The sequence below is a fragment of the Megalobrama amblycephala genome, linkage group LG19, assembly GCF_018812025.1.
Source record: "Megalobrama amblycephala isolate DHTTF-2021 linkage group LG19, ASM1881202v1, whole genome shotgun sequence".
Lineage (NCBI taxonomy): Eukaryota > Metazoa > Chordata > Actinopteri > Cypriniformes > Xenocyprididae > Megalobrama > Megalobrama amblycephala.
Window position 1 is genome coordinate 7,025,631 of NC_063062.1, and position 72,089 is coordinate 7,097,719.

The 72,089-nt window shown below is 36.3% G+C and overlaps 1 protein-coding gene and 1 long non-coding RNA gene across 3 annotated transcripts; one reads left to right on the plus strand and one right to left on the minus strand.

The window, feature by feature from the left end:
• Window positions 1-211: 211 nt before the first annotated feature.
• cracr2aa (calcium release activated channel regulator 2Aa) lies at window positions 212-34,144 on the minus strand. Its single transcript, XM_048168910.1, has 18 exons — window positions 33,818-34,144; window positions 24,838-25,096; window positions 22,965-23,076; window positions 22,634-22,823; window positions 18,693-18,839; window positions 17,233-17,323; window positions 16,700-16,795; window positions 14,566-14,753; window positions 14,216-14,287; window positions 14,093-14,138; window positions 13,918-14,009; window positions 13,361-13,712; window positions 8,062-8,194; window positions 6,410-6,491; window positions 6,143-6,257; window positions 4,402-4,503; window positions 4,086-4,162; window positions 212-1,502 (listed from the first exon to the last, which is right to left on the minus strand). The coding sequence occupies exons 2-18, from the start codon at window positions 25,030-25,032 to the stop codon at window positions 1,418-1,420; spliced, it is 2,175 nt and encodes a 724-aa protein (XP_048024867.1). The 5' UTR covers window positions 25,033-25,096; window positions 33,818-34,144; the 3' UTR covers window positions 212-1,417.
• Window positions 34,145-47,936: 13,792 nt separating this feature from the next.
• Window positions 47,937-63,679, plus strand: LOC125254854. Of its 2 annotated transcripts, none has more exons than XR_007181766.1 (5): window positions 47,937-48,074; window positions 49,999-50,130; window positions 51,579-51,618; window positions 62,900-63,001; window positions 63,115-63,679. It is a non-coding gene; the product is annotated as an uncharacterized LOC125254854 (long non-coding RNA). The 2 variants fall into 2 exon arrangements; XR_007181767.1 differs by having other exon boundaries at window positions 50,065-50,130.
• Window positions 63,680-72,089: the final 8,410 nt, after the last annotated feature.

A 72,089-nucleotide genomic window follows, 5' to 3' on the forward strand; every position in this document is an offset into this window, starting at 1 on the left:
CTTACTCATGCGCTCATTTCAAAAACTCAGTGGACAAAAAGAACCTCTTTAGCACCTTTAAATAGTTTATTTAAACTGGTAAAACCTGTTTAGCCCCAGGCTGAGCTTTCAGAACAATGCCTTAAATATTTGAATTCTTATTTTCTAGTGTTCATTGTTAGCTGGCATGTAATGCCTCCTCTTGCCATTTCCTTGAAAGCACGAACTGGAATTAATGCAAACATAGTATTCTTTATTACAACATTTCACTCAAAATACATTTCTATTTAATATTTACACATTACACATGTGCATATTATAGCAGGCACCTTTACAAGACTACATGAGTGTGAAATCATCTAAAACGTTCACAGATTTAGTGTCATTCTGACCAGCTGTGATAGAGAATCAATGTGTGAATCCACATGAAAGCTCAATTTACAGATCATGACACATATTGTGATTACTGAAGAACTTGATAAAACATAGTAATAAGCCTTATTGTTCATCTCAAATGTGCATAAGCCCACTGTCTGGTGGACAATTAATGCATCCCCAAAAATGGAAGGAAATTATGTTATTTATGGTAAGTGTGCACAGTAACAAATGCTGCGTGACTTTTTGCACTGATTTAACACTGACTGCATTAAATTACAAATACAGACTACATATATATATAACTACATATGTATATATACACATTACTGTTGGCACAATACATAAAATACAATCAAAAAGTGTTCTGAAATCAACATTTGACAAAATCTATTTCAATAGATCAATCGTTTCAATGTAGCAAAGCAAACAACACTGAACCCTGTTAAAACCGAATCCTCACGCAAACCATCCGTTTGCTTCGTGGCAGTGTATTAAAAAAATATTCACGCTGCTGTTAGCAAATAGAGACATTTTTCAGAATGTGTCTGCTTGCTATGAATAATAAAGGAATAATTCATGACCTTCAATCCATCACATAAGTAATAAATAATACATTTGTGCAAATGACTGTAAACAAACTAGGATGTGTAGGAGCTTTGTTTGCTCATTTAAAATATACTTTCCTAGACCTTCATATTAAAAAGATAAAGTACAACAACTGTCAATACGAAAATACAGCTTTGTTTACTTCAATAGTGTGACGGGTGATTTAAATGACCTTAATAGGGACACGTTTGATGAATTCTAGTAAGTGTACAAAACTATAGTGCACTACTTAAAGCCCTACATCTAAATGTTATCATAAAACTCATCAGTTTCACACTGTAAAGAGGTACTGGTTTATAAAAAGAAAAAAAGAAAAAAAAAAGACCAAACATTTTTAACTCTACAGTGGTCATACAAAAACGCAAACATAAGAGAAAACAGTAACACGAGAGCAAGAAACACCAGATCAGCATTAACACCAAGGTTTCTGTGAGTGTTTATGGATGGCTCTCTACTAGCAGCAGGACTTCTTCTTAGCTGTGCTGTCTACTAGTGACACGGTTTTCTCTTTTTCTCTGTCCTCTTGTTCTTTCAGAACTCTGGCAGAGAGAAAAAAAGTGTCTCAACTTATAAGGTGCAGTACAGTGCAACACAATAATAATGTGGGAATAATAGCCTGGCTGAATCGTTAGTGCTGAAAATGTATCTTTTTTGCTGTTGGATATGCAATTGACCCTTCGCCAGGAGTTTGATTGACAGGCAATCTAACCAATCATAACGGCGAATCCGCCATCTTGTCCGACAATGCAGTCAGGGGAGTAACGAATAACGTCGGTGGACTTGAAAAATGGTGTGTACTGACGTCTTTTCGTGATTGAAACAGCATTTCTTATGATGTTCATTAATGTTTATTTGATACTATAAATTAACTAGTAGGAAGAGATGATCGGTTCACGAACCGCTTGAACTAAGGCGCTACAGCGATCTGTAATGACACATTAAAGAGCCACAAAACTGTATTTATTGTTTAAATTTCTTTAAAAATGACAAAATTTGAAATTTGAGACTTTGTTTCATATCAAAAGTAACCTGCTTTGTCTTGTCTGTCAATGTATTTTTCACTACGTGACAACATGATGTGTGGCGGACATAGCAAAAATAACTAAAGGGGGTGGGTCTTTACGAATGGTGAATTGACTTTTCCAGGTATTAAGAATTGTTATGCCAACAGTCTATTCACTTACTGAAGCATACTGCACTCAAAACTGGAAATTGTTTTTATTTTTTATTTTTTTTACTAAAAAATAACTAATCACTGGATTTTAAGCTTGTAAACTAAGGTAAGTGGCATAAAAATATTGAAAGTAGAATTATATATTTACTTATGTTACAGTGTGTGTTTATGTAAGTGAAATAATCTGTATTTATTTGTTTTGCATGAACAGAAATTCTTCTTCAACATTTTTCCTTATTTTTCATTCTTATTTGATCTTTTCTATAAAACTGTTCAACAACCAGGACCTCTGCGCCATTTTTTAAATACCAATCTATTATTGTGGTATCATGGTTCGCAGACAAACCCGGCACCAAACACGTAAAAATGAAACAAATCGTGGTTGGTTGTTTGTTTTGTGGTTGTCAGGCAGTCATTTCCGGTCTATGGGCCCGTTCATTTTTGTGTTTAAGGGTAGTAGAATGAAAAAAAAAAAAACCCAGTAAGGTCTAGAGACGCAACTTCTTTTAGCCTTAAGCGCCGCATTTGCAGAACAGTGTGTCATGCACAAAACATGGGCACAAATGTCAAATACATCCATCTAGCGGGTGTTTACATAGAAAATCCAAAGAAATTCTGCGCAGAATTTGATTGCAAAAACACATTCTGTGTGAATATGGCGTTTCTTGGCCAGATTAAACTGCAAAATGTTTTAACACCAATCAGACATAACATTATGACCACCTTCCTAATAGTATGTTGGTCCCCCTTTTGCTGCCAAAACAGCCCTGACCCGTCGAGGCATGGACTGCACTAGACCCCTGAAGGTGGGTTTTGCTTTGTGGCAGGGTGCATTATCCTGCTGAAAGAGGCCACAGCCACCAGGAAATACTGTTTCCGTGAAAGGGTGTCCATGGTCTGCAACAATGGGGTAGGTGGTACATGTCAAAGTAACATCCACATGGATGGCAGGACCCAAGGTTTCCCAGCAGAACATTGCCCAAAGCATCACACTGCCTCTGCCAGCTTGCCTTCTTCTCATAATGCATTCTGGTGCCATGTGTTCCCCAGGTAAGCGACGCACACGGACCCACCATCCACGTGATGTAAAAGAAAATGTGATTCATCAGACCAGGCCATCTTCTTCCATTGCTGCGTGGTCCAGTTCTGATGCTCACTTGTCCACTGTTGGCGCTTTCGGTGGTGGACAGGGGTCAGCATGGATACCCTGACTGGTCTGCGGCTATGCAGCCCCATATGCAACAAACTGCGATGCATTGTGTATTCTGACACCTTTCCATCAGAATCAGCATTAACTTCTTGAGCAATTTGAGCTACAGTAGCTTGTCTGTTGGATCAGACCACACGGGCCAGTCTTCGCTCCCAATGTGCATCGTGCAATAAGCCTTGGCCACCCATGACCCTGTCGCCAGTTCACCACTGTTCCTTCTTTGGACCACTTTTGATAGATACTGACCACTGCAGGCCGGGAACATCCCAAGAGAGCTGCAGTTTTGGAGATGCTCTGACCCAGTCGTCTAGCCATCACAATTTGGCCCTTGTCAAACTTTTTCCTGCTTCCAACACATCAACTTTGAGGACAAAATGTTCACTTGCTGCCTAATATATCCCACCCACTAACAGGTGCCGTGATGAAGAGATAATCAGTGTTATTCACGTCACCTGTCAGTGGTCATAATGTTATGCCTGATTGGTGTATATTGTGATTTTAAAAGAACTTAGTCATATAAAAATGTGTTAATAATCTCGGTTACAAAGGTGTCCTTGTTACAGTGTAATTATATATTTAAGTACTGAGAAATATCAATTAACAACATGTACTTAGTATAAGATTAGGAATTGTGTTTGGTTTAGTGTTAGTTGCTTGTAATTTGCATAAATTACTGTTATTACTACAGTAAGTACATAATGTGTAACACTAAAATAAATTGTGACAATAAACTCTTACCTTGCCATGTGAATCATGGACTCTGTCACATTGTGGTTTGAAAAAGCACTGCACTCATAGAAAATCAATTGAAAGTCCTGAAAAAGTGAATAAAATGACAAAATAAGATATGTTAGAATAAAGGGTCATTCAGTATGGTACTTAATGTTTGCTGAGTATGTAAAACAGTAACTGACAGGAAACCACTTCATATATCTCAACAAACTACAAACTGATTCTCCATGTCTGAGTCAGTTCTTTTACATTTCAAGAGCGCAATGCTTAAAATGTTTAATGGTGATCCATGAGTGCCACTCCAGGGCATAGATTCACTCACCTTGGCTAATTTCTCTCCTGTTCCCAGCGGAATTTCTCTCTGGCCATCTAGATCTGTCTTATTCCCCAAGAGCATGATGGGAATGTCCTCACCTGCTCCCTCCTGTAGTATGAAAAATGACAACCACTTCCCATTAGAACCAATAAAAACTGCAGTGTTGATACTGTTTAACTTGAAATAAGCATTTTAACCCTTAAATGCATACCTCGGGTCTTTAGTGACCCGGGACGTCATTTACTACCCTCCTCCTCGTTCATTTTTTAAAGTTAGACATCAACCTTCTTGGTATTCCTCAATCAATTCATTATAAAGAATATAACAAGAAAAAAATCATAAAATTATAAAAGAGTGCCTATTTTTGTATTCATTTTTTGTAAAAATTGTATAGGGTCACAAACGACCCGAGGTGTGTATGAGTGTACATATTTTTTTTTGCACAACAATAATTGAATCTTAGATGACAGAATAAGTGCAATTTACCTTTATTCCACAAGGTGGCAATGTCTGATACACAATGCTGAAGTGACGACTCATTCAGACAGAAAACGAAATAATAAGAGAAACATGAAATGGCTCAGCGATTTACTGCAGAGCAAGTACTGAACGCAATCAAATATGACTGTAACTGTTACTGGATTGATCTGGTGAAGCTGTTAGCGATCGAAATATTGATTTTGAACATGTTAAAAAATTATATAGTTTTGAGAATATGTTTGAGATCGCGAATGGGCTCATATTCGTGACCTCAAACATAAAACTAGCCCATTATTTGCTGAATTTACTGGGAAATGAGCTCTGACGAAGACAGTGAGGATGGCATAAAACATCTGCTCAAACTGAACCCTTTCAAGCTCCAAAAGGTAACAAAATATGCTTTATTTTATTCTTCTGTAATTGTTGCTCTATTACCAGAAGAGTTTTATATTATCGCGACTGGTAGAGATCCTTCCGTGTTAGATATAACGTTAGATCCGGGTCGATAAAGACCCGAATATGTAAGAATGATTGGCGAAACAGTCATGCATTTAAGGGTTAATCGCTTTTTTGATTAAGATATACTACCGTTCAAAAGTTTGGGATTATTAATATATAATGTTTTTGAAAGAAGTCTCTTATGCTCTCCAAAGCTGAATTTATTTAATCAAAAACACAGTGAAAAAAGTAATATTGTGAAATGTTATTACAATTTAAAATAAATGTTTTCTATTTGAATATATTTTAAAATGTAATTTATTCATGTGATGGCAAGGATGAATTTTCAGCATAATTATTCCAGTCTTCAGTGTCACATGATCCTTCAGAAATCATTCTAATATGCTGATTTGCTGCTCAAGAAAGTATTATCAATGTTAAAATCAGTTGCGCTGCTTCATATTTTTATGGAAAATATATATACCTTTAGTAATCTTTGATTAATAGAAAAAGCATTTATATGAAGTTTAAATCTTTTGTAACATTATAAATACATTTATTGTAACTTTTAATAGCTAATTTACATAAAAAAAGAGAAGAAAAAAAGTGTGAAACCACCAACTGCTACTTGCTACTACTAGTCAGAAGTAAGTAGTATTTATAATTTAAACGGAAGAGGCATGTTTTATTGGACAAAATATTTCTTTACCCTATTATTTCATTAATATTTCAATCAATTTCTCAAACAAACTTCATTTTAGAGGTATATGTGTACATAAGCATACATTTGGTCTTTTACTCATAAAGAAAGAGGAAATGAATGACTCACCTGCACACTGGCCAGCCACTGCCTCACTGCTGTGAAAGTCTGCTCATTAGTGATGTCATACACCACTACCACACCATCGGCCTTGCGAAAAAACTGCTTGGTGATGCTGCGATACCTGACGACGGAAACCCACAATGAAACTTCTGCATTAATCTTTTGCATTCATCTGTTATCTTAGTAGACACAATAGCAACAAAACAACTAGGTCTCTGATAACATATGCACTATAATTCATTAAACTTGTTTCTATTAGAATATATCACCCACCTCTCCTGTCCTGCTGTGTCCCACATTTGCAGGGCTACCTGGCTGTTGTCCACTGTCAGAGTCTTCACACTGTAGTCAATACCTGCACACACATCACACAAATGAAAGAAGTCAGTCTGAAGGAGGAGGAAGGGGGTCTGGCATTTAATGTCTTCATGCTTTTTTTCCCATCCCAGAGGAAGCTCCACACACACAAGCCCTGACTAAAGGGCAGATGGAATTGATTTGAGGTTCTAGTCAGTACCAAGTTATTGATAAATGTTTAAAACCAGCTAAATACAGAAATCATGCAAATTGGACACATTATGTTACGATGTTTTTAACTTTCCATACTGAGACACAGTTACTTTGCAAACAAAATGGGTCAAAAACTACAGTGATATTCCATTTTTTTTTTTTAGTTTTTAAAGTACAATGTAAATAGTATGGTGCATGAATATGATAATCAATCAGTGTCATAGCACATATCAAAATGTGTGGTATTACAGCATCACGGTATTGCCACAGTGCTATTATGTAAAGCCATTTTATTTTATTGTAAAAATATATTAAATAATTTTTTTTTAAATATTTTTTTTTCCATTTTAAGAAATTCATTTTTATTCAGATATTTATTTATTATTTTTTATTAATTTATATTTAGAAATTAATCTATTATTCAGGAAGGGCAGATTATTATTATATCAAAAGTGGCAGTAAAGACTTTAATATTGTTTAAAAAAAACTATGTTAAATAAATGTTTCTATTCATCAAAAATATTAAGCAGCACAACAGTTTTCAACATTGATAATAAGTTACAATGATTCATATTAGAATGATTTCTGAAGGATCATGTGACACTGAAGACTGGAGTAATGATGCTGAAAATTCAGCTTTGCATCACAGGAATAAATTACTTTTTTAAAATATATTAAAATAGAAAACAATTATTTTAAATTGTAATAATATTTCACAACACTGTTTCTATGTCATCTATACTACTTTGGGTCCAACTTTATATTAGATGGCCTTAACTACTATGTACTTACATTTACATTAATCATTTGATACAATGCACTTATTGTGTACATAATGTTTTTACATTGTACTTATATTTTAAAAACACCGGCATGTAATTACATCTGTAATTAATTTCTGTAATTACATTTATGATTACACTGTTGACCCATTCCTTACACCTAACCCCTACCCTTAAAACCTTAAACCTACCCATACCACCAAAGCTTTCCCTAACCTTACCCGTATGCCACCTCAATAGCAGCAAAAGTGTTTTGCAATTCAATATGAACTCAATAAGTACAGTGTACTTATTTTTTGATGTAAGTACATAGTAGTTAAGGCCACCTAATATAAAGTGGGACCCTACTTTGTTATATTTGAAACAGTCCTGACTGTGTTAAAGGTTGTGAAACGTTGTGTGAGACTAAATATCTTTTAACAGTGTCACTGTCATCAGCATGTGAAAAAAAAATTAACAGAAGCAACAACACGGCGACAAGTTGTGAAACAAGCTGTGGACACACACCCAAAAAAATAGCTTTAGAGCAACATTTTGATTGAACTAGTGCTTTAATAGTGCTATTTAGGTTAAATAAAACAAAATACCTATAGACACTAGTAAACATTAACAAGTAAATGGAAAGCCACTGACCTACAGTAGCACATGTACCAGGGTGGAAACAGTCGTCACAGAAGCGACGTAAAAGAGATGTTTTTCCCACGCTGGAATTCCCTACCAGAACGATCTTAAACAAGCGATCTGGACCTAAGTTGGACACTTCATCCTAGAAAAAAAAAAAAAAGACACACAAGATTAATGGAAGCTGAAAAAAAAAAAACGCTCATATTTTATACCAAATGTCCAAAATTAGCATTTGTCATGCACCAAATGCAAGTACATTGTACAGTGGTGCTCAGAATTATTGGCACCCTTGGTAAATGTGATCAAAGATGACTGTAAAAATAAATCTGCATTGTTTATCCTTTTGATCTTTAATTCATAAAATGAGTAAAAATCTAACCTTTCATTGAAGGAAAAGAATTGAAAGTGGGGGGAAAATCACATTATGAAATAAATGTTTTTCTCCAAAACATGTTGGCCATAATTATTGGCACCCCTAGAATTTTTTTATGAGTAAAATATCTCTGAAGTATATTCCCAGTCATATTTACATTTTTTTTTAGCACACCAGGGTGATCATGAACATGAAATTGTCCAGCCATGACTTCCTGTTCCACAGGAGTATAAACATGAGGAAACACAAAGGCCAAATTGCCGAATCATTCATCACAATGAGTAAAACCAAAGAATATAGTTCTGATGTGCAGCAAAAGATGAGCTTCACAAAATAGAAAGTGGCTGTAAGACAATAGCATTGAAAATCCCCATTTCCACTATCAGGGAAATAATTAAGAAGTTCCAATCAACTAAAGATGTTACAAATCTGCCTGGAAGAGGACGTGTGTCTAAATCGTCCTAATGCGCTGTGAGGAGGAAAGTTTGAGTGGCCAAAGACTCTCCAAGGACCACAGTTGGAGAATTGCAGAGATTAGTTGAGTCTTGAGTCTCAGAAAGCGATAAAAAAAAAAAAAAATTAAACAGCACCTACATCCTCACAAGTTGTTCAGAAAAATCCTCTGCTCTCATCCAGAAACAATCTCCAGTATATTAAGTTGTCAGACAAGGCTGGAACTTCAAATGGGACTGGCTTCTATGGTCAGATGAAACTAAAAAAAAGCTTTTTGGCAGCAAACCCACAAGATGGGTTTGGTGCACACATGGATAAAAAGTACCCAATGCCCACGGTTAAATATACTGCTAGCTCTTTAATGTTGTAGGCCTATTTGTTTTGCTGGAGGTCCTGGACATCTTGTTCAGATATATGGTATCATGGATTCTATCAAATACCAACAGATAAAAAAAATCAAAACCTGACCGTTTCTGCTAGAAATCCTATAATGAGCCATGGTTGGATCTTCCATCAGGACAATGATCCAAAACAAACATCAAAACCAACACAAAAATGTGTCACTGAGCACAAAATGAAGCTTCTGCCATGGTCTTCCCAGTTCCCTGACCTGAACCCTAAAGAAAATGAGTGAAGTGAACTTATGTCACGGCACTCATGAAGACTGGATAGATCCAATTGCAGCAATGGTGTTTATTGTGGGCAAATCCAAAAGGCGTAATCCAGGGTACAGGCAAAGGTCATAATCCATAAATAGACAGTCCAAACATGAAACAAGAAACACGAAACAAGAAACTACAAACCAAAAGGGGAGAACAGGGATCAGACTCGAGGGTGACATCAAACAATGAACCACCAGAACAGACAGAAACAACTCAGACTAAATAGACAGACACTAATGAGAAAATACACAACAGCTGGGTGCAATGATGAGTGGTGATTAGTCCGGGGAGTGTGTTATGGGAAATGTAGTCCATGAAATGGGTGAAACCGAGAGTCCGGGAAGGAGTGCCCTCTAGTGGCTGAAGGGCACTCTCACAGGTGATCGTGACATTACCCCCCCTTAAAGGAGCGGCTACCAGACGCTCCATCCGAAAAAACAAAAAAAAACAAAAACACAAACACAAAAAACTCAGGAGGGAGGTGGACAGGAGGAGGATCAGGGGGAGGGACGGCGGGCCAGATCCAGGGTGCCCCACTGAAAGCCAGGGCGGTGCTGGAGGAACTGACCAGGCGGGCACTGGCAGGTTTGGGGTCCCGGCTGATTGCCCGGGCGGCGCTGGAGGATTTGACCAGGCGGCACTGGCAGGTTTGGGGTCCCGGCTGTTTGCCAGGGCGGCGCTGGAGGAATTGACCAGGCGGGCACTGGCAGGTTTGGGGTCCCGGCTGATTGCCAGGGCGGCGCTGGAGGATTTGACCAGGCGGGCACTGGCAGGTTTGGGGTCCCGGCTGATTGCCAGGGCGGCGCTGGAGGATTTGACCAGGCGGCACTGGCAGGTTTGGGGTCCCGGCTGATTGCCAGGGCGGCGCTGGAGGATTTGACCAGGCGGGCACTGGCAGGTTTGGGGTCCCGGCTGTTTGCCAGGGCGGCGCTGGAGGAATTGACCAGGCGGGCACTGGCAGGTTTGGGGTCCCGGCTGATTGCCAGGGCGGCGCTGGAGGATTTGACCAGGCGGGCACTGGCAGGTTTGGGGTCCCGGCTGATTGCCAGGGCGGCGCTGGAGGATTTGACCAGGCGGGCACTGGCAGGTTTGGGGTCCCGGCTGATTGCCAGGGCGGCGCTGGAGGATTTGACCAGGCGGGCACTGGCAGGTCTGGGGTCCTGGCTGATTGCCAGGGTGGTGCTGGAGAAACTGACCAGGCAGATTTCAATGGTTCAGGTGGCCTGGGCAGAAGTAGCAGGGCAGAAGGCTTGGGCGGTGGTGGCAGAGCAGAAGGCTTGGACGACGGTGGCAGGACTGGCGGCCTGGGAGGCGGCAGGGCTGGCGGCCTGGGCGGCGCCGGCAGGGCAAGGCGCTTCGTTGGCGCCGGCAGGGCAAGGCGCTTCGTTGGCGCCGGCAGGGCAAGGCGCTTCGTTGGCGCCGGCAGGGCAAGGCGCTTCGTTGGCGCCGGCAGGGCAGGGCGCTTCGGTGGCGCCGGCAGGGCAGGGCGCTTCGGTGGCGCCGGCAGGGCAGGGCGCTTCGGTGGCGCCGGCAGGCAGGGCGCTTCGGTGAAGCATGAACAGTCTCTATAGTCGAAGGATCTTGAAGGACGGAGGAAGCCCTCTTCCTCCTTCTCCTCCGCTTACGAGGGTGAGACGGTGGCTCACCCAAAATGGACTCACCGGCTGGAGCGGGCTCTGGAGTGGACACACTGGCTGGAGCGGGCTCTGGAGTGGACTCCCTGGCTGGAGCGGACTCCCCGGCTGGATCGGACTCACTGGCTGGAGCGGGTTCTGGAGCGGACTCACTGGCTGGAGCGGGCTCTGGAGCGGACTCACTGGCTGGAGCGGGCTCTGGAGCGGACTCACTGGCTGGAGCGGGCTCTGGAGCGGACTCACTGGCTGGAGCGGGCTCTGGAGCGGACTCACTGGCTGGAGCGGGCTCTGGAGCGGGCTCCCTGGCTGGAGCGGACCCTGGAGCGGACTCACTGGCTGGAGCGGGCTCTGGAGCGGACTCACTGGCTGGAGCGGGCTCTGGAGCGGACTCCCCGGCTGGAGCGGACTCCCCGGCTGGAGCGGACTCCCCGGCTGGAGCCGACCCCCTGGCTGGAGCCGACCCCCTGGCTGGAGTGGGCTCTGGATGAGGGTGAGTAGCCGAACGGCCTCTGTGAGAGAGATGGTGGATAAAGCCCCAAAAGTCCAGGGTCTGGAGCCCCTCCATCTCACACCGAGGCAACGGTTATCGAGGCCTCCATTAAAAATGTCTTTAAGCGCCTCGTCATTATAATGCAGTCCCTCTGCCAAGGTCCAAAACAAACCTGCAACCTGCCCAACCTCTCTTCCCTCCTGGCGCAGCGCCATCACCGCCCAAACTCGAGCCATCCGCTCACGGATGGAGGCTGGGGAACGGAACCGACCCTCCATGCCGCTGGATCTAGGTGGATGGTGGTTCATTCTGTCACGGCACTCATGAAGACGGGATAGATCCAATTGCAGCAATGGTGTTTATTGTGGGCAAATCCAAAAGGCGTAATCCAGGGTACAGGCAAAGGTCATAATCCATAAATAGACAGTCCAAACATGAAACAAGAAACACGAAACAAGAAACTACAAACCAAAAGGGGAGAACAGGGATCAGACTCGAGGGTGACATCAAACAATGAACCACCAGAACAGACAGAAACAACTCAGACTAAATAGACAGACACTAATGAGAAAATACACAACAGCTGGGTGCAATGATGAGTGGTGATTAGTCCGGGGAGTGTGTTATGGGAAATGTAGTCCATGAAATGGGTGAAACCGAGAGTCCGGGAAGGAGTGCCCTCTAGTGGCTGAAGGGCACTCTCACAGGTGATCGTGACAACTTAAGAGTAGAAGCACCAACATGGAGCTGGGAATCTGAAGGTTCTGGAGAGATTCTGCACGAAGGAATGGTCTCTGATCTCTTTTCAGGTGTTCTCCAAACTCATCAGGCATTATAGAAGACGAATCAGAACTGTTACCTTGGCAAAAGGAGGTTGCAAAAACTATTGAATAAAAGGGTGCCAATAATTGTGGCCAACGTGTTTTGGATATAAACATTTATTTCATAATGTGACTTTCCCCCCACTTTCAATTCTTTTTCTTCAATGAAAGGTTAAATTTTTACTCATTTTATGAATTAAAGATCAAAAGGATAAACAATGCAGATTTATTTTTACAGTCATCTTTGATCATATTTACCAAGGGTGCCAATAATTCTGAGCACCACTGTATTTTGAATTGTAATAAACATGCCATTCTTTTAGTATAGTATAAGGATTGCATTTACTGATATCAAGCAAAATACACCTAATATCTACTACACACTTAAAAAAAATAAAGGTGCCAAAAGGGGGATGAAAAAAAACATTTTGGGTTCCCAAAAGAATCTTTTAGTCAATAGTTCTTAAAAGAAACATTTATTCTTATACCAAATTTACAATGCAAAGGTGGCACAGATGTGCTTCTGAGCTGGAATTTAAGTGTTTTTTAAAAAAACTGCTGCTCAGAGATGGCATAAATGCATTTAAACTGACTAGGTCCTGAGGTGGGTCAGAGTAGGCATGATTTTATCTGGCTTTAATGCAGCATTGTCTTTACACATGCAACTTAACTCATCTGTGTGTAGTTAGTGTGGCTAAAGGTAGTTTATTAATCTAAAGAACCATTTTCTACATTTTTGTGCAATGGAAAGATCCAATGGATGTTAAAGGTTCTTCAAGGTACCATTGAGGCAAATAAAGAACCCTTTTTTTAAGAGTGCACTATGAAACCTCAACAAGTGTCCAAGGTTTTGACCAATCAAATCGTATTCTCACCGACTGGACTGTCTCTTTGCCCACAGGCTGTCCCCGGGGTGAGGTGGGCGTGTGTGAGACTCCTAGAGGTGGTGAAACAGAGGTTGGAGTGCTAGTTGTGGGGTAAATATTACTCATTTGGAGATCAATGCCCTCCTCCATCTCCTCATCTTCACTCCATTCTCTGAGCTGGGCCTGATAACCCTGCTGAAGGAGTTGGGGGAGGGGGTCCTCCTCGATTGAGATGACCCTCTGGAGCTGGTGTTTTGAATGAGTTCGCCCATCTACTATTTCCTCCAGGTCCATGCTGTGCCCATTTACACCAATTGTGGTTTTCCGCTTAGAATGAGGCAGAACTTCTTCATCCTCGTCACTGGAGATGACAACAGCCACATGACATGAGCAAGATGTAGTATCTTTTTTGATTACTCAAACTATAAATATCAAGAAAACATCTTATTGACGTCTTCACTTTTATCTCTGGAATATATCAAATCCTTTTTGATTTTGCAGATTCACTGTATCCTTTTATCTTGAGTACCGTTGAGTGAACAGATGCCATTTTCACAAAGCCTTACCTCTTGAATGACTGCTTCCGCTCAGCGTGATTCAGAGTAATTGATCCAGACCTTTGTGTCCATGAGAGTTTTGCAGCAGAGGTCTTTGGTTTCTGAGAGACAGCAAACAATGACTTGAAATAGTCAAAATGCAGGATCAGTACAACTGTCTTATATAACATCTATATGAACCTACTTGATAGCACATGTCTCTTTCATCTCGTAAATGTTTGTTCATTTCCCTAAGAGGAATTAAATAGAACACATTTCAATTCTGGGCAAACAAAGACCTTCTTCTTCATTTATAGTCATTTCTTACCTTAGCAAATCAAGCTGCTTGAGAAGACTTGACCTCTCTCTTTGCAGGCTTTCTGTAACCCTATAAATCTCACTGTAGAAAACACAAACTCTTTTAATGACAATGAGTTTGCCACAAGATTAACAACATATCAAACAAGGGACATAATGTATGAAAGCTAAATGAACAGGTATTATGAGAAACCAATGTTAAAATAAATTAACTATACAATATACAGTATAGTAGTATCTCTTTTGATTACTCAAACTACAAATATCAAGAAAACAGGTCTCTTTATTGGCATTTTCACAATAAGCATTGGCTTTCTAGATGATTTCCTGGTCAAGTACAAAATGTCATAACATCCTCACATCTCTCGCTCGTCATGCAGTTGTGAGGACTGTTCCTGCAGCAGCATGAGTTGCTCCTGGGCCAGGCTCAGCTCCTGGGTGGTACTTTCCAGCTCACGGCTCAAGTCCTCATTATATTGTTTGAGTTTGACGTTCTCCACGGCTGTCTCTCGTTGCTCGCTGTGCAGCTCTCGACACTGACGCTCCAGCTAACAGAGACAAATCACACATGTACACACAAATTAAACAATCAACACTCGAGCTATCATTTAAAACAATTAAAGCACAAGAAGATCTTTAAAGGTGCCCTAGAACTTTTTTTTTTACAAGATGTAATATAAGTCTAAGGTGTCCCCTGAATGTGTCTGTGAAGTTTCAGCTCAAAATACCCCATAGATTTTTTTTAATTCATTTTTCTAACTGCCTATTTTGGGGCATAATTAGAAATGAGCCGATTCAGGGTGTGCGGCCCCTTTAATTCTCGTGCTCCACGGCCCAAGAGCTCGCGCTTGCCTTAAACAACATAAAAAAAAGTTCACACAGCTAATATAACCCTCAAAATGGATCTTTTACAAAGTGTTCATCATGCAGCATGTCTAATCGCGTAAGTACAGTGTTTATTTTGATGTTTACATTTGATTCTGAATGAGTTTGAGGCTGTGCTCCGTGGCTAACGGCTAATGCTACACTGTTGGAGAGATTTATAAAGAATGAAGTTGTGTTTATGAATTATACAGACTGCAAGTGTTTAAAAATAAAAATAGCGATGGCTCTCTTGTCTCCGTGAATACAGTAAGAAACGATGGTAACTTTAACCACATTTAACAATACATTAGCAACATGCTAATGAAACATTTAGAAAGACAATTTACAAATATCACTAAAAATATCATGTAATCATGGATCATGTCAGTTATTATTGCTCCATCTGCCATTTTTCGCTATTGTCCTTGCTTGCCTTACCTAGTCTGATGATTCAGCTGTGCACAGATCCAAACGTTACTGGCTGCCCTTGTCTAATGCCTTTCATAATGTTGGGAACATGGGCTGGCATATGCAAATATTGGGGCGTACACCCCGACTGTTACGTAACAATCGGTGTTATGTTGAGATTTCGCCTGTTCTTCGGAGGTCTTTTAAACAAATTAGATTTATATAAGAAGGAGGAAACAATGGAGTTTGAGACTCACTGTATGTCATTTCCATGTACTGAACTCTTGTTATTCAACTATGCCGAGGTAAATTCAATTTTTGAATCTAGGGCACCTTTAAATCATGATGGATAACATGACCATCAGGTTTTACGCAAATGCTCGGCATCCATGCCAAGCATATTTACACCTCTATCTAGAACTGAGATGGCCTTGGAAGTGTTACTGTGAATGTTTGGCTAGGACATTGTGGGGAGAATGATTTGATAAGAAAGCTCTTGCACTCATGCTTTTACACACAGCTATGCTGCTAAATATAGACACAAAAAGGACACAATACCATGTCTATAACCAAACATACATGCAGTACCAAACTTCAGCTCTTCACATAAAAGTCAAACACATTAGCACAGACAGTCGGTTTCCGATCGCTTGTGCACAAAGTTGCATTAAAGAGAGTAATTTGTTTCAGTTGTTCACAGACGAGAAGAGAAGAAAATGAAGCTTGTAATGAGAGAAGCAAAGGAAGCATTAAGACGTGTTACTTTCTATTCATTCATTAGCACTGAAAGGCTTTTGTTTATTGTTTGTATAGATCAGTGTTTGTTTATGTGTGCGTCAGCACTATGGCTTTCTGAAATTTGAACATAAATTTCCAGCAAATGATAAACAACACCTGCTGACTGTGTTAAACAATCTGAGAAGAACATAAGTCAAACTTGAGTATTAAGATTTATATTTGAGTTAAACTTCTTCAAATGTAGATGTTAATTTTTTCTTGAGTATAAGTTACATCAGGATTAAAACTGTTTCTGGAAATTATCTCACCCTCTGCGTAGTTCAAATATCTTTAATTTTTATTAGTTTGTTGCCATTTCCTTAATTTTATTATACTACAATGTATTATTCAAATAGTGAATGGACGAGCAATTTCTTGATACATTTTACTAGTTAAGCTGGTTTAGTGACTACGTAAACAAGCAAAGGAATTAATTTTGACCAACCCGTTTCTGTTTGTTAGAAAGCATTTCCAGTTCTTTCTCCTTAATGGAAAGTTGATGCTCCAAGTCTTGACTGCGAGACAAGAACCGCTCGGAATCCTGGAGAACATAATATTACATGACAATTTACCATGATTTCCACCAAAAACATAGTAACAGTTATTGTTCCTACTGTAAAATCATAACTTATTTTTTTTATTGCAAATAGAATTACAAGAGCCCAGAAACCAAATATCTGATCAAAGGAACATATAATGGAACATCAATAACTTTCATAATCTCCAAAGACCCTATATAGTGGTGTGTGTTGCTATGGGGTTGCTAGGTGGTTGATATGGTGCTCTGGGTCATTCTTTATTGGTCAAATTCTCTAATCTCTATCGTCTCTACATATACCTCAGATCCCTCCTTCAATGCCCATTTTATAGTCCTCATTTATGCTGTCCTTAAAATGCACAATTTGAGGTTAATGTTAATACACTATATACTCAGGGTTTGGGATTTGTTAAAATGACCAATTTTAATAATAGTTTCACCTCTAAGAGTATCCTGTCTTTCTCATTCTTGATCTGTTGCTCCATTTCTTCATACAGCCTCTGGATTTCATCATCATGTGTCGCCACTTTCCTATTAAAGATGTCGGGATCATTCAAAAAGCTTTTAAGTCATTTGGTCATATCAACGTATTAAACACTATTCAATGCATTCATGGAATGGACGTCATTCAAAGAACATTATTCTATACAATTTGATTCAGAAGAGATTTCTCTATTTTTAACTCATTCCCATGTTTTTTGGTTTGCTAGGGGGAGAATATTAAAAGGCAGTCAGAGAAATCTTCTAGGAGAAGAAGCAGTGTGATATCATCTTTCATTTACAATAAATGCCATGCTCATGTGATCACTGGCAGGTCAGACTGACATATTCAAAAAAATATGTCTTTAAAAGCTACAGTAGACATGGTTATCCAGCCTCAGTACATGGTCTCCATTGTGGTTAAAAAATACATGTAGTGTTTCATACATTTACAGGGATCAATATATTAGAAAATTGAGTGTTTCTCATAATAATGTGTGCATTTACTGTTTTCATTAGAAACATAAAGAAGTCTATTGGCTTGCTTGTAATATATCCTTTAAATGTCAACAGAACGCCGCTTCAGGCTTCAGTGCCACATGATCCTTCAGAAATCATTCAAATATTTGATTAGAATCTCTGATTTGGTTCTCAAGTAACATTTTTTACTATCAATGTTGAAAACAGTTGAGTTGCTTAAAAGTTCTGTAGATTTTTTTTTTTTGTAATTTAATGCATTCTTTGATTAAAATTATTAACCCCAGACCTTTGAACGGTAGTCTAAGGGTGTGTTCACACTTTTCACTTGAATAAGTGTGAACTCTACCATCCGAACCCTGGTGCGCACCAAACAAGTGGACCGAAATCACTGAAAACATAGGTCTCGGTCCGCTTTCAAACTAACTCTGGTGTGGTTCGACTGGAATATGAACGCAACACAGACCAAAGACATGTAAACGAACCAAAAACAGGACATGATGTCACAAGATGCGACCCTAAAAAGTTTTTTTCTCGTCATTGTCGCGACGTTGCCCATCACAGTTCGGTACAGGCATCAGAACCGCATCTCCTCGCAGCAGATTTTCATTTGTGTGTGTGATGGAGGGATTCCTGATTCCTAATTTTTCAGTTCAATCATATGTACTCACGTACAGAGAGGGCATTTAGCCCAGCAAACAGCATTGTTTTGGATGTTCGACAAGTTTTGTCGCACAATATACGTCATAAAAGCTTTTGGTCTGGACCAAAAGAACCAAGAGAACCAAACTACAAGTGTGAACACACCTAGTGTTAAATACTGAAAATTTTTCAATTACGTTAGTACTTCAAATGTCTTGTTGTATATGAGAACACATGTAACATCTTTTTTAAAATGCATGATGCATTAAAAGGAACAAAAGGTGCTAAAGTGACATCTGACCTTTTAAGAGCAGTCTCCATCTCTTTCTTCTCCTGGTTGGCCTCTTTTATCTGATAAGTGACCCTGGCAAGGAACTCCTCAAAATTGGACAGGAGGTGAGGCTCGTCTCTTCTGAGCTGGGCCCAAAGACTCCGCACCTCTCCTGGACTGAGACATCACAACACACTTCCTGCATCATATATCTCATCAAATTATTGTTTGTTTAAAAAAAAAGGAAGCAAAACTCAGTGGTTTTTAAAGTTTGTTAAATGTTTTATCTGCACATGATCTAAGTTTTATCTACTGTAGTATCTTGCATCACACTGCACAAACAATGTGCTCTAACAAGCACTACACTATATTAAATGTTTAATTTATGATTTTATAATAATGTTTTTAGTACAGTAACCTTGGTCTTGGAAATAAATTATTTCACAATCATAGCTCTATGTAAAAATATTAACAGAATTTTTTGTAGCAAAGAAAATATCAATAGGTCTCCTGAAAGGAAATCAAAACTACATATCACGTGTTTGTGGAAATAAAACTTAAACAAAAGCTTTTATTTACGCTCATATATGAGATGCATTAGCCTCGCATAGCCAGACCTTCAGAGTGACGGCAGAAGGTCTGGACTCCATAGCGTCTATCGTTGGCCAAGGACTGCCCTAGATTACGTTTGGCCGACATGTAAAGCAACTAATCACAGTTCATTTTGTTCAGCGTCATGTTTAAAGGCATGAAAACGTAAAGTCAATGTCCCAGACAGCAACAATGGTGCTGTGAACTTCACATAATTTTAAAAAATCCAGCGTTTAGGTGATCCTGATAAATGCTTATGTCACAGCTGTAAACACGACGGCTTTCTTCTTCCATAAGGGGGTTTGGCATCACGACGATAGATACGTATGCGTTGATTCCACAATATTGCGCAGCTTCTGGTTGTCAAACCACCGAGATTTAAAATCTCGGGATTTAAATAACCTTTCACAGGTGAGAATGTGCTGGTTTGTGTTTATGTATTAACTCAATATTACAGGTTTTTAAACTATGGTAACTTTTTAATGCCGTGTTGGCTAATGCCGTCGTGTCTTCTAATGTCTTGTGTTGTGTTTTGTTTAGCAAAATCATCTGCTGAAGTCTATTGCAGGTAAAGATATTCATACATGCTTCTAACTACGATTGCAGACATACTGTAAAGTTAACTTGTTCTCGAATGTTCAAAGACCGGCTTTGACCGTTCCAATATGGTGGATGGCTTACGTATAGCGGCGGCCCAAAGAAACAGCCAGTAATGAGGCATCTATGGTCATGACGGCTGTGTTTCTAGACAGACCGTTAAAGAACGTGACATAAATCCAGGAGAATTCAACCCATCCTGATGACGACTTTGAAATTCCTGAAGTATTTACCATTTTGTGTGCCTTCAGATGTTCAGCCAGCAGTCGGTGGGCATGAAGTCTGAGGCTGAGACTAGAAATGCATATCAGAATCTAATCTAAACTGTCAGCTCCCCTTTGAAAAAGCAATAACCGTACACAAGGATTAAGGTCAGTCAGAAGGATGAACTTTTATAATTGATGTCTTCCACCATCACTGTTTGCCTTTTAGGTGTGGCGGTAGTTTGCTGAAAGTGCATCCGGTCATGCGTTACAAACTCACCATATGGTCAATGAGAAGACCTGTATTAAAATCCCTTGGTCTTATCAAAAGTGCCTTCCTTTGGGAATGTGCTGTCTCTTATTTATTTATTTTATGTCATATCAGCAGAAAAGGTTATTTTTATGGCAAACTCAAAGTAAAAATTAAAATAATCATAATAAATATATATATATATATATATATATATATATATATATATATATATATATATATATATATATATATATATATATATATATACATATATACACACACACACACACACACACACACACACTCACACACACACAATAATTTAATATTTTTCTTATAACAATATAAAAATTATATAAGCTCTTTCAGTTTGATATTTGATATAAAATCTAAAATCTTCCCCGGAGAAAGGGGAAAATGTGTGCTATCTCTTACTATTGACTGTTTTGGGGAAATTTCTATCTATTGTATACGTTAACTTTTTATGCCTTGTTAATTTTGGTGTAAAAAGACATGCACATTAAATATAAATTATATGATTATGATATTTAGAAATACAATAACTAGTTATTATAGATATAAATACATAACTAATACAGTTGTGGTCAGAATTATTGGCACCCTTGATAAATGCGATCAAAGATGACTGTAAAAATAAATCTGCATTGTTAATCCTTTTGATCTTTAATTCATAAAATTAGGAAAAATCTAACCTTTCATTGAAGGAAAAGAGTTGAAAGTGGGGGGGGAAACCCCAATTATTAGCACCCTTTTATTCAATACTTTTTCCAAACTCCTTTTGCCACGATAATAGCTCTGAGTCTTCACCCATAATGCCTGATGAGTTTGGAGAACACCTGACAAGAGATCAGAGACCATTCCTTCATGCAGAATCTCTCCAGATCCTTCAGATTCCAGCTCCATTTTGGTGCTTCTTCTCTTCAGTTCACTCCACTCATTTACTTTAGGGTTCAGGTCAGGTTACTGGGATGGCCATGGCAGAAGCTTCATTGTGTGCTCAGTGACACATTTGTGTTGGTTTTGATGTTTGTTTTGGATCATTGTCCTGATGGAAGATCCAACCACTGCCCATTATTGGATTTCTAGCAGAAGTGCTCAGGTTTTGATTTTTTTATCTGTTGGTATTTGATAGAATCCATGATACCATGTATCTGAACAAAATGTCCAGGACCTCCAGCAAAACAAATAGGCCTACAACATTAAAGAGCTAGCAGTATATTTAACCATGGGCATGGGGTACTTTTTGTCCATATGTGCACCAAACCCATCTGGTGGGTTTGCTGCCAAAAAGCTCTTTTTTTTTTTTTTTTTTTTTCATCTGACCATAGAAGCTAGTCCCGTTTGAAGTTCCAGTCTTGTCTGACAACTGAATATGCTGGAGATTGTTTCTGGATGAGAGCAGAGGATTTTCCTTGAAACCCACCCGAACAACTTGTGGGGATGTAGGTGCTGTTTGATAATTTTTTTAGGCTTTCTGAGACTCAAGACTCAACTAATCTCTGCAATTCTCCAGCTGTGATCCTTGGAGAGTCTTTGGCCACTCAAACTTTCCTCCTCACCGCGCATTAGGACGATTTAGACACACGTCCTCTTCCAGGCATATTTGTAACATCTTTAGTTGATTGGAACTTATTAATTATTGCCCTGATAGTGGAAATGGGGATTTTCAATGCTATTTTCTTACAGCCACTTTCTATTTTGTGAAGCTCAACAATATTTTGCTGCACATCAGAACTATATTCTTTGGTTTTACTCATTGTGATGAATTATTAAGGCAATTTGGCCTTTGTGTTTCCTCATGTTTATACTCCTGTGGAACAGGTAGTCATGGCTGGACAATTTCATGTTCATGATCACCCTGGTGTGCTAAAAAAAAAATGTAAATATGAATGGGAATATATTTCAGAGATATTTTACTAATAAAAAATTATAGGGGTGCCAATAATTGTGGCCAACGTGTTTTGGAGAAAAACATTTATTTCATAATGTGATTTCCCCCCACATTCAATTATTTTCCTTCAATGAAAAGTTACGATTTTTGCAAATTTTATGAATTAAAGATCAAAAGGATAAACAATGCAGATTTATTTTTATAGTCATCTTTGATCATATTTACCAAAGGTGCCAATGATTCTGACCACAACTGAATGTGTTAAACACGAAAGCAGTATCTAAGAAAACTTAATTAATGTAAAAACCTAAATGAAATATTTAACAACCTAAAAATGAAGATCAATTCAATTCAGAATCCATTTCAAATGTTGGTAGATTTTCCAGTAAGTGTGGCTGACTGAAATTACACTCACTCTTCAAAGATGTTGCTCGCCCCCAGGTTCTCCATTAGCATGCAGAAGTGTTTCTCCTCGTCCTCCTCTGCCCTGCTGATTCTCTCCTCCCATTGGCTCTCGTAGAGCACTTCTGGAGTCTTTCTTGAGACTGACTCCTCACCTGCATGCAGCTCTACTGATGCCACACCAGGGCCAAACATAAACTCACCTGAATAGACAAACACATTAGCAAATAAAAGATATAGACAATCCAAAATACAACATATAGTATCAAATCAAGGATTTTTTTTTTTTTAACTGACTGCTGTACGGATTCAAATCTGAACCGCCAAATGCAATGCAAACGTACTAAAACCAGAAGAGAACTCCTCAAAGGTCAGATATCCATTGGCATCCGCATCCAAAGTGTCAAAGACGTTCTCAAGTTCCTCGGCACTCAGAGGAAGCTCTCCATTTAACCTCTACAACAACATGACAAATGATACTGACATGTTATAAGAAGCACAAACAATAAGCAGATTAACAGAGTATAAACAAACAGATTATTTTTTTGTACATAAAATAATGTTTTAAGTTTAAACCACCAATCAAATATAATCCATTTAATTGATCTTACAAAGTAAATCAAAATTCATAAGGCACGAACTAAATGTCACTATAAAACCAAACTAAACCAAATATTCCCCAGTTCTTTACCAGGTTATTTGTGTCATGACAAAAGTTTTAAACAAGGCTGACGTTTGACACCTTTAAAATAACACAGGCTGTGTCTTTCAGTGATCAACCCAGTTAACACACAGTAAGAATGTTACTATTCTTAGGAAGCAAATAACACACCCTTGTGTGGGAACCTGACAAATGTTTGCTCAGATATGCTCTGGTATCAGCTGTCCCATAAAGCTCCACATATAATTCTCTGTGTGACTTTAGCGTGGATTTTTGGCTTTTTCTGTACTTGTAAAAGTCAGTTGTAAATGCTGATGGGCGTGTGAAAACATTTGCGTAAAGATGCGCACAAACTGTGAGCCATCACCCAGTTCCTCTGCAAACCAATGTGACAGCTTCTAACAACAGTAATAAAACTCTTCCTGTGGCTTTTTTGACAGTCTGAAAGTTTAGAAAAAGCCGCTCTTTGAAACACCATTACTGCTGTCAGCATTTTCTGCCAGACCAACATGTGGTTGACCCATGATGCAAGTTACTATGCCAAAGACGTAAATGTTTTGTCACAGTTTTCACAATAGCAGATTCACAAAGGTTTAATAGAAAATTTTAAATCCGTATGGATTTGTAGGATCTATTTAATCCAAACAGGTTGAACTAATAAGAGGCATCATTTAAATAAAGATGAGGAACCAATGTTTATTAATGCATTTTCCACTGGACACTGGATCAAAGCTGTGATGCTTTTGAAAGGGGCTCTTCAGAGCAAGGACCGAGAGCGTGACTTCAAAGGAAGCCTGTACAATCAATGGAAGAGGTGATCGAATCTGCACAATAATACAACTGAAGGGGTGGTCTCAAAACGCCCACCCCAATTCCAGGACGGTCTCATATGTTCCTCCGATTTTGACAAGAAGAGGCTGAAAATTCTTATATATATATATATATATATATATATATATATATATATATATATAAAATATAAAAAATATATTTTTATTTTATATATATATATATATATATATATATATATATATATATATATATAAAATATAAAAATATATTTTTATATTTTAGATATATATATATATATATATATATATATATATATATATATATATATATATATATATATACACACACACACACACACACACACTATGATCAATTGGTGGAATATTCCATTTTCCAAGACTGTGGGAACTCTTGAAAAAAAATCTTTAGTTTTTTTTTTTTTGTAAGGTAAAAAGAAAACAATCAAGTTTCAGTACAGAAGCATGTTATACTTCATTTGTACTTTTTCAAGACCAAAAATTGCCAAATACATTTAACAAACTGTGTCTTTAATTAGTTTTTTTTTTAAGTGAATTACTTTATTCAGATCAATGTTTATATTCGGTTGCAAGAAATCAAGTAATTCAGTTCAAGGTTCGCAGCTGAAACAATGCCAGAAAAACCAGATGATTCAATAAAATTTTGGGGGTTTTCATTTTTCTTTACCTTTAAAGCTCCAGGTCTAATCACAAATCATATGGACACCTAGTTCCCAACATCCTTACCTGCATATCCCGTCGTGTAATGAAGCCTTTGCCCTCTATGTCACAAATCTGGAAGAACTCTCTGGTCTTCTCAAGTACAGCACTGCAGTTGCTGTCATTGGGCGTCCCCTGCCTGTCTTCTCCCCTACGATGGGACACCCGATCCACCTTGGAGCCACAGGTGTTGAAGGTGGAGAAAGATGCCATGGCGTCCATGTGTGTGTTTATGTGTGCGTATGTATGTGTGTGCGCGAAGTCTCCTTTCTCACATGGGTCAGCCCTTGACAGAAGAGAAGAGTAGAGAGAGAGAACAAAGCTTTTGAGTTACACCACATCACATCCTCTTAAAGCGCCGCCGAGCGCCATCTCTTAGCAACCATCTCTTTAATTAGACAATGAGGGCACTGAGATGGGCACAGGAAAAGAAAGAGCGTTAAAAAGAAAGAGAAAGACAGATTGAGAGAAAACGTCAAAGTGTATATTTAGACAGGTTATGTTTTGAGTACAGATGGTCATAAACTGTCCATTTTCTGAATTCAGAGAAAGTATCATTGCATTTACAGCTCATTTTATATGTTAGCTGAATTGTCATAAATTGCTACATTGACAGAAAATTATATTAAAGAGGAGAAACCACAGAGGGATCTGTTTTCAAATCGCTAGAGAGCTGTAACAAAAGAGACCCTGAATTTATAGGATTTGTTTACTATAAAGTATAGGCCTACATACAACTGTTTAAAAGATTGTGGTCTGTAAGTTTTTTGTTTTTTAAAGAAATGAATACTTTATTCAGCAAGGAATTGCATGAATTTAATTGATCAAAAGTGATAATAAATAAATACTTACAAAAAAGTATTTCAAATAAATGCTGTTCTTTTGAACCTATTCATTAAAAAATTCCAATAAATAAATTAAATAAATAAATACATCAGAACAACTGTTTTCAACATTGATGACAGTAATGAGAAATGTTTCTTGAGCAGCAAATCTGTATATTAGAATGGTTTTTGAAGGATCATGTGAGATTGAAATTTCAGCTTTGGTATCAGGAATAAATTACATTTTAAAATATATCAAAATAGAAAAAAATTGTAATCATTTTTTCACAATATAACTGTTTTTTACTTATGTTTTATGTATTTGTCGAATAAATGAAAAACATAAGAAACTTAAAAAAAAAAAAATAATAATAATACTGTGCAGTCTTGCACAGACCGAAACAAAAAAAGAAATTCCTACACAGAATGCAAATTTCAAAGTAAAATAACTGTTTGTAGCAATGGTTTTCAGAGAAACTAATGTGAACTGAGCATGTTTAAAGGTGCCATCGAACGTTTTTTTACAAGATGTGATACAAGTCTAAGGTGTCCCCTGAATGTGTCTGTGAAGTTGCAGCTCAAAATACCCCATAGATTTTTTTAAATTAATTTTTTAACAAAGTTCACACAGCTAATATAACCCTCAAAATGGATCTTTACAAAGTGTTCGTCATGCAGCATGTCTAATCGCGTAATTTTGGTATTTATTTGGATGTTTACATTTGATTCTGAATGAGTTTGAGGCTGTGCTCCATGGCTAACGGCTAATGCTACACTGTTGGAGAGATTTATAAAGAATGAAGTTGTGTTTATGAATTATACAGACCGCAAGTGTTTAAAAATGAAAATAGCAACGGCTCTTGTCTCCGTGAATACAGTAAGAAACAATGGTAACTTTAACCACATTTAACAGTACATTAGCAACATGCTAACGAAACATTTAGAAAGACAATTTACAAATATCACTAAAAATATCATGGATCATGTCAGTTATTATTGCTCCATCTGCCATTTTTCGCTATTGTTCTTGCTTGCTTACCTAGTCTGATGATTCAGCTGTGCACATCCAGACGTTAATACTGGCTGCCCTTGTGTAATGCTTCGATCATGGGCTGGCATATGCAAATATTGGGGGCGTACATATTAATGAGTCCGACTGTTACGTAACAGTCGGTGTTATGTTGAGATTCGCCTGTTCTTCGGAGGTCTTTTAAACAAATGAGATTTATATAAGGAGGAAACAATGGAGTTTGAGACTCACTGTATGTCATTTCCATGTACTTAACTCTTGTTATTCAACTATGCCGAGGTAAATTCAATTTTCAATTCGATGGCACCTTTAATAAATGTCTGCAAACATATTATGGTATTTTTATGCTTTAGTACAGTCAAAAACTTACATAGAGCACCTTTAATATGATATTCTCTAGTATGTCCAATATATAATGTGGTGATGTTGTCTACTTATAGGGGCCGTTTACACGACACTGTTTTCAACTAAAAACGGAAAACTTTTTATGCGTTTGGCTGTTCATAAAAACAAAAAAAGGCATTTTGGGGGACCGAAAATGCAAAGTTTTGAAAATGGGTTTCAAAGTGCACGTTTTTGAAACCGATATCGTTATTGTCTCTGTGTAAACTACAAAAATGTGAATTTGTGAAAACAGTGACATCATGCGTATGTAATGTTTCTTTACAAAGTGACATTGCCAACTACTGGACTGGCAGCATAATACAGCATTTTGAGTCATTTTCGCAAATCCATGATCTGTACATGAATAATGCAAAGGAAAAACTTTTCTGCTTTTAGTTCATTGTTGTCAATTAAACGTACCCTTAGACAGCTAGTAGGATAAAGCCAAAAACTGACCATAGATGTTCTTTCAAAAATTTATCATCTTTGAATAAAAAAATAATTTGAAAAGGAGACATTTCCATTCAAAGAATCCACTACAAACATTGCATCTTTAAATCTTAGCAATTCTAGTGGGGTTCTAGTCACTAAGAACTTCAGAAAATTCTAACCAGCTTGGTAAGGTACTGTGATGCAAAATGAAGCAAGCAGATGAAGCAGAAGATATAAGAAATACATTTATGATAATGATTGCACCTCTGGGTTTCTTGGCAGACATATTGATTAAAACTTTTGTTTGCCCATCATAACAGCTTGTATATGTACAATATTGTTTTCTTTTGTCTAACTAGAACAATCAAACTTAATGAGCATTTCAGCGGCACAGAAGTAATTTCAAAGCTTTTCTGTGACATCTCCTTGATTCCCTACAAATTGAGTTACTTGGCTGTAATATTGCAGGTAAGGGTTTAGAAGGAAAACAGTTATATTATGCCTGTGTAAAAATGTGTTTATCAAGCAATAATATTAGACATTAACAACTTATTTTTATGCTTATCACATTTTTAGGGTGGTCAGCTACATAATATTTAACAACTTAAGCCAATGGACTTGTTCAAAGCCTAATGAAAAGTTATCTAGGTTCCCTATAGTGATTGAATTGTTTTTCCTATACATTGTCAAAAAAGTGAAATTGTCCTTTAGTCTTTATGTGCTTGAGGCAGATTTTTATTTTTTTATTTTTTTCCGATAAGAAGACATGCATATAAACTGTGATGGAAACACATTTACTAATTAAATCCCCCGATGCGAGGGGGAAAAAAGGATGTGATTGGATAACCTGAATAACCAATGGAACAATTTCAGTGCACAGCATCTCAAATGTTGGTTTGGTCATTCTGAAATGCCTGAAATGCCATCAAAATGTTTGGGTATGATTACCTTCCAGAATTTTCTCAGACGATTATGTTCCCAAACGCCAGGCATCTGCGCTCTCTGAGGCACAAGTAATTTATGATGTAGGAAAAAAGAGCCACAGTGGCTTCCGCGATTACAACAACTTCCATTTTTATTTCGGATATTTTGCACCAATTTCCCAGGAAGTGACGATTTTGTTTTCTTGAACACATGGGATGGAAACAAATGTTTTATGCAATATTCCAAATTTTCCAAAGTTAAATTTGCAACTTTGGAGGGAAACATAGGCTACTTATTGTTTGTAATTCTTTAGTACTGTACATATGACTGTATTCACTATAAAATGGCTTTAGGATGGGATTTTAGTAAAAACATCTAGAGACATCTAGAGAGAGAGAGAAAAAGCAGTCAGTCCATGGCTGTCAAGAATAGCAGAAACTAGAGGACTGGAACACTGTTTCTCTTATTAGTGGAATACAGATGTCATTTGTGCAGTGACCACAAGTTTAAACTTAATGGGATTGATGGGAGCTGACAAGCCATGCCACAAATACAAGAATACGATGCGCCACAAATACAAGAATACGATGCGCATTTCCTCTGGGTATTGACTGGGAGATCCACAAGTTTGCTGTTTCAAACTTCTGAGTGCAGTGAAACCGAATGATGCTTTCAGTGGCCCAAACTAGCCCACTAAGGAAAGACCAAAATCATGTCAGCCACAGGCAAAATTATGTCACAGAGTCTTCAACAAGACTTGATCCAACTCATTTTGGGGGGGAGGGGGATGTGTTAAACACAATATTAACTGAACTTTAATCAACCAATTTAACATTATGAAGCTAAGGAACAAAGATAAAAGCTTCATTATACCTTCCACATTATAAGCTGAAAAATTCCCCAGGTGCAAATTTTTAATTGTTCATATTTTTTTTCTGAAGAAAGACAAACATAAATATTGCAGACAGCCAAAATAATACATGTCATGGATTAATATTTATTGAGTAATTCACTATTTTGTAGAGGGGGGTCGAATTACCAATTTTCATCTGAGATTTGGAGCCAAACTACAGGGAGGTAAAAATGACTTTAGAAAGATGGCAGCATCATTATGTTATTATTATTATTATTTTTTTTTTTTTTACAGATATTGGTATTTCTATTAGTTACATTTGTTGACTTTATCAGTCTTTGTTGCATTATATTCTAATGGTGAAAATTCAAAAAGGGAAAAAAGCAGTTTTCAAAACTGTTATTTTGGTATGTTCATTTTTAAAGGCACTATTGTTTATTCCAAAAGATATGGGACTCTCAACGCGGCTCCATGAGCAAATTGTTTAACTTTACCAATTTTCAATGGTCAAAAACCAAATATGGATGAATTTCCAAACAGCTGATACTTACTGTATTTTAAAGAAGAATGTCTAAAGAATAAATGAAACTAGGATTGCATCTTCTTACCCTCAAAACAACTAAATTAAACATACCAATTTTAGCAATATTTCAGTACCAAAAATACACTGAAATGGCCAAGTTGAGGCACATTAACTTCCTTCCAGAGATGTGTACATTTCTAAAATACAAACGTTAAATACAAGTATTGCAGCAGCTAAATAGCCATGTTTTCCATATTCTTAAAGGGGTACTTCATCCCTGGAAAGATGAATGTGTATTTAAAATTGGTCATTTATGTCGTAGAAATGTGAAATTATTTTTGAATTTGGAGCTTTCTAGACTGAGAAAAGGCAGAAAATGTATTTTTGACTAATGTGGATGAAAGACAACAACTCCCAGAATGCACTTGTTTTGCTGCCCTTGCGAGGCCAAGCCCAAACCACGCCTATCGGTTACAGGCGGCATTACCAGGAAAATTCAAACAACTAGGCTTGCTTTGTTACATATTAATTCTATAAATCGTGAGTTAGTTCATACATTTACAGCGAAATGGTGCTAAATTGCTTTGTACCTGGATGTACACCCAAAACCAGGAAAGGACAAGTAAGTTTCCATCATTTTCCGATTAAGTTAAAGATTTGGAGTGAACAGTGGCTGCGAGCCATCAAACACACGAAGTTTGGAGATGAAACCGTTATAGAAAACCTAAAAAAAACCCAGAATATGTAGTCTCCATTTCAAGCACGAGGACTACGAACCAAATATCCTTGCAATGAAGGGAACCATTCTGAAGGACACCGCGATACCATCGATATTCACTTTCCCAGAGGACGAACAGCCTGGGCATCTGGTACTAAGCGTATTCGCCTAGAGGTAAGACTCGCTGATACTAGACTCTATTTCTGATAACACAGTAGCCTATATGTAGTGTTGTAAGTAGCAGTAAAACTGCAAACTTAGCAAAGTAACGTTAGATAGACAATTACATATAAGTTGCATATAAGTTGATTGTTATCAAAGTAAAGCCACTGTTCTGTAAAACTGAGTTAGTCTATTTATCTATTTATGCTAACGTTACCACAAAAGCCTGTTGCTGTATTGGTTGAGATGACTGCAGAGACCGATAAATTTGCGAGATGAACCACTGATGTAGTGCAGACAAAATAAAGTTAAATACTGTAAGCTTAAAAATATAACTGACACCCACTTTTGATAAAATCTTTGATCTATGTCCGTGAGTAACCTCAAACGCGTATATGTATGGGCGTGGTGAAAAAATGCGGAACTACCTGCTATTACTGGCTGTAGTTTTAAGCCTCTGGCCAAAAAAGCCTCCGATGACGCAAAATTTTTTACAGAATAAAACTGCATAAATCTTTCATCTCGGGCTGATATGAAGGGGGAAAGCATGGTAATTCGAAAATACTAGTGGTATTCTACTGATACAAAGCTTAATGCTAAATCCTGAAGTAACCCTTTAATAACATTAATTTAACTTAACTTAATATTCTTAAGTTATTGACCTTGATGTTTTTATGTGAATAAATATTTTCAATTTTTAACATTATTTGTTCTTCAGACAATCAGGCAACAAGGATTACAACAGAATGTACTAACAGATCTATCTATGTGTAAAAATAAAATAATGATGCAGCCATCTTTCTAAAGTTTTTTTTTTTTCTCCCCCTGTAATTTGGCTTTAAATTTTAGGCGAAAATTGTTATTTTGACCCTGCCCTTTAAAAAATAGTGGATTATTCAGTAAATATATCTGTGGCATTTAATATTTTGGCTTTCACTGCTATTTATGTTTGTCTTTCTTCAAATAAATAAATAAATAAAATAAAATATTAGCAAAATTTAAAATTTGAGCTGGGGGACTGGTCGAGTTGACACAGAATGACCCAGCTACAGTTAAAATGTAATGTACAGACACTGTACATCAATGACGATTATCATAAAGGCTTTGCAATATAAGCACCATGATGAAATATACAGTAAAACCATGTGTTTACAAATGTACATGTAATTATAGGCCAGACTTAAAATGCAACATTCTGTTTTTGAAAGAAGTCTCTTATGCTCAAGGCTGTAATTATATTGATCAAAAATACAATAAAACAGTAAAAATGTGAAATATAATTACAATTTAAAATAAGATTTTTATTTTAATATATTTGTATACAAAAATATAATCAAAAGTAATTCATTCCTGCGTTGGCAAAACTGAATTTGCAGCAACATTACTCCAGTCTTCAGTGTCACATGATCCTTCAGAAATCATTCTAATATGCTGATTTGGTGCTCAATAAACATTTCTTATTGTTATCAATGTTGAAAACAGTTGTGCAGCTTAATATATTTGTGAAAATCATGACACATTTTTTTCAGGATTCTTTGATGAATAGAAAGTTAAAAGAACAGTATTTTTTTTTTAAGTAGAATTTTTAAACATATATATTTTAAACATAAACATATAACTACAGGCAGTTTTGATCAATTTAATGCATCTTTGCTGTATCTTTGCTGAATAAAGGTATTAAAAAGTTGATCTTAGCCTATTGAGTTTGTCCCTTCACCAGAGCTACTCCTTTTTGTGAACGTCCTTCAGAAGGAATATCATTACTGCTTTGCATACAACATTTATCTATGCCGCCATGCTAATAAAGAGAACACTATGCTGTAGTTCAAACAGTTTAGTTTCACTTAAAGAGTTAGTTCACCCAAAAATGAAAATTCAGTCATTAATTACTCACCCTCATGTCATTCCATACTCATAAGACCTTCTTCAGAACACAAATTAAGATATTTTTGATAAAGTCCGAGAGGTATATGACTTGCTGTCCATAGACAGCAATGTAATCAACACTTTCAAGGTCCAGAAAGGGACTAAAGACATTGTTAAAACCATCAACGTGACTGCAGTGGTTCAACCATAATTTTATAAAGAGACAAGAATATGTTTTGTGCGCAAAAACAAAAAAAAAAATGACGACTTTATTCAACAATATCTTCTCTTCTGTGTCATTCTCATACATTGTTTACATCCAGCGCTTCCAGGTTCTACATCAGAGCGCAGACTCATTATTGGCTGGCCATTATTGACAGGGAAGAGAAGAGATTGTTAAATAAAGTCATTATTTTTGTTTCGTTTTTGCTGTCGATAGTCATATACCTATCGGATTTAATCAAAAATATCTTAATTTATGTTCTGAAGATGAACAAAGGTCTTACAGGTTTGGAAAGACATGAGGGTGAATAATTAATGACAGAATTTTCTTTTTTGGGTGAACTAACCCTTTAAATATCATGTCTTTACACCAGTAAACATGTCATCAGATGCTTTTATCTAAAGCAACTTACAATGCCTGTGTGGAATAAATTAATACCAGTAAAGGCTTTAGCATCCTGTGACCCTACAGTGGTTTAGAGAATGAATGGATGAATTTACCATTACACCTACAGAAACCTTTAGCAGAAACCATCCACAGTTTCTGTGTCCATGTAGGTTCAACAAAGATTTTACACTATGCAAACATTATGTTGTATCAAGACTCAAATGGAAAGTTTTTCTTGCCAGTCCAGTTAGACTACACAGTAGCTAAAGACAATGCTTAGAGAGAGTCTCTGTATTTAAAAGAGAACAAAACATTTGTTGTTACTAAATACACTGTTCTTGCCTATTCACACTGAAAGTGAAATGCAATGTGAAAGGACAAAGCAATGCACTTTCACATATGGAACAAATTGCATACTGTTTTTCATGCCTAGTAGAACAAGTAAAAAGTGCTTTTTACTAAAGTAAATAGTCGAGTAACGTTACTAGGCATGAAAAACAAAATGCAACTCTACAAGCAGTTGATGAAAACAGGAACACTTGTTTCCTCTAAGTAGGAGATTCCTTCACACACTTTCTTTCACACTTCCTGTTAAGAGTTGCCCAAGCACAGAACACAGAAATAGTTAAGTTAAACACAGATCTAGGTAAAAAATAATAATAATAACAACAACAACTTTACCTTTAAACAGGCAGCCGCTGATGTTACTTCATAAAGTCCACCCATGAAGCGACAATTTATTATTAAGAAAAGTACTATTAAGAGTGAAACTTTTCACAATGTTGAAGTGACATCAAATGCAGAAGATTTCTGCAAGCAAAGACTTCTAGGCTGAAGATTAACTGAAAGTCCAGAAGATCTTGAAACTGAAGCTGAGCGCGTTAAGGACACATGAGAACAAGCTGCCGACAAGTTTGATCAAACACTCACTGCTGCGCGTTCACGGGGAGGGACTCGCGTCCACGTGGACCTGCATCCGTCTGTTTCTATAGCAACCGAGGAACGCACGCGGAAGTTGGTCGATAGACCTTCAGAGCAGCGTCATGACAGGTATGAAAGCGACGCTGTGTTTTCAATTGCATCCGCTGTAAAAATCTGTATAAAGCTCTCTGACCACTTATAATTTTCCAGAGCTCTGCTGTCTAGAGTTTTTTTGTTTACTGAAATTTCTTGAAAATATATTTTTGCAGTGTTTCGTAAGCAAAACAATCCAAAAACCACATTAAATAAAACTGAAGAAGAGATGTATCTATCCCTCACAGCATCGCTTTCATTCCCGTTAAAAATCAAAGATGGTGCTGCTGTGAATAAGGTCTATACATTAAATACAATATATAACACAATAGCAATTAGTGAATTGAATTTAAATGTAACCTACTATATTTACCCCGAAGGTAAATTTGTCTTGTGGTGCAAATAATAATAATAATAATAATAATAATAATAATAATACAAGCAAATGGATTTCCCAAAATATATCATTTTTTTTAAGTATAGGCCTGTACGGTTTACTACTGGGTAATAAGTGGTATTTTTCTAGTATGACAAATGTTTCTAAACAGAATACAGATAGTTACATATCGGCCTAAAAATCACCATATGAATAGAAATATAATATTCTGTTCATAAATTAATATAAAATATTCATTAATAATATAAATATTCAAAAGAGTGCCTCTTACAAAAAAACAAAACAACATACAAGAATCTGAACACCTAAATACCTGACATCTCAATGCCAAAATTTGCAATATTAAAGGGATAGTTCACCCAAAAATGAAAATTTGCTGTTTATCTGCTTACCCCCAGTGCATCCAAGATGTAGGTGACTTTGTTTCTTCAGTAGAACACAAATGATGATTTTTAACTCCAACCGTTGCCGTCTGTCAGTCAAATAATGCTAGTGGATGGGAACTTCTACTATAAAAGTAAATAAAACTTGCAGTCCAAATTGAACCCTGCTGCTCGTGACGACACATTGATGCCCTAAGACACGAAACGATCGGTTTGTGTGATAAACGAACAGTATTTATATAATTTTTTAACTCTAATACACCACTATGTCCAACATGCTCAGCACAAAAGTATTTCCAATTGACGTTACCTTAAAGGGATAGTTGACCCAAAAATGAATTTGATGTTTATCTGCTTATCCCCAGGGCATCCAAGATGTAGGTGACTTTGTTTCTTCAGTAGAACACAAATGATGATTTTTAACTCCAACCGTTGCCGTCTGTCAGTCAAATAATGCAAGTGGATGGGAACTTCTACTATAAGAGTAAATAAAACTTGCATAGACAAGTCCAAATTAAACCCTGCGGCTCGTGACGACACATGGATGTCCTAAGACATGAAACGATCGGTTTGTGTGATAAACCGAACAGTATTTATATCATTTTTTAACTCTAATACACCACTATGTCCAACATGCTCAGCACAAAAGTATTTCCAATTGACGTTACCTTAAAGGGATAGTTGACCCAAAAATAAAAATTTGATGTTTATCTGCTTATCCCCAGGGCATCCAAGATGTAGGTGACTTTGTTTCTTCAGTAGAACAAATGATGATTTTTAACTCCAACCGCTGCCGTCTGTCAGTCATATAATGCATGTCAATGGGAACACAATCTATAAGAGTCAAAAAAACATGCACAGACAAATCCAAATTAAACCCTGCTGCTCGTGACGACACATTGATGCCCTAAGACACGAAATGATCAGTTTGTGTGTGAAACTGAACAGTATTTATATAATTTTTTACCTCTAATACACCACTATGTCCAACTGCCTTGAGAGCACGCACGGCATCCGGTGCTTGAGGTGTGTACGCGCTCTGGCGTAGTTTAAAGGATTAGTCCACTTTCAAATAAATTTCCTGATAATTTACTCACCCCCATGTCATCCAAGATGTTCATGTCTTTCTTTCTTCGGTCGAAAAGAAATGAAGGTTTTTGATGAAAATATTCCAGGATTATTCTCCTTATAGTGGACTTCAATGTTCTCTCCAAACAGTTGAAGATCAAAATTACAGTTTCAGTGCAGCTTCAAATGGCTTTAAATTATACCAGACAAGGAATAAGGGTCTTATCTAGCAAAACGATCTGTCATTTTCTAAAAAAAAAAAAAAAATACAACTGTATATGCTTTATAAACAAAAATGATCGCCTTGCACATGCTTCCGCTTTTCGTATTCTTAAAATGTTGATATGAATACTGTTCGGTTTCTCGCACAAACCCGATCACTTCGTGTCTTAGGACATCAATGTGTCGTCACGAGCCGCAGGGTTTAATTTGGATTTGTCTGTGCATGTTTTTTTGACTCTTATATGACGAAGTTGCCATTGGACTTGCATTAAACGACTGACAGACTGCAACGGTTGGAGTTAAAAATCATCATTTGTGTTCTACTGAAGAAACAAAGTCACCTACGTCTTGGATGCCCTGGGGGTAAGCAGATAAACATCAAATTTTCATTTTTGGGTCAACTATCCCTTTAAATTAGCGACAAGTGTACAGTGTTGATTGCCTTGTGAATTTGCACTCAGAGAATCCACTATAGGTGGCACTGTGCATCACACATTAATGCATTATTGTAGCAACTATGGTACTTTGGTGGAAACAATGGTTCGAACCCCTAGTCATGTCGCTGTTTATGCTCGAATACATTCGTTCATTGATTAGCAGTGGTGTCTCAGTGCCAAGGCCACGTTGGTTTTTCTGTCTGTAAAGCACAGACTGTTCTTTACATGTGGTGTTTTACTATATATGTGAACGTCTTGGCATAAGTCAGCATTTTGTGTCTGAGCACAATGCAAAAATATTTCCCTTATCCCATCGTATGATGATTTCTCTCTGACAAATAATTGCACAGTTGCATGTGCACATGCATCTGTGGTCGTGCATGATCAATAGACAGAGTGAACACTCGCTGATGGGGGTTTGTGGTTGTGCAAGGACATCTGTTAACCAGGAAGTGGTGATTGGGGGCTTATATAGGCTATATACAGTATTTTACTTATATCAACATGTTGTTTTTCACTTTTTTTTCACTCATTCTACTTTATTTTTGAGAGTATGCAATTGATTTATTTTATTAGTTTAATCACAAATAAGTAAATTCAGAGTGGTTGAACCTTGGATAATTGTAATGATGTTAATAAATTGTATATTATGCTATAGGCCAACTTGAGTTCCCAGCATGAACTTCGATCAGAATAAATTGTTTGCTTTTTACTTGTGTTTGTTCAGACGTATGTTTGTGGCTCTTTACATTTAACTTATTGGCTTCTCATGCTCCTGTTCAGATTATTTTAGAGAATATTTAGCAAATTTAGAAATTTCACATCTGAACGTTTTTCTCTAGTATTGTTTTTTTTGTATATGTAATGCGATTGTACAGTATGTTCATTAAACTGGACTAAAACAAATGATTGAAAATGTGACAATTCTCTCATAATATAGGCTAAATATGTTGTTCCAAAAACATGTATGATTTTCTTTCTTCCGTGGAAAAGAAAAAAGAATGTTGTTTTGGACTCCATTAACTTTCATTGTTTAAAACGGTTCTTCAAAATAATATCTTCTTCTAGACTGCATTAACAACATGAGAATGTGTGTAAATGATGACCGCCTCTTCATTTACAGGTGAACTATCTCTTTAAGAATTACAATTGACCTTACACTAACCCTCCACTTGATGGCGCTAAATGATTAGATTATTCAAAGGTGGTTTTGAAACAAAATGCTTACAGATGTTTACTTGCCAAACTTTCAAAAAGGCAAAGGGTGATTCACCCTTATTCAGCTCCTCATATGTTATTGGTCACAATAAGAGGAAAACCACTGATTTTGTTTGGCAGAAAGAAAGGGTTTACCTTTCCTTCTAAAAGTTGCAGTGTGTGATATAGGGTGAATTCAGGGTGACTGGGGACATTGAGATGAATTGAAAAAAGTGTCCCAATCAACCTGAATTTACTCTACTTTACACAAAAGAACTTCACAGAAAAGCACTTGTGTATTTTATGAATGTCACATGTTGCTTTATGAAATATACAAATGTAAAGCAAAGGTTTATTCACAATTATTTTCATTTGTGCTTTTAAACAATCTCAGTTAATGTCTCTGTTTCCAGCACTAACACCTTACAGTGGAAGAGTCAAACGGTACCCACAGGAACAATTTCCAAAAGACTAGAAGTTCTGAAAGCGCATGGAAACAGTGAGAAGAAGAGAGAGTGAGAGTAATCACAGGCCAGACTGCACAGGAACAAAGGAGTCGGTTGTAACAAACCATTAGCCTGTACTTCTGAGAAAATAGATGGGTTTCTTTAGCTTTGTTCAGACAGGCTGCAAAAACAGTTTCTTTTGGTTTATTCAGCTAAAGTCTGTTTAGTTGTTTGTAGTCTGATCAGCAAAAATTACATGAAATTCATACGTACTGTAGATTGACATCCACATTTTGAGAAATGCATTTCCGATTGAACGAAGTCCGAAGTTAGATTTCAAGTACTTTGTGTTGTTATCAGGGATATCTACATCTGTGTTTGAAATCACTCGTTTTAGCTCACGATGGGCATCAACTGTAGATGCATATGGGTGAATGTGTAAATGAATACAGTATTTTTGTCTGATATGCCTAGTGAGATCCATGACACAAAGATATTGTGGTGGAAATGATGGACAGAGGCAAAATTTTCAATTTTCCGTACTCTCTTTCTATGCTGACAGCTAATCTAAGATGTAGAGGAAAGTCTCTTGGCATGGCATTGTGCTGAATTCATTACTATAGCAACCGATGGATTTATAAAAAATATTAGCTACTGTGTGCTTTGCTAGACATACCATTTCACTGATAAATGCTTGCCTGATCTATCTATCTATCTATCTGTCTATCTGTTTATCTGTCTGTCTGTCTGTCTGTCTGGACTATAAACCTTAAACTTTAAGGCTTTTTAAACATTTTCAAAACTTTCAAGCCATCTTTTAAAAATAGTCTTGACAGACCTCTATTCAATAATATGAATTATATGGAGTTCATATTTTAATGCTTCCTCATTTCAAATTCAATTCAAATGCACACACACATTAGAAGTAGTGAGTAGTGATTGTGAACACAGGAGCAGTGGGCAGCCATTTTTGCTTTGGCGCCCGGGGAGCAATAGGGGGTTAAGTACCTTGCTCAAGGGCACCTTAGTCATTTTCTGCCTCAAACCCACAACCTTTGGGTTACCAGTTTGATTCTCTAATTATTAGGCCACAAATGCATTTAATAATTAGTTCACTTTGAATGAAAATTGCCCCAAGCTTTACTCACCCACAAGCCATCCTAGGTGTATATGACTTTCTTCTTTCTGATGAACACAATCGGAGTTATATTAATATCCTGACGCATCCAAGCTTTATAGAGGCAGTGAATGGAACCAACGAGTATGAAGCTCAAGAAAGTGCATTTATCCATCATAAACATTCTAGTTAAAAAGTAAAAAATCTCAGACCGCCTTCTGTATTCAGCTTACGAAGAAAGTGTAAAACTCTCGCATTTCAAATCGCTTACGCTACGTCCGACACCTTCCGTATTCAAATTATGAAAAAAAAAAAAAAAAGCATTTTTAAGCTTTTAAGCTTTCTTTATAAGTTGAATATGGAAGGCGGTCTGGCGGAAGCTAGATGGCTGTGTAGAGAATGTTTATAATGGATGGATGCACTTTCTTGAGCTTCATACTCGTTGGATCCCTTCACTGCCATTATAAAGCTTGGATGTGTCATATGACTCCAATTGTGTTCAACAGAAAGAAGAAAGTCATATACTCCTAGGATGGCTTGAGGGTGAGTAAAGTTTGAAGTAATTTTCATTTTGAAAGTGAACTAATCCTTTAATTGGAATGTAAAGGCATTCTCAACTCAATTCTGAATGAAGCACAACCTTGGTTGAGGTCTTTGAGGTTCCCGGTGTGGATTAACCTGCATCTTGTCATTTTAAAACCAAAATATCACTAAATTTACTATGAACAAATCTAGGATTTTTGTAGTTAGAAATAGCAGTAATAACTGTCTCTTTTCATAGTCAAAAAGGACATTTTCCTAATATATTCTTCTTTAAATGTGTGTAGTTTGGTTAAACTAATATTTGATGTAAAAACAGTGAAGAGGTCCATCATAATACAATGAATATGCATTTCTCTGTGGAGTTTTATAGACCCTTTTTATGTTACATTCATATTTTTTTATGCTTGATAGATTAGATAGAATAATTGAGTATATTTAATTGAGTATATTGAGTATTGCAGTATATTTAAATCCTGAAATACTTTAGGTTATAAGATAGGCCTATGCAGCGTTTTAGCTTACAGAATACCATGTCTTGTGCCAAGCTGCGTGTGTCCCTGAGTCTGCTCTTATTTCAGGTCTGCAAAAGATGTTGAAATTTGTTCCATGAATGCAGATGGTATCGAAAGAAAAGGAGCCTGAGTAAATGCGTATGAAGTGTTATGCTGTAAAGTGAGAGAAGTGTCAACTTAAGAATTACCTGTAAATAGCCTGTAAGTAGAAAATGTGGGCAAGACCACATGAGTTGATGCTTAAGCAATCGCCAGAAACTACTGCAGTCAGTGCTTTTATGGAGCAGAATTTCATAAAATGATGAGAGAAGAAAATATGTAATCTTTTATAAGGGATTGTTTTTCTGGGTGACGCTGTCACTTACTCTCTAAGCGTGTCCTGCCTCACTGCGCTGGACAAGCTAATTATACGCCCCATTTTCAAGTAAGCTGCTGGGGCGGGTTGCCAGATCCTTCTATGATAAGAAGTCTCAGTTGCCCCAACCAGCTGTCAGAGGTCCAAAACCTTGCCTGCTTCCAATTGAGATTAGCACAGGCTTTTTACTAGTAATTAATTAGCCTGTGAAAGCACCACTGATTGAAAGGCACTTGTTATTCCAAAGAGCAGGATGGCACTTTCTTGAGCTGCTTGCAATAGGAGAAAGAGTTACTTTTTATACTTGAATGTAATATAAAAACATATGGTTTCCATTGCAACCTTAACAATTCAAGCATTGCATAAACCCAATAACCATTAGCTACAGCATAGAGTTTCATTTTTGGGCCTGGAGTGCAAAATGGAAGCAGCACATACACTATACCACAAAAAGGTGTGTTTTACATACATTTTTACAATAACATTGCATGCAATTTTAATTTTAAGGCAATTTTAAATTATAATACAGTATAGAGTATGGAATTTGGTAAAACAAAATAAATAATGTAAGTAACATTTGCTGTTGATATACAGGTGCTGGTCATATAATTAGAATATCATCAAAAAGTTTATTTATTTCGATAATTCCATTCAAAAAGTGAAACTTGTATATTATATTCATTCATTACACACAGACTCATATATTTCAAATGTTTATTTCTTTTAATTTTGATGATTATAACTGACAACTAAGGAAAATCCTAAATTCAGTATCTCAGAAAATATTGTGAAAAAGTTCAATATTGAAGACACCTGGTGCCACACTCTAATCAGCTAATTAACTCAAAACACCTGCAAAGGCCTTTAAATGGTCTCTCAGTCTAGTTCTGTAGGCTACACAATCATGGGGAAGATTGCTGACTTGACAGTTGTCCGAAAGACGACCATTGACACCTTGCACAAGGAGGGCAAGACACAAAAGGTCATTGCAAAAGAGGCTGGCTGTTCACAGAGATCTGTGTCCAAGCACATTAATAGAGAGGTGAAGGGAAGGAAAAGATGTGGTAGAAAAAAGTGTACAAGCAATAGGGATAACCGCACCCTGGAGAGGATTGTGAAACAAAACCCATTCAAAAATGTGGGGGAGATTCACAAAGAGTGGACTGCAGCTGGAGTCAGTGCTTCAAGAACCACTACACACAGACGTATGCAAGACATGGGTTTCAGCTGTCGTCAATCCATCGAACAACAGACAGCATCAGAAGCCTTGTGTCAAGCCACTCTTGAACGTAAATTTTGCATTTCCTTTGGAAACAGCGTCTGGAGGAAGAGAGGAGAGGCACACAATCCACGTTGCTTGAGGTCCAGTGTAAAGTTTCCACAGTCAGTGATGGTTCGGGGTGCCATGTCATCTGCTGGTGTTGGTCCACTGTGTTTTCTGAGGTCCAAGGTCAACGCAGCCGTATACCAGGAAGTTTTAGAGCACTTCATGCTTTCTGCTGCTGACCAACTTTATGGAGATGCAGATTTCATTTTCCAACAGGACTTGGCACCTGCACACAGTGCCAAAGCTATCAGTACCTGGTTTAAGGACCATGGTTCCCTGTTCTTAATTGGCCAGCAAACTCGCCTGACCTTAACCCCACAGAAAATCTATGGGGTATTGTGAAGAGGAAGATGCGATATGCCAGACCCAACAATGCAGAAGAGCTGAAGGCCACTATCAGAGCAACCTGGGCTCTCATAACAGAGAGCAGTGCCACAGACTGATCGACTCCATGCCACGCTGCATTGCTGCAGTAATTCAGGCAAAAGGTGCCCCAACTAGGTATTGAGTGCTGTACATGCTCATACTTTTCATGTTCATACTTTTCAGTTGGCCAAGATTTCTAAAAATTCTTTTTTGTATTGGTCTTAAGTAATATTCTAATTTTCTGAGATACTGAATTTGGGATTTTCCTTGGTTGTCAGTTATAATCATCAAAATTAAAAGAAATAAACATTTGAAATATATCAGTCTGTGTGTAATGAATGAATATAATATACAAGTTTCACTTTTTGAATGGAATTAGTGAAATAAATCAACTTTTTGATGATATTCTAATTATATGACCAGCACCTGTAAGTGACAAAATTCAGTTGCTTAAAGGGTTAGTTCACCCAACCATGAAAATTCTGTCATTAATTACTCACCCTCATGTCGTTCCACACCTGTAAGACCTTCGTTCATCTTCAGAACACAAATCATAAAATCCGATGGCTCAATGAGGACTGCATTGCCAGCAAGACAATTAACTCTTTCACTGCCCAGAAAGCTACTAAAGACGTATTTAAAACAGTTCATGTGACTACAGTGGTTCAACTTTAATGTTATGAAGCGATGAGAATACTTTTTGTGCAGCAAAAAACAAAATAACAACTTTATTCAATGATATCTAGTGATGGGTGATTTCAAAACACTGTTTCATGAAGCTTTGAAGCTTTACAAATCTTTTGTTTCAAATCAGTGGTTCGGAGCGTGTATCAAACTGCCAAAGTCACGTGATTTCAGTAAACGAGGCTTCGTTACATCATAAAGGCCCCGATATACTTCAAACGAAATCGAAGAACTAAATGATGTGACGTCATTTCGAACAAAATCAGGCTAGAACGAAGTTTGTTTTGTGTTCTTTTTGGAAGTTCGAAACGGCTTGCCAAAGTGAACATTCAGGAAAAGTTTGCTCTAGCAGTAAAACACCTTCGTACTACCATTGGTCAGTGACGATAACATAATAGGAGGTGTGTGCCGAGGCTTCGCCTTCACTCGCGTGGAACACTTCTTTGACTCATTTCGAGTGTTTGAGTTCGTTGAGGTAAGAGCTCCGTGGGTGAAAACATGAACACACTGGATAGCCGCATTATACAAAATGAAGTTGTGCTTTGTTTGATACTGTAAAGCTGCTTGATTTTAAGCAATCTACTGAATAAAGTGCTATACAAATAAACATGACTGGAGTGCTAATTTGCAGAGCTTGTGCTAACATACCCATGTTGTTATAAACAGATGCTTTTCTTATGCTTTCTATAAAAAATGCTTGCTGTTTTCTCATTTTGTTGTGTTTATTTTGTTACTGAGAAGAAAGTGTACAGCACATATTTACATATTCATCTAAACGTCACTCTCAGCAGTGTGGGTGGAGTCAGATGTTCGTTTACAGTATATCGCTGGTCACGCATTTCGAACTTCGTTTTACCCCTAAACGCAGGCAGTTTGATACATTGAAAGTGTTAACTGTCTTGCTGGCAATGCAGGCCTCACTTAGCCATCCGATTTTATCGAAAATATCTTAATTTGTGTTACGAAGATTAATGAAGGTCTTACGGGTGTGGAACCGACATGAGGGTGAGTAATAAATGACAGAATTTTCATTTTTGGGTGAACTACCCTTTAATTTTACATGTATTTCAAAGGACACTTTGATATAGTGTCCCCTTTCTGCAGTGTCTGCAAAAATGTCAAAATCTTCTTATTTGAAGACTTACAGTAGTTATGTGGTTGTAGAACTCGTCTCTTGTGTGGTGTTTTCACTCGATGTCAGAGGTGCATTAAAAATCCAAGTTTGTCACCAAGAGTGTACTTTTAAACACCTGCCTTTTCATTTTAGGTTCAATTCTTACCAAGACAAGTGAAAATATTATCTTTATGCCTTTCATTTGGCTTAGTTCTTCAAAAATCACCTTTTTTACAGCCCACTGGAGTTAGAACCCAAGACTCCACAGAGGAAAGAGACCGAATGGTTTAACCTGCACTACATAAATATAAATGTTGCACATAGAAATGAATAGCAGGTGTTATTTCAATGAATTTCACGGTCTGTATTTTAAGGTAAATATTTTAAAGCATTTGCTAAACCGTTCAGAATGCGGTCTAAGTGTTTTGGCTCTCTGAATAAAGTGAACGACAGGTGAAACTCCAGATTTTGCTGTTGTTTTTTCTACTTGTCTTCATATCAGTTTCTTTTTTAGTTCACCAACAGGCCTGAGTTTGGCTTGCTCTTATTTTGCACACACTCTACATTTCTCCTCCAACACTTCCAAACAGCTTGTGAGTCACTGTCATCCCAAGACCACAAACATCTGAGGCCGAAACCGCGAAACAGCTAAAGGAAATACTTACGCTGCTGGTTTTGGTGCTGTTCTACTAAATTACAAATCTATAAATATTCCAGGTTTCGTAAATGTAGATGGTGAGTCACTCAGAAATGTCAAAGTTCTCTTCTCCTAAAACACCTTTTAAAATTATTTACAAATAAATTTATAATAATTTATAGGAATCTGTTGAAACCATTAACACTACACTGCATATTGGATATTACGTAAAATATATGTATTATTATATGTATATATTAATCCTTATAATTTCAATTCTAGGCATCCATTTTACAGCAATATCTCTTAAATCAAAAGCATGCTGTGGACCAATACAATTTGATGTTGTTATAAAAATTTACCTGTGGAATTGAACATTTGAAATGTTTAGTAATGTTCCATGGTGGCATTTAACCTGCTGACTAGGTCAGCTAAAAATATTTAATTAATCTGTCCTATAATTCTTCAAGTTCCTCAGGACAGGTGCACTGCCTTTGATTTTCACAAGTTGTTCCAACACGGAAATGAAATTCCAGACATAATATATGCCTTACAGACCCTGCAATAAATAATAGATTGATTTATCTATGTTTTAGTCCGCTTGGCCTTTAAATGTCATTTTAATGATATTTTTATTAAGTTCATTACTTGGCCTGAGAGGCAATATTTAACTTGGAGGGAAGCTGCCTGGATATGATGATCATAGAATGAATTTATTAATCAATCTCTGCATTTTCTCTTCAAGTCATTTATCACTTTCTGATATTAGTGAAAGGATATTTGTGTCAGCAAAAATTTTGATTGATTTCATGTAGTGTCATTTAGGTTCAAGATAAACTAGATTGCATGATAATTCAATGCTTTTGACAGACACGTTAAATAATTTTAAATTGAGATCTTGAGAGGCCCATGAAAATATATTCAATATTTTGAATTTGAATGCCATTTTTTTCACATCTCATATGATGTGTTGGTTTTGATGTCATTTTGTATAGAAATGTTTTTTCTTTTCTTTTTTTTCTTTTTTTTGTTGAACATGATAGCTTGCATTTAATAACGAAGACACATAAAACGTTTCCAAATTTTATGTCACCTTCATATAACAAAGGGAAAAGGCTCTTTTTCTTTATGGGTTGAATAAGATGGCTCAATAAAAGGGGACATAACAGTGCCAAAACACCCAACCATGAATTTTTGTGGCACTGCAAGAAAAAATCATAAAAAGAAGCACAAAGCTTATATAATGATTAGGAATGTAGCACAACATTGTATTTTTTATTATTTTTACACGTTACGACCATAACATTTCCTCAGTAAAGTGACATAGTAACATTTTTTAAAAAAAAGCCTATTGTTATTGTAAATTATTCAGAATGAGATTCTGAATTCAAAAGTGTCAGACACCTCAGTCTTCTTTCATTTTGTCAAGGCATTCACCCATGGCAGTGCTATAATAGTGGGAGTGACTGTGCAAATTCATCAGAAGTGAGAGTCAGTGCCATTATTACATACCACAGAGAGTCAGATGACATTGTGATGAGCAGCTAAAAGCAGTCACAGTATGTCGTCTTTCCGTCAAGCTGTGCTGCCAGTCTTCAAAGGCTGAAAGCCATATTGCCAATTCTATCCAAATGACACAATTTTTTATGGAAAATTAAGCAGTTTCTTTTTAAAAAAAATCCATCATCAATAGCAGCAACCATAAAAGACCATTGCGGTTTTGTATTTATTATGTGTTATTTTAATCCAGCATTAAATATTTTGCTGAAAAGAGAGTCAGGAAAACAAATTATTTGAAAAATTATATTATAAGTCACGAAAGATGAGCAGAACAACAGAAAAAAATACAAAAAGTTGTTTTTCAGTAATTTACAGCTTTGTTTTTGAATAAACCTTCATGTATACAGTTTATCAGATCTTTTCCCCTTTACAAAGCATTGAAAATGTCTGTGGAGACTTACTAAAGTGTGTTGCGTGTTTCTAAATAAGGCCAGAATTTGCTGCAGTGTTTTTTTTGTTTTGTTTTTTTATATTTGTTTGTGAATACTGCAGGTCAGATGGAAGGGCAGTTTGTTTTCCAGCGGATTTGGTTCAACAATGCAAAAGTAATCACTACCTTGCGTGTGCTTGTTACCGCCAATGTTAGACATCCAGATTTAGAACTCATTTCTCAGCAGAACCCAGGCCAATTAAAAGCATAAGTCCCTTGTGCCACGACTGAGTCTGGTTTTATTACAGAAAACCATCATTGAACTGTGTACTGATGCATTAATGATATTTTTTAATGGTATACTGAGTCACCAAATGACATACACTACTATGGCGTGACCAACCTAGTTATTTGCTAAAAAGACTGTATCAGTCTAACCAAAAGGAGAAAGTTTAATATAAAGAGGTTTTTGGCATGATAATTTGATCCTTACATGAATCATAATCACAGAGAAGAGGCGCATTTGCAACATCAAACTTTACTTGCTACATGATATCGTGCTCACACTATAATTAGTTTTTAAATTAGTTAATGTCCTGGCTTTAAAAATAACTGAATCCTCTGAATACAGTTCAAATGTTAACCAATGTAACCTAGCAACCTAATAAGTACATGAACAACTGCATGTTGGTTTCATTTGAAAGTGTTAAGACCAGCTGTGAAAACAGTGGGCACCAAACATTGGTTTTCATGTAAAAAATTCTCAGACATTTAATAGTCATTATAGAGTAGATTCAGTAATGCTGTGGTGGGTCCATATCATATTTACTGGGCCTTAATGACTAATAATTTTGTACAATGCGTGATTACATGTGAAGAAAAAGTTGTCACGCAAAATTGTCCGCTGTATTTACAACATGCGCGTACACACATACATTGTTTTTCTGATGTTGAAGAATCACGCTGATTATCCATTTCAAGCTGAGTTTAAAATATTCTAACTGACCCCCCGACCGTTAATTTAGAATGTTTGCCCTTATTGTTTCCATGGCGACGCGTCATGCGTGTCATGTAACACACCGCAGCCACATGCATCACTATTATTTTGTTTTTCCTTTTTTATTTAAAATATTCACAAACCTTGCTTGCCATGTCATCAACTATCTGATATTCATATTCTCAAATACGTGTAAGTGAGTGTGTTTTGTCGTTTAAAAACCTTTATAAATGATCCTTTTCTTGATCTATAACGGAGATGGGCGCTGCCATCTTAGTTTGCCCGGCAGTTCGTAGAGTACTGTCAGTCATATTTACAGCAGGCGAATTAATCAGTTTCTCCCGAAATACTACATGCAAGTAAGTGGCAGGTGAACTGGAAGAATAACAGAGTAAACTTTATAGTTACTTAGGCCCTTTATGTGTCGTGTCTGATATGAATACACGTCGGCTAATTGTATTTGAATGGATTGTTATTGCTGCTGCTTCCACTGATGTCTGACATCAGTGTGTATTTTATAAACTCTAAATGTATTGTTTTACTGGTGCTTATGCGCATTTAAATGTCTGAAACCAGTTATGCGACATTCTAGATCTGATAGGGACCGTACTCTCAGGGGCACAGAAATAAAAATCCCATACGTGGGACCGTACCGCTCAAAAGTACGGAAGAGGATTAGGGCCAAGCAATAATAAAAAAATTAAACCATCTCGAGATTAAAGTTGTTAAATTTCGAGAAAAAACTCGTTAAATTTCGAGAAAAAAGTCGAAATAAAATGTTGAGAATAAACTCATTAAATTACAAGAAAAAACTTGTTAAATTTCGAGAAAAAAGTCGAGATAAAATGTTGAGAATAAACTTATTAAATTACGAGAAAAAAGTTGTTAGATTACGAGAACAAATTCATTAAATTATGAGAAAAAAAGTAGTTAAATTTTGAGAAAAAAAGTCGATAAAATGTTGAGAATAAACTCATTAAATTACGAGAAAAAACTCGTTAAATTATGAGAACAAATTCGTTAAATTATGAGAAAAATGTTGTTAAATTTCGAGAAAAAAGTCTAGATAAAATGTTGAGAATAAACTCATTAAATTATGAGAATAAAGTCATTAAATTACGAGAAAAAAGTCGTTAAATTATGAGAACAAATTCGTTAAATTATGAAAAAAATGTCGTTAAATTTCGAGAAAAAAGTCATTAATGTTGATAAAAAGTCATTAAATTACGAGAACAAATTCGTTAAATTACAAATTTGTTCTCGTAATTTAATGACTTTTTTCTCTAAATTTAACGACATTTTTTTCATAATTTAACGAATTTGTTCTCATAATTTAACGACTTTTTTTCTCGTAATTTAATGACTTTATTCTCAACATTTTATCTAACTTTTTTTCGAAATGTAACAAGTTTATTCTCAACATTTTATCTCGAGTTTTTTCTTGAAATTTAACGATTTTTTTCTCGTAATTTAACAAATTTATTCTCAACAATTTATTTAGACTTTTTTCTCGAAATTTAACGAGATTTTTCTCAAAATTTAACAACTTTAATCTCGAGATGGTTTTATTTTTTTATTATTGCTTGGCCCTAATCCTCTTCCGCACAAAAGGTTAAGTATGAAGGAATCGCTTTTTTTTTTTTTTTCCTGTCACTTCAAAAATTAAGGTTGAACCACTGTAGTCACATGGACTATTTTATCGATGTCTTTACTACCTTTCTGGGCCTTGAAAGAGCTTGAAAGCTCTCGGATTTCATCAAAATTATCTAACTAACCCTTTACCAAACCCTTAACCCTTTATTTAACTAACCCTTTAACAAAAATGTATGTGTGGCTTTAGTTGGTTCTAAATTCTAAATGTAAAATGAATGTTTTATACATAAAATTATAAAGTTTTTATGTATATATATATATAATCTCGAATGCACCTGACCTGTAAAGCAAAACTTTTCATCTCTCAGCTGGAGAACAAAAGTGAACTCCTCTCACTGTTCATTACTGTAAAACCGAGCCCTGGCTTGCATTGTTGTTTTTTTTTCTCTCCAAACTGTACACCATCTTGAAAATCACTTTTCTTTTGCCTTGAATGAGCATAACTGAGCTCATTTTTCCTCAGGAATGCACTTCTAACAGTTGAGTGCTGGATAATAAACGGGCTCATATATCCATATTCACCCATCAGGTGGTCATCGTGCGGATTCTTATGGAGCAGAGCAGCGTGACTGATCTGGTGTGCAGACATCATCAGGTAATTCTATAATCGCCAATCTAAATATGAACTATATTAGTCTACACTCTGTTTTCCGCAGAGAAACAAAGTCATACAGGTTTGGAACAACATAGGTGGTGAGTGAATTATGACAGAATTTTTATTTTTGGGTCAACTATGACAGTACTACAGGCAAGAACTTAGTTTTTTAATACACTAGTCAATTTTGAGATTTGGAGCTGTTTTGCTTTTCATAATGTGTTATTTCAGACTAGAAAGAAAACAATACACTTTACAATACAACAATATCAATTACAAAGGATTAGTTCACTTCAGAATTAAAATTTCCTGATAATTTACTCACCCCCATGTCATCCAATGTGTTTATGTCTTTCTTTCTTCAGTTGAAAAGAAATTAAGGTTTTTGAGGAAAACTTTCCAGGATTTTTTTCCATATAGTGGACTTCAACAGCTACCAATGGATTGAAGGTCCAAATTGCAGTTTAAATGCAGCTTAAAATGGCTCTACTTGATCCCAGCTGAGGAATAAGGGTCTTATAATTTATCAAAACAAGCTGTCATTTTCTAAAAAAAAAAATAATAATTTATATACTTTTTAACCACAAAGTGCTCATCTTGCACTAGCTCTGCGACGTGCCACGCATTATGTAATCACGCTGAAATACAGCGTGAAATACAGACTTAGAAATACAGAAAAACTCCATCTCATTTTCTCCTCCAACTTCAAAATCGTCTGACATTGTTGTTTTACTTTTTTTTTTTTTTTTTTTTTGTAAAGGTCGTTTGACTTAGTCTTTGCACATTCACTTTGTAAACACTTGCTCAGTACTTCCACATACATCACTCGTGGCCTTTCCAACATGATTACGTAATGCGTGGCGCATCGCAGAGCTAATGCAAGATGAGCATTTGTGGTTAAAATGTATATAAATTATTAATTTTTTTTTTTTTTTAGAAAATGACCAATTGATTTGTTAGATAAGAACGTTATTCCTTGGCTGGGATCATGTAGAGCCCTTTGAAGCTTCAACCCAATGGTAGCTGTTAAAGTCCACCATATGGAGAAAATCCTGGAATGTTTTCCTCAAAAACCTTTATTTCTTTTCAACTGAAGAAAGAAAGACATGACCATCTTGGATGACATGGGGGTGAGTAAATTATCAAGAAATTTTCATTCTGAAGTGAACTAATCCTTTAAACCAAACCTTTACAGTTTTATTTCTATTTAAATTCTGAAGTTTTTTATTGAGGTGTTTGTTCATATATCATTTGCTTTATTTTATACATTTTATTCCTAAAAATGTACCCTGCTCATCTGGGGTGGCTTGCCTTAATGACAAAACTCATTTTGCCTTTGAAGTAAAATATTAAATTGATAAACATTTTGTCTCTAGTGTGCAGACGTCATTTTGATTGACAGCTTTAGTGCTTTTTTATTCTTCATTTTTCTTCTCTCTCTTCTTCAGGAGCACAAACATATTTTGGATTCTTGGTTGCTGCTGGAATGTGAGCCACTGTTTTGTTCTGTTTCTCTCTGTCTCCCCTCAAGCCTTAATCTTTGCAATGTTTTTATTTTCATTTGTCTTTTCCCCTTCTTGCTCTCTAAGGGCAGTACCTGTTGGCCAGCATTTATGTTGTGGTTTATTTGTACTCCTGCACCTTCTATTTTCCTTGCCAGAAGTGGTAAATCATGCTTTCGTTCACCTCCTGGAGGTATTAAATTCAGTCGGATTCCTCAGTGTCACAAAAGGTTTTGTGTCTTGCTGAAGCTTAATGAAGTGCAAGTGTGTTGAGAAGCGTATATCCCCAGAAATGGAGGGTGGGTGATAGTTGTTTAAAGTCTAGGTCTTTTTTTTTTTATCTCTCTCAGCTTGAAACAATTCTTTCCATTTCAGGCTTTATATCTGTGCTTGAGCCAAAAGGATGTTGCCGTTTCACATAATCCAGGTTGCGTTCAGACCTTTAAGCCTAGACCAAAATGCTCAGGTTGTCTCATTATACCAAGCTCTTCCTCTAGTCTGTGCTCTGGGGCATCTTAGATAAAACTTGATTCAAGCCCTCCCAGATGATGGTGGGCCACCCATGGCTGTGCTGAGTGGGCATTGCTGGTAGCATGGGTGGCACATTGGGTAAATTCCCTGCTTTCGCCGACAGTCAGACACCACGATCCATTGAAAACCCTGTTTTGGTTCGAGGTTGGTGAACGCCAAGCTGTCATTCAGACAGAACTGGAAAACCCCCTTGTAATTTTGAGCCCAGCAGACGTGAAGGAGAGACCTTGTTCAAGGTTGTAAGGATTATCAGTGAAGTATAGTAACTCTGTGTTGAGTTAGTGCAGACTTTGAAGACATGCTTATTTAATCGGCTTGTGATGTCCATGGTATATATGGTATATACTTCTGTATATAATTATTTTGGATTGGGTTTTGTATATATACTAACGTTCAAAAGTTTGCGGTCAGTAAGATTTTTTTTATTATTATTATAAAATACTACTACTAATAATAAATAATATTTTTATTTAGGCTTTATGACTGTTAAAATGTTACAAAAAATTATATTTTAGTAGATTATTACTACACTGTAAACCCGGATAAGCAGAATCTACTTAAAAAAACCGAGGTAACTCGTTGCCTTAAAATTCTTTAATGTAATGAAGCATTAGTTGAATAAGTGAAGTGGACTACGTTCAATGTACTTAAGCCCATAATGGAAAGTTGAATTTACTTAAAAAATTTGAGGAAACTGGTTGCTCTAAAAAAATTAAGTAATGTTAACTTAATAATTCAAGTTCATTTAACTTAAAATGTTTTGTAATATTAATTACTTTGTAGTTGTTACACCTAGTATATTTAAGTTCAAGTGTACTAAGCAAGTTAACTTGCCACCAATCAAAATTCATCCATGCTTCCCATCATGCATTGCTGCATGAATAAATTATGAGCTGAATTGTCTTGGTAATTTTCTTTCTTGTCACCGTTGTTGAGATTCATACGCTGATTCTTGATGTCTGTGTGTGCCTAAAATAATATTATAATTTTTTTTTTTATTTTTTTGTGATAAGGACAACTTAAAAAAAAACAAAAAACAAATTGTATTGTAAAAGTTGATCTTCCGCTGTAGAATCACAGTGCTGCTGTAATCAAGTAATGTAAATCTAACTCAGAGATTGGGCTCTAAATGAGTTCAGTGATTCAGATCAAATAATGATTATGTGAAAACATAACCAACACCACCTGATCGTCTTTTAACTTTGCTTGTCTGGTTGGTTTTAATGCAGTTAAAACAGCCCCAAACAAAATTTAATATTAAAAAGTCAAGGGTCAAGAGCTCATCTAAAATAAACCCTGACCTCGATGATGGTAACTTAAAAATTGTGATTTTCTCCTTTAGTGAAAAACTATAAAAAGGTAAATGTTTGGAAAAAATGTCTGTAGAACAGCCAAAACAAATGTTCCAACTGCTCATCAACAGCTCCTTGAATTCACACACACCACGACAAAATGGCGTCATTACCTGCCGCAAACCAGTGCGTAGGAGGCATGGTCAGGAGAAAAACTTAATTTAATAATTTAAGTGCATTTAACTTACATTTATTAACACATTCAAATACACCCACAAATTAGTAGAATATACTTATATTTTATAAGTAATGCAACCAAACTTAAATATTTGAAGTACATTGTAACTATATTTTTAAGTAAATATAAAATCTGGGCTGCTGTTCTTTGAATTTTCTATTCATCAAAGATCCTGAAAAAAGTATCATGGGTTCCACAAAAATATTAAAGGGCACAACTGTTTTTTGTTTTTTTTAACATTGATAATAATAATAATAATAAAAAAAGTTACCTGAGCACCAAATCAGCATAATATAATGATTACTGAAGGATCATGTGACACTGAAAACTGGAGTAATGGCTGCTGAAAAAAGTTAAAAATGATTTTGACTAGCATTATTATTATTATTATTATTATTATACTCCAAATGTCTATAGATATCACAATAATATTATCTCAATATTTTTTTGTCAGTGATAATCGTGTAGTGAAAATCTGATATTGTGACAGGTCTAACTGTAATAATGTTTCACAATATGAATGTTTTAATGTATTTTTGCTAAAATAATTGTAGCCTTGGTGAGCATAAAAGATTTCTTTCAAAAATATGATTTGTCATGAGTTAAATATTTCAGGAATAATAAAATAAAAATAAATAAAATAGTAATACAAATAGCTGTCAAAGATGATTCAACAAACACATTGTTCAAACTGTGGTTTTTGGAGAACATGTCTAGCTCTCAGACATTTCTTGCTCTCATGCCAGTCTTGATTTAGATGACTGGCCTTTTGTCTCAGGGCAAACTTTAAAGATAATTTAAAACAATTGGACCTACTAAATGTTGGCTTCAGGGATGATTCTGTAAATGTCAGGACATGGGCCGTAACTCACACAGATTTCTGGACAGAGTTTAATGGAGAATATGATGCTTAGAATGGAGTTTTTTTCCTGTTTCTCTCCATATTACTAATGGTGTCTTGGAGATGGTTTTGTGGTCTATAAATGACAATAAGATATATTCAGAGGATTGCAAATAAATAGAATGGCACTCATTAAAATGTATAAGTTCATTATTTTTAAACTATTTTATTTTGCCACAATTTTACTTTGTGAATATACCACCAGTGCAGCAGTATGTGTGTGTGTGTATGTGTGTGTGTATATATATATATATATATATATATATATATATATATATATATATATATATCACCAATTTCCTCTTTGACTTTGACCATATTAAATATTTTTTGCTACTGTACCTTTAAAACTTGATCTGTCCCATCCTTTAATAACTTGTTTCCATGCATTACATTATAATAGGTGCACAAACAGTGAGAAATAACTCGTTCAGTCTGTAAAATCCTGTTAAAAAAATAAAATAAAGTTCAACCACTAACACAGGGATCTTTCAGAAAGACAAGTGGAGTGACGTGTACTGTATAGCACAAGGTCTTTCCATACAATTTCACTGGAACTGTATATATTGATTTATGCTTTTGCTATTAGCCAGCCAAATAATCTGCCTTTGGGTCGTATTTAAATGCATCCAAGATTTTTTTTTTATTATTATTAGTATTATTACTTCACTTACTGGTGAATTTCTTTTATCTGTTAGACAAAGTCAAAGCAAATCAGTGCATTTAAGGGAGAAGTCAACATGAACAAGCATTTGCAACCAAAAAATGCTCTGTTCCACTAGAATTACCAAAAGGAATTGCAGAAAAGATTATGACTGCCACTTTTCCATTGGTCGGACAAACAGATAGTCACAAACCAATGTTGTTGGACCACTGTTTGTGCACTCTTCACAAAACCAAACTCTGAATTCTTTATGGTTGACTCTGCATATGAAACTAGTATAGAAAGTATTTTAACACTGGAAAAAAAGAAAAAAAAAGATTAGCTGGCTAAACTGAAAACAAATGTTTGGCTGAAAATCGTTTGCTTCCCACGCTTCAATTGGCGTTTATACTCGAGTTGAGCTGGGGACTTAGGAGAGGATCCTCTCTCATTTACTGTAAAAAAACCACCACAATGATTCCATGTAGTAGTTTAATGTGAAATGACAGAAACAGAATTTTTTTTTCTCAATCAGTGTATTTAGATATCTAAAATTATGATGAAGTTACTCAAATTAATGCTGTTATTCCCTATAATTCTTTGTAGAATCCCGTGAGATACTCTGAAGAATTAGATTGAACTGAGTGTTGTTGCAGTGGTTTGTGGGTTGGAGGTAGATGTCTATGAAAGCAGAATTCACTATGGGAAATGACACCCTATTCACTATAGTAAATTAGCAGTGAGCTGAATATTATGACATTTGCTGGGAAAGACAAACTAATATGTCACAGACAGACCCTCAAACCCGAGTCTCCACACATATTATTGAATTTTAGTTGTGATTGATTGTGGCTTTCGAACCACAGCTCATTCAAAACCATGTTGAAGGTGAGCATTGTAATTCTGCCTGTGTGTTCATCAAAGGTGTTGTGAGGTCAAGAAAAACATGAATATGCTTTAGATCTCGACAGCTACTGAGAGAATGCCAAAAAACGATGGAAAAAGAAATATTTTGGAAACATAAACTCTGGCAGATTATACATAAACTCTAAGGAAATAAATCTTGGACTGAAGATTCTTTATAGGTGTTGGTGGGAGACATGTCTTGGACTGCAGAATCATAAATTGATTGTTTATAACTTTCTTATGCAAAGCCAAAACTAAAATGAACTGCCAGTCTGTGCACATGATACACCCTGCATGCTGTTGTTGTGCCGTTACTCTGGATGGCTTATTCGAGTTGTCAGTGTGCAAGAGGTTTCTAATTTTGTATTTTTTGGATGAGCATATAACTCTTCTGCATTTTAAGTCAGTTTGAATATTTTTTTAATATATACATATATATATATATATATATATACAAGTCAGATGCTGCTGGATTGATGGGTTCCTTGTGTGAAGTCTGCTATAGTTTTGCTGAAATATTTTTAGGACAACTAAAACAATATTAAGGTCTATTCACACCAAGAATGAATATTCGTTGCAAATGTTTGTTGTAAACAATATTTTTTTTAAAGAGCCCCTATTATGATTTTTTGGATATTTACTTTCATGTAGTGTGTAATATAGCTGTTTGTTAAAGTAAAAGGTCTGCAACATTTAAAGTGCCTGTCAAATGGAGTTATTGTTGAGTATATTCTCAAATGGAGTTGTCAGTAATTCCAGCCTTACTTCCTGCACAAACCTATGTAGGTTTGTAACCAGTTTGCATAATGCAAATAACATGGTCTTAATTTGCTGCCCACAAACAATGTCTACTTTGATCCACCCTCAAACACTGTAGTTGTAGCTGAGGCCTGGAAGACTTTGGTTCGTGTTTTCGACATGTTGAGAAGATGCAGTTTTCTGTGCCGCGAAAGCAAATCCACTTTGCATGCACTTGCACAGGATGAGAACTCAGGCTCGAATTGATACGGTAAAACTGACGTCATTGTTACTGTTTATATCACTGTGTCTACAAGTTCTGAGGAAGATGCGGAGCTGATATTCAGATATGATAGCGGGATTTTTGTTTATGACACACACTGTAAGCAGTAGACCAATCATAACAGACTGGGAAACAGATCTGACCAATCAGAGCAGAGTACACTCTCAGAAAGGAGGGGTTTATGTAACCCTGAACCGCCTGCTCTAGGCAGGACTCGAACCCTAGTCTGCCGGCATGGGAGTCAGGCGCTCTAATGGAGGCTGAAGACACAGTCTCTAGCATTTCTCTAGCGCCTATAGACTTGTGCCGATATTCGGTAATGCGATATATCGCGATAATGAATATGCACGATATTGTTATTGTGGGCATTTCAAATTACCGTAAATAATTTATTATCAATTATTAATTTTTATAATGCATTTAAGAATACTTTCCCCATCAACCGTATAAAATGCACAACACCGCTGTATTCAGCGTCAAAAGAACACGCGCTCAGATGTAAACAAGGCGGAACGAGTGAAGGAGACGCGCTGAATGAAAGTGCGCGTTCACTCTCTGACAGCAGAGGGCGCTGATGGAACAGCAGAGTGCAACGGTTACCCCGGAAACCCCCATAAACAAAGCAACTGCGCTAGTGAAGTTTTTAAAATGCCTCAAACATATATTTTAATCTGGACTACAACATGCCCTAATGATTAGAAATTTGTTATTGTTCAGTAAAACTTAAAGACATACGGCTTCACTAGTTTACATGTTATTTCATTATTACTAAACTGACAATGAAAAATACTTCTAAATCATTAATTATTCTTAGTTAGTGTTAATTTCTTTTTACTGTTTAATAACATTACTAAAATCAAAAGAACTTATTTAATGGACCTGAGATAAAACTAACAATGATCAGTTGTGTTTCTTAACTGACATTAACAAAAAATAATACTTTCTTTATGTTAGGGTGACCAGACGTCCCCGTTTTCCGGGGACAGTCCCGGTTTTTGGTGCTCCGTCCCCGACTGGAGCTGTCCCCGGAAATGTCCCCGTTTTATCTCGTTCAAAATAATCCGCAAATACATTGCAAAAAAATCTGGCCAGCATACAGCATAGAGGTTTCTTAATTTTTCTAAACATATCTCTCTATTAAAATATGTTAAACGGTTCAATACCACTTTTCTACAGTATCCATATACACCGGCAGCGAGTTCACGCACACCGCAGTTGAACACAGACACGCCTGCTGTCACTCACTCAGAGCAGCGGCAGGCCTCGAGACTCTCGTTCGGTCCGGTTGAAGGGTTTTTGTTATGATATAACAACTGATATGACAACTTTAGCACATGTGACAGCTAAACATTCATTCAGTGTTTCCCATTAATGACCCTGTGCCGCCACCGCTGTTTCATAATAAATCGAAAATTTTAAATATAATGGTCTCTAACATTGTATTTTGCCAACGAACTAAAATTGAAACCGTGATATGGCTTTGTGCCTTTATACAACAACAAAATACAGTGATTAAGTAGGCTATATATACAGTCTGTGCTGCGTGTTTTAAAGAGAAGTGCGCACTTTGCTCACACGATCAGCTGGTGACATGGTGATCAAAATTAAAACTCAAGGATTTATCTTAGAAATTGGCTAAAAATAGTATTTTAATTTCCCTATACGTTGTGTAATGTAGCCTAACCAAAAAAAAAAAAAAAAAAAAAAAAAAAAAAAAATATATATATATATATATAAGAGTGCGTTTGTTACAATAGCCTATATGGATATTATTGTCATGAATAATTATATAGCTAGGCCTAAAACATTATTATATTATTATTTTATTGTAATAATTGTTTGGCAACCTAAAACACCTAAAATGATGTAGACTTTATATCACAACTAAAAAGATGTTTGAACCCTCTTTAATGTCCAGGTACAAGTCAATGTTGTTTCTTTGTTCAATGTGCACACTGTACATGGGTTGAAGCTCTTAATTTTGAGCTTCCAAAGTGCACCAGATTGATGCATTTAACCTTAAAATGTACAAAATTTTTATAATTTTGCCTACATTTTATGAACTTTACTCAAGAATACTACAACAAAGCTCCTTTCATGTCAGTAAAGCTGTTGGTGAATTGTATTAAAACCAGACCAAAAATCCTAATAATAAAATTAAATCATAATATTTATTAATGTAAAATGTGAAACCCACAGCAATAAAAAAAATAAAAAATGTACTGTCCCCGTTTTTTAATTAATAGATAATAACAAATGAGATTTTGGTGGTATTTTGACCACTCACATAGGAAATGTCCCCGGTTTCCATTTCAGAAATCTGGTCACCTTACTTTATGTAGCTATTGCTCAATCTTAGTTAAAGGGATAGTTCACCCAAAAATGAAAATTTGATGTTTATCTGCTTACCCCCAGCGCATCCAAGATGTAGGTGTCTTTGTTTCTTCAGTAGAACACAAATTATGATTTTTAACTCCAACCGTTGCTGTCTGTCAGTCAAATAATGCTAGTGGATGGGAACTTCTACAATAACAGTAAATAAAACTTGCTTAGACAAGTCCAAATTAAACCCTGCAGCTCGTGACGACACATTGATGTCCTATGACAAGAAACGATCAGTTTGTGCGAGAAACCGAACAGTATTTATATCATTTTTTACCTCTAATACACCACTATGTCCAACGGCATTCATCACTCGATTCGTTTGGTCTGATCGCGCTCTGACAACGGCAGTGATGTCTCGCGCATATACTTCAATGAGAGCTAGACATCACTGCCGTTGTCAGAGCGTGATCGGACCAAACGAATCGAGTGATGAATGCCGTTGGACATAGTGGTGTATTAGAGGTAAAAAATGATATAAATACTGTTCGGTTTCTCGCACAAACTGATCGTTTCTTGTCATAGGACATCAATGTGTCGTCACGAGCTGCAGGGTTTAATTTGGACTTGTCTAAGCAAGTTTTATTTACTGTTATTGTAGAAGTTCCCATCCACTAGCATTATTTGACTGACAGACAGCAACGGTTGGAGTTAAAAATCATAATTTGTGTTCTACTGAAGAAACAAAGACACCTACATCTTGGATGCGCTGGGGGTAAGCAGATAAACATCAAATTTTCATTTTTGGGTGAACTATCCCTTTAATGCATTAAATAATGAGACCTTATTGTAAAGAGTTTCCTGTTGTTCTTTATAGCCTAATTCTTTTGCACTTTAATCTGTTTGAAAATGTGACTTTATATTTTTTTGTGTATTGTATTATTGTATTTAAACATTCAGAGTTATTTTTGTTATTACAAAAAGTTCTTAAACCTGTTATACTATGACAACACTTTGTTTTTTGTTTTTTGTTTTTGCAACTTATTTCAATATCGTGATAATACCATATACCGTGATAAAAGCTTCAGCAATTAATCGCAACATGAAAATTTGATACCGTCACATGCCTAAGCGCCTAGTTTCAAACACTATGAGAAAAGAGGTGATGCAGCAATGCATATTATAAGAAAATTTTATTTTTTTCTTACTACACAGACATTAACTTTTAAAAGTCTGGTAACCGTATTTTTATGCATATAATAATTAAGCAAAGATACCAGATAGATAGACGGTGCTTTTTTTTTGGTTTTTTTTGCCAAAAATATACATTAAATATACTTGTTTATTGATCAGCTCCACCTATTCTACAAGATTGAGTTTGGTTTTCATTTAGCCTGATGAATATTCAGTTGTGTGAATAAACCTTTCGGCAGTTTGTTTTTGCATTTTTTGCTTCACATTTGGTGCGAATAAGCCTACTTTTTGGTTTCCCTTTAGTGCCCTAGGGTTGCTTCTACTTTCTTGCAGAGAACATTAAGAAGTTCAGCCAGTTCCTTTTAAGTATACATGCAGTATGTTTTGCTTTTCTGCTGGCTATCTGTATGGATGATGTCACTCCACCTGTAATGTCCTACGGGAGTCTGTGGTCATTGTACCATGCTGCACTACAGTCCAATTTCCTGCCTCATCAGTAGTGTGATGTCTCAGACCTGGAAATATTCTACACTAAAATGTGTTGGCACTGAATTTCAGCACTAAACAGAGTTCCTCTGGCAGTTACCAATAAAATGCATGTACTGTAGATGTTCCTCTCTCATCCTCTTTTCCTGTCCTGTTTTTTTCCTGGCACTGAATGATAGTTGCTCTGATTAATGAGTATGCATGTTCAATTAAAAGTATGCATACAACATTTTTTCAAAAACAAATATCTATCTATCTATCTATCTATCTATCTATCTATCTATCTTCAAAGCTTTTTGATGAATGATAGTTCATTTGATTAAAGGTACACTATGTAATTTTTGGCTCTCTAGCAGTTAACAAAACAAAAACTGCATGCATGTTGCGGACGAACATTTTTTTGGTTGTGCTCCGGCTCTGTGTGATTGTGTGGATGAATATGGTTATCTTACTGCTCATTTTATCTGCATCAATGTATCTGTTGCAATAAAATACCATACTCACCTGTTGAGTAATAAAAATGTCATCTCCACATCGCTTTTACAACATTTCAAATCAATCAGTTCTCGCCATCTCTGAAAAGCCAAGCCAATGTTGATTCTTGTTTTATTACAAACTCTGTCACGTTCTCTTTGCCAGCAGACTCTCCTCTGTTCAGTGGGGTTTTTTTTTGTTTGTTTGTTTTTTTAAACGGGTAATTTTCCAGAAGTACGAAATTTAGTGTGCTCCATATCAACCTTTCTGGCTCGTTGTGACAACTAACCTATGCCACTCCCACACCATACACGCGTCAAAATAGCCGGAGCAACTTTTCTCTATTTACAGATATGGCAAAACACACAAGCAATTGACGAATGAAATTTCCCATGAAAACCATCCTGTCAGGTCTAAAATAGAAGGCAATAGATGCTATTTACACTAAATGAAAATAGCATATTTTCTTAGCGATAGATGCTATTTACACTAAGTGCAAATAGTCGATCCTATTTACACTAAGTGCAAATAGCAATATATTCTATTTACACTAAGTGACAATAGCAGCACGGGTGAAAATAGCAATAGATTCTACATGTAAAAGTAGCAATCAGTTATTTGCAATAAGAGTAAATAGTAATTAGATGTTATCTGTACTTTATATTGGCAGATATTATTTGCATCTCAGTATTTTTGTACATTAACAGGATGCAATAATATCATAGAGTGTAAATGATTATATTTATTAAAATTATTAAATGGATGCTGCCTAATTGGGAGAATAAAAACCCTCCCTACACCTTCCCCTAACCTTACAAAATATACACTTTTAATTTTATTGAACACTCATTCGCAGTTTATTTCCACTTTTAAAACATTATTTTCATTTTTATTAAAAAAATGCGAGCTCGGGGTGGGCGGAGCAAGTGTAAATAGCATTTGCCAACGAGGTACACTATTTGCACTTAGTGTAAATAGACACTCTGAAAAAGGGGCAGCACTTATAATAGGGTTACCATGGTGAATCAGGATAAGACAAAAAAACACGTTTTGGAAGGATTGATGATGTATTGACTCATTTAAATTTGTTAATTTTGATCAAAAAAGTTACATAGTGTACCTTTAATCAATCAGTATTGGCATTAATGTTTTAGTTGATTGGCAGCCCTTATGAAAACTTAACAAAGATAGTTCTATAACCCTCAAACCATCACACCAGGTTATCTTGAGTATATTCCAGTTCACTCATGTGTTTTCAGGTCATTTTTTCACCTATTTTATGGAATGAAGAAAGCTGCCGAAGCAGATAAAGTCCATCAGACTGAGTGAACAAGCATGAATCAAGTGTCCTCCTCAGAAAGGTAGATTTGTGGTCACCACATGGGTGATAAATCCTACAATACCTGGCTCAAATGACATGATACTGCGCTCTCACACATCTTTCTCTCTATCACACTGTTTTTCTCTGTTTCAGAGCCAAGGAATGCGGGAAGGTTCTTTGTACAACTGTATATTTTAGCTTAAGAGAACAAAAGATTTCCTAAATTCTGTGGCTCTATTGATGAAGCATCACATGGGTCACTGTAATCTCTTGTGATAGTGGCTAGTGTGAATTTTTAGGTTTCACAACAGTTCTAACATTAAAAGTGCAAAAGGTTTAGGAGTGGAGAACAAGTTTTTGTGATTGTTTCAAGTGGTGACAACATTATGACAAGTTCACATCTGGTTTTGCACAATTCACTAGCGTTGCTTGCTTTTAATCATGCTGTTGTGAAGGAAGCTGGCTTCATGGACAATATAGATAAGTGTTTCCAATCCTCTGTGGTTTACTGGAAGACAAAAGCATTACTGTATGATGAGGAAAGATGCTTTTCACAAACAAATAAAGAGTCAGCAACTTCGGTTTGCCACCATATTTTCTGAGCATATGCATGCACAAAGGTGGTCGAATTTCCACTTCCACTTATGCAATGTTGAGAAGGCATGGAGTCCAGCTAATTATTGAAATGTGACTTTTCTTGGCCAAGCACACCCTTATAATAAAATGCACAGCAGGATGAACTCAAAATGTTTTTGTCATCCAGCTTAATTGGATGTAGCAGTAGCCGCTCCATCTATCACACTTCTGCGTATTCATATTTTGCGACAGCTGTCTCATTATATTGAGTTTGCCTTCACATATAGGTCAACTTTGCATCCGTTGTAGTGTGGATTTATCATAACATTGCAAGTGAAAGAGAAGCTACATATTTTAATTTCTATAAAGACTGAGATGTATATATTTATACAACAGTTAGTTCTGGTTGTCGAATCTGATTGGCTGAGAGGTCTTTATCACCATGGGAACCATTTCACCATTTGAATCACTCTGCCAGCATTCTCACAGTCAGGCTCATGGCGGACCAGCAAACCCACCATATTTTTATACAGTGCTCAGTGTAAATGAGTAGCCTACACCCCCTTTGAAAAGTACTTTGTACTTTGTATGGCCTCCATGATTTTTAATGACAGCACCAAGTCTTAGGCATGGAATGAACAAGTTGGCAAAATTTTGCAACATCTATCTTTCTCCATTCTTCAAGAATAACCTCTTTTAGAGACTGGATGCTGGATGGAGAGTGATGCTCAACTTGTCTCTTCAGAATTCCCCATAGGTGTTCGAATGGGTTCAGATCAGGAGCACTGAATCACTTTCACCCTGTTCTTCTCCAGAAATCCAACAGTGGCCTTAGATGTGTGTTTAGGATCATTGTCGTGTTGTAAAAGTGCACAACGACCAAGGGCATGGAGTGATGGTAGCATCTTCTCTTTCAGTATAGAGCAGTACATCTGTGAATTCATGATGCCATCAATGAAATGCAGCTCCCTGACACCAGCAGCAATCATGCAGTCCCACATAAGGACACGGCCACCACATTTCACTGTAGGCACCATGCATTTTTCTTTGTATTCCTCACCTTTGTGATGCCATACAGTTTTGAAGCCATCAGTTGCAAAAACATTTATCTTGGTCTCATCATTCCAGAGTATAAAGTCCCAGTAGTCTTCATCTTTGTCATCATGGGCCCTGGCAAACTCTAGGTGGTCTTTTTTGTGCCTGGGCTTTAGGAGAGGATTCTTTCGTGGACGGCACCCATGCATGCCATTCCTGTGCAGTGTACGCCATATTGTGTCACGGGAAATAGTCACCCCAGTTTGGCTTTCTACTTCTATAGATAACTGCAGTGAACTTGCATGCTGATTTTCTTCAACCCTTCTCATCAGAAGAGGCTCCTGTCGAGATGTTAACTTCCGTGGACGGCCTGGACGTCTCTGTGAGATGGTTGCAGTTCCATCTTTTTAAAATTTTTGTACCACTTTTGCTACAGTATTCTGAATAAGTAAAGCTTTGCTGAACTTCTTGTAGCCTTCACCTTTCTGGTGTAAAGAAATTATTTTCATTCTCAGGTCTTGTGACATTTCTCTTCCATGTGGTGCCATCGCTGACAGCATGAAATGGGAAGGGGTTTTAACACCTTCCAGGTGCTGGACACCTGTGTAATGAATAATTAGACTCACCTGTGGTTGAATTCTTGTTAAATTAGACATTTGTAGTCTAAGGCATCCTTCGTGTGGATGTAGCCTAAAATTTAGCTTTGCTCCAGAGACTTTCAGTGGGGTGTACTCATTTTTGCATCACCTTAATTTGAGTAAAACTGAAAATGTTGTTCTCTAAGTTATATTATTAACCTTACTTTCATGTTATAAGTTAAACAGATGTTTCATTTTGGAAATTGTTTTTGTGTTCATTGAGATATTGTTTAAAATGTTACTTTTCAAAGGTGGTGTACTCATTTATGCTGAACACTGTAGATTCTACTGTTATTTTGTAACAGAATGTAGTTTTAAGAGTTTTTTTAGGCGAGAATGAAGTTGTTTAGACCTCAGATAAGTGATTTATATGTAAACAGCGCCTATTTGAACATTTGTTTAGACGCTTTCGGAGATGCAAGCTCCAGGCTGTCAGTGACCATTCAGCGCTTGTGAACAGCTCAGCCAGTCCTTTGGGAATTTGCAGCTGGCTCTTATGTAGATAGCGTTTAAACACAAGGTATAATTCATTTTGGGTATATCAAGTTTATGTTATATATTAAGTTTCATAACTGTATTTACATTGAAATTAAATCCTGCACTAACTAGAGCGCTGCTTTTGTACATTTGACTGAACTGTTTGCTTGTGTTTATTTCCTTTTTAACTTCTTATACTGTTATAATGGCTGTTGTTGTTAATTTAAATATTATTGTTCAATAGATAATATTTTACATAAATAACATGCCATATTTTTTTGGTATCTGCTTGTTAAGTCATGACGTAAGGAACGCCGTTTCCGGGTCCAAGCCTCAACTCGTTTCACTTGAGAATGCCATCGACGGCCGTTTATGAGCGCTATTTATTCATATTAAACATCAAACATTTTAAAAAGTTAAACATTTTAAATACTTACAGTCTACACAACAGTCTCCGTGCTCACAGACATTAATATTTTAACGATTTATAAAAGATGAATCACTGTCTGGCCATCTGGAATATTGGTATGGAGATAAAGGTTATAATTCTATATTTTTTGTAGTATTACACCACATCGTGTGTGTATATTAGCACCATTTGTTGTTTTCTTGTGGTATGAGATAGAGCGTTTGGACCCGGAAGCTGCGTGACGTCAGACTTAACAACTGAATAGAGAGAGTCCGGTAGTGATTTCGACTTCAGTGAAAGTTACATTAATACATTAGATTAAATTACATTAACCATTAGATGGCGGCAAAGACAGTCTTTATGTGTGAGTCAGTCAGTTGCAAAGACTTTTATATTGAAACGGACTGAAACAAGGAAACAAGGATGTTGTTTTTACTTTAAACATCTTATGAGATGCAACTGACAAATGCATTGACTAGTGCTGTAATGGGAATGTCTTAAATGTTAAAAGGACAAAGACAAAGATATTCGCTTTCCTCAGCGGACATTCAAACTGATTTTGTGATTACTGATTGACCTGAAGAATATCAGCTTAGATACAGGTAATATCCTCGTTTAGTAGATCTCTCTCTCATAATACTCTACATATTACGAGTTTCAATGAAGCGACTCAACGTTCCTTCGTTACTAGTTCTAAAGTGACATTTTAGAATTAGAAACGGAGGCTTGGGCTCAAGTGTTAAACTGTCAACTTGAGATTTGAATCCATGGCGGAAGGAAGTAGTTCCTCACAAAAGAGGGTTTTTAAAGACAATCCGTTGTTGTTTCTTATTTATTTACACGCTCGTGCTGTCGAACTGTTGTATAAATGCAATATCACACTCGTAGCCATGCGATATGGCTGTATATCAGCACGCTGTCATTACCTATAACTGAATCACAGCCGCGCTGATATACAGCCATATCGCACAGCTACTTGTGTAATATATACAGTATACTCTATGTGTTTGTGTTAATATGCATTTATCATATGTTCACATTAAACTAGGTTGTGAGGATTTGAACCTTTGGATTACACTGCATATGCAGACCATTAACAGTATTATGTAAACACAGTGAGCAATGATAGCTCTGACAAGCACAATATATGGAAGTACAGTAAGTCACCATGAAAGTAAAACTTCTGTTATTTAATGTTCTTTATGTTCAATGCATTTAAGCAAAAGATAATTCTGCCAAATTCCCACTGTGCCCTTAAAACAGCAGCATTACTGATCCGAATTGGACACTTTTGTTTGATAACAGAGTTAAATATCAGGACAATTTAATGTGAACCAGACCCAAGGCACTTTAAATGTGTCAGTGTTGTCATTTGTCTCTATTCAAGAGAATGCTTTAATCACAAAGCCTTAGCACCACTCCAGACATAATCACATTGCTAAATATCCTCAAAATTAACTGCATTATTCCCTTACTACACCATTAGATAAACCACAAATGTGGGCGACATGTATTTTCTGTACTATTTGTCTTCTATAAGCATTAAGTATGAAACTATTAATCTAAAAAAATGGCAGATTGTACACATCCATCAGCAGTTAAATTACAGCCTAGGCGATGGAATGTTTATGTCTGACTTGTCATGACCTATGAAAAGTCCTGACCCCTTTTTATTGGATGCTCGGCCGTATAGCATTGGCCATCCGAGAGCAAGTAAAGTAGAATTTGAATCGCTTCCAGAGTGAACAAATGATAAATGAGTGTTGAAAACATCGCACTAGTCATCTTACACAAATGCCACTGACAACACAGGTTCAGCTCACAAAGTCAAAGATGGTGTTTGTTTTTCCACATGGCAAATGTCTTTTAAGATGTTATTACTGAATCAAGGTTATGTTGAAAAGGTAAGCAGGAAATCTTTTTTTTTTTTCCCCAAAGAAAACCTTCAGCTTGAAATGTTACTTTTTTCATCTTGTTTCCAGTACAAATATCTAAAAATTCTTAAATCAAGAAGCATTTTCTAGACAAGTAAAAAATATTGTAATAATCTGCCAATGGGGTAAGCAAAATAATCTTGTTTTTGGTTTGAAATGAGATTATTTTGTTTACTCCACTGGCAGATTATTTTGCTTGTTTTAAGCAAAAATTCACTTAATTGTGACTTGGTTTTTCTTTCTGAAAACAAGACAATAATTGTCTGTAATAATGTTTCTTGATTTAAGAAATTTTAAACATTTGGAGTAGAAATAAGACAAAAATTAAGAAAAGCATTTTTGCAGTGCACACTATGAATATAATTGCATTATACAACAAAATATAATACCAAACGGCTTTGGATAAGATATAAGATATGAATCCAAGTCACATGGTTCACATAAAAGAATCTGCTAAGTGCTGTAAAGCTGAATGGTATTTGAATTGACATTTCACAAAATGTGGCTTAATAGTTCAGATACTTTTTCAGTTTAATGTATTACACAAAATGTATTCATTTAGTCATAAGAAAAACATATAGTGTAAATAGCATGGATTGTAACAGCTTTTAGACATTGCACACATGCCCTAAAATGCTTAAAATGCAATTAATTATATGAAATTGAGTTCTAGGAAAATATTTCATTTTCTGTCAGCATTTAATGTGTGTTTAAAATCTTGACATTCTGTTTAGAAAGTTAAGTGTGTCCACTGTTTTTCTTTTCAAGCTGTGCCCGTGGACATTTATTTTAGCCCTGCAAATGATGGACTGAAGATAATTTTTGCCAGTAAATTTCCTCTGTTGTCATTTTGATTGGGCCATAGGGCATATGCATTACATATCTTTTGCTGTTCTCTGACAGATCCATTCGAAAGGCGTAAGAAAAAATGAAGGACCCTGGCAAGGTAAGCTTCCTTTGCCCTCTCTGATTTCCATATGAAATAATTTCCCTTGAGAGATCCTTGTGGCGCTGCGTTTAAATGAACAGTTCCCTGGTGAGTGGATCCGTTCAGAATGCTGAAATATAAATTAACATGTTTTGTAGTAGTTCTTGATGGTTATATAATAGCCCATAAGAAAGCAGAGTCACAAATGAGGTCTCTTTAATATCTAAGTCATTTCTTCCAGACTGCAATGAGATGGGGCAAATTGAGACTTTTGATTTGCTTCTTATACTTCGTTTTTTTTTTTCTAGTGTACGCGCACAGTCGAACGCAAAGCCTTGTAAAGTAACGTTATACTTCATGACTTATGCATACACAGGCGTTCGACGCATATACAGTTTTGAGCAATCTCTTCGCCATGAGTTACAACCAATGTAAAAATCTTTATATTCTTTCATGCTAGAGTTGTAAAGGAGGTTACTTTCTAACCTCTCCGCACAATCTCTCGTCTATGTAGGGCTCCATTGTCACTGTAGCTGTTCTGTTTATGCAGTTTTTCTTTGACTACCTTCTGAACCGACGCCCCCAGGGCACGGCTGCCACCTTGTGGATAAACTAATTACTGCAAAAAAAATTAAATGCGCATGTGCGACCTGCGCGTACAAGTATGTGCGGTTACAAAAATCCGGCAGTGCGCGTAGAGTATGCGCGTACTCTTAACGAAAATTCACGGCCACTGTATGCTGACCCTCATGTACACGTAAAAAGTGAGGTATACTTTGGCCTTTAGATGTTTCTCCTTAGAAAGACTTGTTACTCCTCACAAGTTTCAGAAGAGACGTCACAAATATCACACATTGAACTCATATGACATTAGTTAACATGAACTAACTATAAACAATACTTCTAATCTACAGCATTTATTAATCTTTGTTAATTTCAACATTTACTTATACATTATTAAAATCAAATGTTGTATTTGTTAGCATTCGTTAAAATGCACTGTGAACTAACATGAACAAACAATGAACAGCTGGATTTTTCTTAACTAGCATTAACAAAGATTAATAAATACTGTAACAAATGTATTGCTCATTGTTATTTCATAATACAATAATGATAACAAATGAGACCTTATTAAGTGTTACGAAATGTTCTAATCAAGTTACTGTGCTATTCACATTAGTATTTCTATGTTGTTTTTACTATGCAGTATGTTAACAATTATAGTTACCTTTTCACTTTTATTTTCCTTTTTCAGGACAAATAGGCCATTCAAAAGTTTGAGATCAGTAGGATTTTATTTTAAGAAAATTATTTATTCAGTAAGGATGTGTTAAATTGATCAAAATTGACTGTAAACATTTATAATGTTACAAAATAAATGCCATCCATTTAGTACTTTAAAACTGGAGTAATGGCTACTGAAAATTCAGCTTTGCCATTACAGGAATAAATATATTAAAATAGCACATTTTAAATTGTAATAATATTTCAAAATATGTCTATTTTTACTGTATTTTTTGGTCAAATAAGCACAGCTTTGGTGAACATAAGAGACTTCAAAAACATGTTAAAAAATCCCCAAACTTCTGAACAGTAGTTAATCGGAGTAAAAAAATTATAAAACAAAAGATACTTAAAGAAAGTGAGAGCCCTGTTAAGTCTCTTAAGCTATGAAAGAACAACCTCTGTGCAGTTATTTTTTTTTCATTTGGTAAGATAAAATACTTTGTTGTACAAAGCAGTCCTCAATTTATTAACTAAACATGGATTGATTTCTTCTTGTAAGATCTATTCCTACATAAAATTCTTTAATGCAAATCTGTCAAGCATTACCAAGAAACCATCACAGCATTTGAGAACGAGATGGATCAGGTGATAATACTGATTTGGCAAGACAAATAGCCTCATTCAAGTCCTCCACCATATGAAGCTCTATAGAATCAGCATTTTTTGCTGTACCTGTCAACAAACCCGTTTTTTTTTTTTTTTTCCCCCACAGTTGTTCACTGATTGATCACACATATCCGTTTCGCTGTGTGTGCCGGCCAGTGTTTATAGTTACTGGAGTGTGTTGGGTAAATACTGGGATTAACATGAAGGATCGATCCATTTTACATCAGCACGGAACTTTTGGAAACCCACCGTGTTTCCTTCACAGGCTCTAATCCTGTGGTGGAGATTTCTCAGCTGCTCCTTCCACTTGTAGAAACACATTCCCAGGCATCTTTGCTTCATATAGATGGGAAGACAATGCCAGAGCGCATGCACGTGTAGAAATGGACACTGAGTCACATAAACACTCATATACAGACCAGAATCAGTCAACATCAAGCCGTGTGAGCTTGACACACAAGCTCGGGGCTCAATGTAAATATGCTATGATCTGTCCTCTGATTTATTTACTACTGACATGCTTTTCCACACACTCATTTATAGACTGTCAAGAGTGCATGCTGGGAAGTGGTGTAACTATGGAAAAAGAGACAAATCTATATGCATTTGTGTTTGATGATTTAGGAAACAAGTTAGCATAGTCATATCCACATGTATCCTTTTTGATTAAAAAAAAAAAAAAGAAGGAAATTTCTGTCATCATTTCCTCACCCTCATGTCTTTCCAAACCTTGTATTACTTTCTTTCTTTCTTTCACCATACATTTTTCAGAATGCCTACTTCTATTTTTCAAATAAGAGAAGAAAAGTATATAGTGGCCAGGGGTTGTCAAGTTTCAAAAAGGACAAAAGAGGATTCTGGACATTCAGGTTTAGAACAACAATAGATTGAGTAAATAATGACAGAATTTTGGAGGAACTATTCCTTTAACAATATGTGACAGTAAGCATAAGGTTTTACCCATTTAGGTCAAATTCTTGCAGTTTTCCTCCCATATTATTTTAGTGCTACCCCAGCTTTGGGTGTTCATGTGCGATTTTAGTGACCAATTTTACAACCCTGAGGTTCCGCTGATACTTGAGCTTCTTTTGATTTTCCTTATCTAGACCACAATCTTAGCCATTTGAAGAGTTAAGAAGGCTTGAGTTGAAGGCTTGAGTAATATATAAAACCATACAGTGGACCCCAAAATTATTTGGATATTTGGGCCAAGTGGCATTTATTTTAAAGAAAGC

Excerpts from the sequence above, each read along its gene's own strand:
- cracr2aa (XM_048168910.1), bottom strand. The coding sequence starts at position 25,032 with ATGGACGCCATGGCATCTTTCTCCACCTTCAACACCTGTGGCTCCAAG. Across the intron at positions 14,010-14,092 it reads AAAGAGACATGTGCTATCAA|AAACCAAAGACCTCTGCTGC; the intron begins GTAGGTTCATAT and ends GCTGTCTCTCAG. Across the intron at positions 4,163-4,401 it reads CAGGAGAGAAATTAGCCAAG|GACTTTCAATTGATTTTCTA; the intron begins GTGAGTGAATCT and ends TCACTTTTTCAG.